Source organism: Durio zibethinus, chromosome 13 (assembly GCF_047325235.1).
Source record: "Durio zibethinus cultivar Kanyao isolate XHJ-2024 chromosome 13, ASM4732523v1, whole genome shotgun sequence".
Taxonomy (NCBI): domain Eukaryota; kingdom Viridiplantae; phylum Streptophyta; class Magnoliopsida; order Malvales; family Malvaceae; genus Durio; species Durio zibethinus.
In genome coordinates, this window is record NC_143174.1 from 18,144,297 (window position 1) to 18,216,385 (window position 72,089).

Sequence of the window (72,089 nt, forward strand, 5' to 3'; positions counted from 1 at the left end):
CTCTACCTTCAGGTGAAATTTCATCATCACTAAATGATATAAAATTTTTTATTGTGATATTTCTCACTATACGATCAAGTATTTCCACAAATATATTATGAGCTATATAAGCCTCGTTGAGTACTTTAAACAAGGCATTTCTATGAAGCTCAAAAATTAACAACAATGAGAGAATAAAAATTCAAGCTGGTAAATGATTTAATTGTTCCACCATACTATATTCACTGTGCTTAATAAGTTTTAAAAATTCACAAGCATCTTTTTCAATAATCAAACTTTTACACCCTTGATTTAGGATTGGAGCTAGATGAGTCTCTTGATCATTGGGTGATTTATCTTCTTTTTCTAAGCTCGTCTCCTCTTTTTTTGCTTTTTTTTTTCGTGCTCTCTTAAGTGCTTCTAGGGTATAGTACCGTCCACTTCGAGTTATGCCTACTATACTAGTTATGTTTACTGTGCTTGCATCACATGAGCCATATTGAAGAGAACTATTATCCAAACCCTGTGATATGATATTACAATCATATTTCTAAGGGACTGCCTTATTCGATTTGTATGAAAATGGGCTAGGGACCTCAATTTTCACCTTTGGTATAGTTGTACAAACTAGTCCATCAATTTTAGCACTCAATTTTTCATCATAAAAGATCATGACGGGCTCAAAATTCATATGAACTGGCTTATTAACCTTAACACTCAGTTTATCTTCATAGAAGATGGTAACAGGCTCAAAATTCATTCGGTAAGGCCTACTTTAAGACGAGTTTCCCGTCACAACATTCACTGAGCTTTTTCATGTTCATAAAATTCAATCAAGAAAGAATCCATCATTCTCTGTAACTCCTGTTGAAATGCTTTACAGTCTTGAAGTGAATGACCAACCATCCCCATATGGAATTCATAAGTGTGATCTGAATTATATGTAAAATTTCCATTATCTAAATTTTCAGGTATTGGATGAATCATATTTACTTTCATAATTACAGTAAATATTTCATTCATAGGGGTTCTGATCTCACTTACTTTTTTTTTTTAATATTCTGAGTTGTCTCACTATTTAAAGCATTTATTGATCCTTCACCATGATTAGGTAATAGATTGGCCTCCACACTTAGTCCAACCTTGGTTGCGAAATTTAAAATTCCGTTACCAATCAGGCTTTGCACCATTCGTTTGAAAGCTATACAATTTTCTAGAAAATGGCCCTGAATTCCATAATGGTAGTCACCAGAAGCTTCAGGATCATACCACTTTAGATATGAAAGTTTCAAAGGCTCTATGGGTTGTCGAGCCACAAAATGTTTTTAGAATAACCGAGGGAACAATTTCATGTATGTCATAGAAATTGGATCAAATCGTTATTGCTCTTAATTATTTTGAGGTTTCCTTCGATTAAAATCTGTCGTATTTGACTGAGGGAAAAGGCGTGGTGAAGGTGCTCGGGAACGAATATTGGCTTGAAAAGTAGGTGTCTGGGTTTGTACTGGTTAGTAATGGTATGAATTTTGGGAAATGTTAGAAATAGTTGGGTAAGAAAGTTAGTATGTAAGATATGAGTTGTATGGGATAAAAGGTCTTGGTTTTGGTTTTTCAGTGGTGACAGGTTACACTTCTGCTTTTTTTTTTCTTGGATGGTCATCCTTTCTTTGATCCAAAAACATCGCCCCCATTAATCTTTTCATTTTTAATGGCATTTTCTATTATCTCTCCTGTAATCACCATATCAGTAAAATTTTTCATGGCATGACCAATAAGCTTATTATAATATGATGCTCGAAGGGTATTGATGAATAAGATGGTTGTTTCTTTCTTAGTGAGAGGAGGTTCAACCTGAGTAGCAATATCTCACCATCTCTAGGCATATTCTTTAAATTTTTCATTAGCTTTCTTTTCCATGTTTTGCAAGGACAGTCTATCTAGAGCCATGTTTATGACATGTTTGGCCAGATCTTTCCATGACTGAATACGACTCCTGTCTAATTGAATATATGATCTAACAGCTGATCCAGTAAGATTATCTTAAAAATAATGAATAAGTAACTTGTCATTGTTTATATGCCAGTCATTTTTTGACAAAACATAGTGATATGTGCTTGAGGGCATTTGATTCCATCATATTTTTCAAATTTTTGTACTTTAAACTTTGGTGGGACTACCAAATCTGGAACCAAACTAAGTTCATTATCATTAATTGTGCCAAAAATATTTATACCTTCAATAGCTCGTAGCCTTTTTTTCAAGAGATCTAACTTTTGTTGTGCCTTTGTATTCTCAGATTGTTCTGACGTGCCTTTCATTAGGTTCTCCTATTCTCTTAGGTCATCTAAATCTGGGACCATAATGGGCTCAACATGACTTGCCCCAATTTTTAAACCAACATGTCCTTGACTACGTGATTGAACCGTAAATAAAGGTAAATTAAATAGAGCATGTAGCTGCCTTTCAGGATATGTCATTTGTGGATGCGTTTGATGAGAGGCTTGAGCATACGATGGAGCAAACCTTGATGGATACAATGGATCTTGCCTATCATTGGTAGTTTTTTGGGCTTGAGGCTCTTTCTTAATAGTTACTTCTTCAGCTACCCTTTTTTTTAGTCATTTTCCTCATCATGCCCATCATTGCAACCATTTCTCTCTGAGTCTCTTCTGGAGTCCTAGTCATTTGTTCTATCAACTCTTGTTGAGACCTAATCATTTGCTCTTACATATCAAATTGAGCTTTTTCTATCCTTTTTATTCTAGATGCTTGCTCGCTTTTCATGATTCTGATTTATGAGCGAATGTTGTAACGATGATGAGTGGTCTAATCTATGTTTTCTTAATGGCCTAACTATCCCTACACCTAATTGAGTTAAAGAAACTCTTTGAGATTTGTTATTTTGAGGCCTCATTCTTTTAGTCATAATGCATTTTTTTTTTTTAAAATGAAACACACATATGATGCATGAATGCATGAATGCAAATGATGTGCTTATTATATATCCAATACTTGTAAAAATTTTTAAGTCTGAACTTGAACCACCATATCATAACTTCACATTATCCTTACTAAATACTTTTTCATTACAATATTAAAATTTTCAAAAGAAACGCCCTACATGCTTGTACTGCTCATAACCATTCTCTAGCAAATTGGTCAAGCATTGGCTATGCTGTCTTAGGTAAACCTTTTTTTTCACTTGTTTAGCTTCTTGGGCCATATCTCTTACTTTGAAGCTAACTTCTCTTACCTGTTCTACTAGACGAGTGGCTTGAAATTCTTTCAACTGATATTTTTTCTTTCAATATTGTGCTCTATGTTCAAATTGATCTCGTTCCTCTCTCAAAACTTGAATGGCTTCAAGTCAATAATGCATTTGCTGTTTTAAATCATCTATGAAACCTTATAGTACCTTTTTTTTTTCACAGATTGACTAAGCTCTTCTTCCTTAGATAATAAATTGGACTAAAATTGTTCTGTATTTTTTTTTTGGATTTTTCAAGCTCTGCAGTCATTGTGGCAATGGACCTATGCCAACTTTCAAAAATATTTTCTTGTTCTTTTTCAAGCCTTTGAGATTTTGCTTCACTCTTATCAGTTTTATCTTTTCACTCATTAATCTCATGCTAAAGCCTCTTTTTTTCAAGCTCCCATGTTTCTTTTTTTTCTTCAGATTTGCACTTCATAATCTTCATATCCTCAGGAATCTTTTCACAATGGGTGTCTTTTTGGTGGCATGGTCTATTTTCTTTAGGACCAATTTTGTTTATGACTCGTTGACTTCTCCATATCAAATATTTAGGTGTGGCTTTGTCTGTATATCTGTCATGATCTACTCTTCGAGTTTGCTTTCACTCTATAATAATATCTTTTATCTTTCTCAAAAATCTTAATTCCTCAAAAGAGAATTTCAATTCTTGAAGCCCATGGGTTATTGGGACAAATTACTTTGACCCTAATTGTCGGTGAGCCAGTGTTGGAGCATAGCTTATACCTCCCTACAGTTCTAAGAGTGGAACCCATGGCTTGTCACCATATCTGTATAACATGGCTTCTTATGGCATCCACGGAGCTCTCCATATAACTTGAGCACTAGTGAGATCTTACAAAGTCAATACCTACTCTTCAATACCCACTCTTTCTTGGTCTTTGTTTTTGGCCATTCAACATGGCAACATTCTTCAATTAGCCTACTTTTATTACTATAAGTAGGATGAAATTTACCCACAGGATGTTGAAAATGACTTTTTGCCCAAATGTAGAGTAACTGTGTGCACCTTATGAAATGTTATCCTCTTTTTCAACAATGATTCAATGATCTAAAAGTCTTTGCTAGTATGGAAAGAACAAGATTGATTTTATTATCCACCTGCTTGAGAAAGTCAATCACTAATACCTCAATGTGCCTCAGGACCTTCAAAAACATGATCAAGCCATAAATTGCCAAAGCTATCATTCTCATACCTCGTTCATCCTCAAAGTGTTTGATGATGCAATCACGTAAGATTTCTCACAGGATGCAATCACTTTTACCTTTTGTTTGGATATACAAGTTCACATTCTGAATGGGGACCTCAACATATAGACGAGTTTCTTTTGAGACCCAAGTTTTTTACCTTGCCAATAGATTTTGTCTGGATTGCAAAGATGCAACCATAAAAACGTAGTATATTTTTTGATCATTGGAACCATATCTATTTCGTTGATTGTGAAACATTTGTATGTAGGATCCTAAAATTGAACTAAAAGCTCTTATCAACTGATTTTCAGTAGACACCTTAAGCAGTGAAGCAATATGATCGTATTTTTCCTCGAAAGCCATCTTCCTAGAAGTTGTTACACAATGCCAAATCTCGACTAACTCAAAGATGTCATTTTTTTGAAATCCCAACTTGATTTCTTCAGGCAAAATTTCTTATTCAGATCCTTTCAAACAATTTCCCATTCTACTTTGAGCTTCTAATGATAAAGCTATCACCACATTGGTCTTTCATACATAGTGAGCTTCGAAGCTGAGGACATCATGATGGTGTTTTCGAAGCAAGATTGAAAATCTTCTTACTTATATTGGTATATTGATAAGCACATCCGATATGCAAGTATTTATGATGATGCATGATCATGAAACAAAAGAAAACAAAACAAAATAGGGTTAGCGATCATATTAAGATAAATATTCCCTCATGTGTCCTAATTCGGGGTATAATCTACAAAAAATGGTATGGCCCAATCTAAGGTTAGTTTCCCAAGTTTCACTATATGCATGGTTTAGTAATTAATATAGGCTAAAAAGGTTCCTAAATTGATCATCACTGTCATCCACTTTAGACTAGTAAGGCCTCTAATCTTAACCCATAACAAGTTACCGACGAAAAGGATTCAACTTGAGTGGAAGTATTTCGCTAGCCCAAGCGGAGGCATTATAACCTCATGAAAGCATAGGTACTCTACTCATTTCTAAAAAGGGATATATTTGGGAGCTCGGGTATAGAGCTCGTGCATGAATGCAAATGTGCACATGTGTGAGGGAATATAACAAATAAAATTAACAAATAATTAGCAATAATAATAACATAATAACATATTACAACCAAATGAAAAAAAAATTAATATTCAACGTTGAGATAAGAAATTAAAATTAAACATCGAAAAGACCATAAAATCAAATTTTGAATAATGCATGTTTAATTTTTGGCTTGACTCTCAAGTCCTCAGCAGAGTCACCAAGCTGTCATAACGATCTTTCGTACAGGGGACTCAATTGCTAGACTTGGTAAAAAAATTTTAGAGTCGCCACTAATCTTTTATATGGTGTGATTGGCCACCCAAACTATCATTTTTAGTAAAACTCTTAAAATTAATTAAGAATTCTAAAAGAAGTTTAAGTTTGTGAAATCAGGGTTAGGTCTGAGAGTACGGTTACAAGTGAGAAAGGTATTAACACCCTCACGAAGCCTGTTCGAAGAACGGTACCAATTAAACATGTGTAATCCTTTAATTTTGATAACACGATTTTTTTTATTTAAATTTAATTTCCTGAAATTTATTTAAAAATATATTTTTTTGTAAAATTAGTATTATTATTTTTTTTATATTCTATAAAATCTCCAACGCTTTTACGAAATTTCTAGAGAATCACTATTTAGAAAATATTTCGAGAAAATTAGCCATTCACAAAATTCTCAAAATCTCATCATAAGATATTTTATTTATTTGTTTAAACAAAAATTAGGAACATTTGACTTTTTGGTGAGTTCTTAAAATTTATTAAACAAATTTTACGATTATCCCGACTTTTCGATGAACTCCTAAAAATTTTGAGCAAGTTTTAGGATCATCTCAACCTTTTGACAAGATCCTAAATAAAATTATTTTTTTATAAATAAAAGAATTTATTAATTAATTTTTATTATGATTATTTAAAAAAACTTTTTATTATTTATTAATTATTTTTATTATAAAAAATTTAGATTATCCCGACTCACCGGAGAATCTAAATATTTATATTTTGCTTGTATTAAAAAAATTGAACTCTTTCAATTTTTTATTTTTTTTATAAAAATTCAAAATATCAAATATTATTAATTTCATTTTTTATTACTGTTTTACATTTTTTAAATCAATCTTTATTTTAGTGAAAATCATTTGGATTATCCCAACTCCATGGTGAAATCTAAAAAAATTATTTTTACTTGCAATAATTAAAGAAAACTAAACTCTTTTAGCTTTCTTTAAAAATTACATTTAGAAGATTCATCTAAACAATTTATTTTTATTTTATTATTATTTACTTAGCAAAAATTATTTTTTTAAAAAAATATCATAACACTTTGATGAAATTTTAATAATATTTTTGTTTGTAATAAAATTTTATTTCCTTTAAGTAACTGTTATTATAAAATTTTTTATTTATATTTCTTTAGGTCTTTATTTTATATCAGTTTTATTTTTATTTTATTTATTTATTTGTTTCTAAAAAAAATTATTATTAGTAATAATATAAAATAACAATAATAATAATAAAAATATCATAAAAAAATTAACATAAAAAAATATAAAAATCAACATAAAAAAAATCAAAATCAAAATCAAAACGAAAAATAAAAAGAAAAAAAAATCCTGCGAAATGGGTCAGGTCGACATGCGGATCCTGCGCAAGCCAAGTTTGGTTCGAACGCCCAAAACGGCGTTGTTTTGGATGGCCTATAAAACGCTTGTTTTAGTTTTTTTTTTTTCTTTCTCTTCTTTCTCTACCACAGAGCTCCTCTCTCTAAAATCTCAGAACCCCTTGCCGGTCACAGTGGATACCCAGTTTTCGATCGGTCACCGTCGTGTATCGGTGGTCAAAAATTTCAACGACACCCGAAAATTGAAAGATCCCAGATTTCGGTGTTGAAAAATTCAAACTTTTTCAGTTTTCGACGACCCAAAAAAATTTTCAAAAATTCCTAAAAATTCCCTCATTGATCTTTTTACTTTCTAAACACTTTTTCAAACCTGAATTTTTCAAAAAAAATCTACAACTTCCTAGATCGAGAATTTCATTCTTGGGAAATTTTTTTTTTATCTTTGCTGTTTTTTTTAAATTTTGTGCTCCCTTTTTTTTTGTTCTTTCCCTCCCTCTATTTTTGTAGAACTTAGCTCATTTATAAAGCTCTTTGGATTCAAAACCTCAGATCTTCTGAGATCTTGTTTTGTGGAAAATTTGTGTTTATCTAGTGACTTTTAGTCATCGAATTTTATGCTGCTAAGTTAGGCAGTGTCAAGAAAAAATTTAGATCACTCTGGCAGCTTGATTTCGACTGCTAAAGTTGAAATCAAAGATTTTTTTTAACTTTTTCTTTTGACTTTTTTTCCTTTTGTTTTAAAGAATAATAATAATAATAATAAAAGAAAATTGGTGCCTACACCAACTATATCCTAAAACCCAGAACTAAATTTTGGATCACTCTTCAACACTCCTCTTGATTTAAAATCATCATATACTCCAATAGGTAACTTGAAGTAAAAAAATTTCTATCTTGAAAGCGCTTTTAAGATAAGATCTACTAGCTGCTCGTCATTCCACAATGTTCCATTTTGATTATGCCATTTGCAACTAAGTCATGAATACAATGAAAGCGAATGTCAATGTGCTTTGTTCTCCCATGAAATGCTAGATCTTTTGTTATAGCAATTGTTGACTTGTTGTCACAAAAAAGTTTAGCTACTTTATTTGGAACCTAATAAAGATCTGTTAGAAGTCTTCTGATCTAAAATGCTTGACAAGTTGCTGAAGTTGCTACTACATAGCTTCTGATGATGTTGAAGCTGTTATAGCTTGTTTTTTTGAACTCCATATGATGGCACCTAATCTAAAAGTGAAAACATTTGTTGAAGTACTCTTTCTATCATCCAATGAACTTGTCTAATCACTATCTGTAAATCTATATAATCTGAAGTTTGTAATTTGTTAATACCAAATCCTAAAATCAATAGTTTCAGTAATATAGCGTAAGACTCTTTTTGCCACTCCAAGATGATGTTTTGTGTGATTTTGCATAAACCTAGAGATTATACCAACAAAAAATGCAATATTTGGTCTAGTATGGGTCAAATAAATCAAACCTCCTACTAAGCTTCTAAAAGTCTTTGCATCAACCTTTTCTGAACCAACTTCAAGTTGTAACTTTTTATTCATGTTCATGGGTATGGCAATTGGATTGCAATTGAGCAAATTAAATCTTCTGAGTAGATCCATTGCATATATCCTTTGTGAAATGAAAATTCCATCCAAACTTTACTTTACCCTAAGCCTCAAAAGATAATACAACAAACCCATGTCTGACATCTCAAATTCTTTTATCATGTTAGATTTAAATTTAACAACACAAAAATCACTTGAGCCCATATAATATCATTAACATAAAGGTAAACAATTATAAAATCATCTATTCATCACTTCTTCACATAAAGAGTAGGCTCATTCTCACTTATTGTGAAATCATTGTGACAAAAATAGCTATCAAGCTTATTACACCAAAATCGTGGTGCTTGCTTTAGCCCATAAAGTGCCTTTTTTAGCTTGTACACCTTGGTCTCCTTACCTTTGATCATGAACCCTTCAGGTTGACTAACATACACCTCTTCTTTCAAATCTCTATTTAAAAAGACAAACTTGATATCAAATTGATAAAAAGGTAATGAAATTGCACAAACAAGGTTAAAATAATTCTCATAGTTTCAAATTGAGCAACCAGAGAAAAAGTTTCTTTGAAATCAATACCTTGTTGCTGCAAGTATCCTTTCATCATTAACTGGGCTTTAAACTTTTATATGGTTCCATCAGCATGGTACTTCATTTTGAACACCCATTTTAGGCAAATTAGATTCTTGATCATCTTTCATGTTTCATTCTTCTAGATTACCATCATCTCTTCTTGCATTACATTCTATCATTCTTATTAGTTTGTTGCTTCTTCAAAAGTTGTAAGATCTAAAACAAGGAGAGTAAATTGGCTAGTTTCATAAAATCTTTCAAAGATCTAAACTTTCTTAGAGGTGTTTTATCTGATAATTTTTCTAAAGAAGGTGAACTACTATGTCATGATGTTGGAGGTAAAGAGTGCGATGAGGAAGCCAATGAATAAGAACTAATTTGTGGTGGTTGATTCAACACCTTTATTTACTGCATTCTCACTTAGATTTTCACTTTCACTTGAAATCATAATTTGAGTTGTCTTATTTATGCCATTTTACTCTAAACTTGTATCTTTGTCAAAAACCATATTTTTGTAAATAATCACCTTGTCATTTCTGCTAATAATCACCTTGTCATTAATAGAGATGATATGCTTTGAATTGAGTGCAATATCCCATCAAAATGCATTTTTCATATTTCTCCTCAAGTTTGTGATTAACCTAAAAGTTAACCAAAGATATGCAACGTAACCAAAAATCCTAAAGTCGCTTAACGTCGACCTTGTACCTTTTCAAGCTTCATAAGGTGTCTACTTAAGAATTGCTTTGTAGGAGAAAGATTTAGCAAGTAAACAACAGTTGCCACAGCTTCAGCCCAAAAATGATTCGGTAGTCCTCTCACTTGCAATATGCTTTTAGTCGTTTTTAGATTCTTTATTTCAACTACACCATTTTGCTCTAAAGTGTAAAGTGCAATCAATTTCTTGTGAATGTCATCTTTATCACAAAAAAGGTTAAACTCATTGGATAAAAATTCTCTTCCTTAATTAGTGCGAAGAGTCTTTATGAAAGCTCTAATTTATTTCTCCACTAGAGCCTTAAATTTTTTGAAACTCTCAAAAGTCTTTGACTTGTTGGTTGGAAAATAAACTCAACTCATTTGACTATAATCATTAGTAAAGAGCAAAAAATACTTACTCCCACTAACTAATATAGTTCTCATAGGCCCACATAGATTGGCATATATCAATTCAAGGCATTCAAAGGCTCTCCATGACTGTCCACTTAAAAATGACTTTCTTGCTTGTTTATCATAAATACACCCTTCATATAATCAAGAGATCCAATTTAAGGTAATCTAAGAACCATACATTTCTTACTTAGTAATTGCAAGCCTTTGATATTGAGATGTACATATTGCAGATGCCATAATTTTGATTCAACCTTCCTGTTAACAATAAGACCTTGCTTTTCCACATTATAAATTTTAAGTGAAAATATCTTGTTTTTTGTCATATGCACATTCACTATAGGTTACTGAAATTTATCTTTAGTCACACATATTTTATTTTTAAACACAATTGCACATCCATTAGCCATTAGTTATCCAACATTCGATAAACTATGTGCCAAATTAGGAATAAAGAAGACATCATAAAGTAATTTTATTTTACCATTGCTTATCTCTACTGTAACGGTACATTTTTCTTCAACTTGTATCTGTTTATTATCCCCAATACTTGTAACTTTTGTGACTCATGACAATGATCTATTAGGGGTCATATGGTTTAAGCACCCACTATCCACAAACCAAACATCATTTGAAACTTCATTAGTAGGAAAATAGGTAATGAATAACTTACTTTCTTTACTTTCTTCCTCTACATAACTCACTTGGTTACAACAATTTGCCTTTACATGCCTAAATTTCTTATAATTATAGCACTAAACAGCATTCATATTCTTTTTTTGCTCACCAACAAATTGTCTCTCTCTTGTTCATCAAAATGGCCTTTTGCTCTATCTCTGCCATGTCTTCTTCCATGGTCTTCTTCCACGAAAGCCTCTTCTACCATGTTTTCTGCCAACGAGCACTTTTTTTCTAGTTTTTTCCTTTTTTATTTGAAATGCCATCTCATTAGTCTCTTCTTCTGATTTGTTCAACCTTACCTCATAAGCTTGCAAAAAACCTATTAGTTTATTAAAAAAAAGATAGATCCTTGAAGTCTTCATTGTATCAACTATATGATCAAATTTTGGAGTTAAGCTTCATAAGAGTTTAAAAATAGTAGTCTCGTCAATAATCTTATCACCATAAGATTTTAAATGAGTAAAAGTAAAAATTACTTTAGAAAGAAAATCTTGCACTACTTCCTTACTTGTCATCATCAAAGTTTCAAACTCATGCTGAAGAGTTTGGAGTTTCATAATAATAACTTTTGAAGAGCCTTGAAACTCTTTTTGCAAGGTTTCTCAAGCTTTCTTTCAAGTGTTGGCTGTTACAATCCTAAAGAAAACTATCTCATGAAATTTCTACTGAATGATAAATATGGCGTTGGAATCTTTTTTCTTATTATCATTCAGCTGTCCTTCTTCGTTATCATTCTCATCGTATCCAATCTTTACAAAATCCCAAAACTCTTTAGATTTGAAGAGAGTCTTTGTCTTGATGCCTTATAAGTCGTAACATTTTTTGTCAAACACAAGAATGAGAGGTTAAGCTACATTTAAACTTCCATTAACTGGCATCGTTGATAATTTAACGAATATAAAAATTGATAAGGATCTTAAAGCTCTGATACCAAAAATTTATGGGGAAAGGAGGTAGGTTTTCTTAAATTAACTCACTAAGGTAAAAAAAAAAAAAAAGAACCAATTTTAGGTAATTACACATAAATTGCACTATTTCTATTAAATTTAATAACTTTTTAATAGGCTTGCATGATAATTAACACAAGTAAAAAACTCAACCAACTAGAGAATGTGAAGCATAAAAATAGAACAAATAACAAATAATGGAAAAAGTGAAGAAATAGTAGTTGAATATTAAGAATCACCCAATCACGTACAATAACTAACTCCTAACTATATCCTAAGAACCAAAATGTTGAGCCTAAACGTGAACTAAATTTTGGATCATTCTTCAACAGCTCTCAAGGTAGAAAAATGTCAAATAGTCTCTAGGATTTACATTCAATCCCTTTTTTTTTAAGAGCTTGAGTAACATCATATTACATTATCTCCATTGTTTTCATTTTCTAATTTAAATTACTTAAACAAATTCACTCTCAGGAATACTCTGGCCTCATTAGGATTACAATGTAGACATTAAACCGTTACCTAACTTCAATTTTACTTACAATCTTCAACCAGAGCTCCTTTGTTAGAGGTGCAAAGCACCAATGTCTTCGACCTTGATATCCCGCGATTTCGAGCCAAATGAGCTTCCAAGTAAATAATACACTAATTTTCAATATAGATAAAATTCTTTGCCTATTGGATAGCATTGATATAAGCATTTTGGATGCTTATTAATGGTTGTGTCTTTTCCACTGATAATACCAAATTTAGTTGTATCTTAGGTCCTTCAGGAAAGTCAACAGTAGCCTCATCATCAATGGATCTGAATGACTGAACATTCCATATTTTAGGGTCTTTTGATGATGTAACTGGTGATGGTTGAATCATGATTTAATTAAGCTTGCTTAGTTGAATCAAGATATCAATGTTAACTTGCTTTTGTCATGTTTGCTCAACATTATACTAGACGTCCCATGCAATTAGACTTTCTAACTTGAAATGGATATCATGCCTGGGTTTCCTTAGACTATCTTTCTTAATTGAAGGGCCTGTAAATTTTGGCTAATGGAATTCTTTATAATAGATTATGCCTAAAGTCTTGAACAGAGGATGATCTGATAAATGTAGCTAATAAAACTAAAATGGCCCACTTGCCTAACATTTCGCTATCAATAACTACTATTTTTTTATGGTGACTAAACATGGAAGCAATTTCAAAGCCTTGAATAATGCTTTTTCCATTATCAGGATTACATGGAGAATTGGGGACAGAATATAATGCACTTCATATCCTAGAAGTAATCAGCGGTTTATTGATGTTAAATGTTCTATCATTCCTAGAAAAGCATCAGAATTATGACACCTTCGTTAGTCTTTTTTTTTTTTAAGTAATTCTCCAAGTTTCAGGTTACCTTCTAGTTTTTTCCTTCAGGGATCCTTTCCATCAAAGATAAAGTGTTTAAGGAGGTAACTAAACAAGATAAAGTTTCAGGTTATATCTATTACATAAAACCACCCAATTATATATATAAAGTGTTTTACATTATTAATTGCATTCATCTATAAGGTTCATAATGCCCGTATCTAGGCAATTAGAGCAATGGAAAATCATCTTGCACATGAGTATCTTGGTATAAAGTAACCTTGCTTGCAACCTTTTTGTTGACTAAAGAAAGTATAATGAACTCCCTCAAATACAGCATTTCTAATCCCCTGACTCCAATTTGTATCTTACATAACATTAAAGAACTACAATGAACATGGATTTTAAAATCTTCATGAATGGGATCATGGCTTTCATCCAAGATATTGACCCATCTATCCACTATAACCCCTTTTCCATGATTGTTGCTCCGATAGGGTTATCAAATTTAACTATAAATATGATATTTAAGATGAAATGTATAGTCCATAATAGATGCTGAAGGTTTTATTCCATTTAGGACCATGTAACCCTTACTTTCTTTAAGATCAACTATTGCATACAGTTTTGAATCAATAATTTGCATCATAATTTACAAATTTTAAGAGAAAACCATAAAATTCAGTAGGTACCTTATTATTTGAAATAGTATTAAGAATAGAAATAACTTGGGAGAATCTTCAGTAAATGTGTTTCCTTGAAAATAATTCATGCATAATTGTGTAAAGAAAAAAAGGAAATTTTCAATTTAAGTACCATGAACCAAAAATAAGCAAGTTAAAGGATGTGTTGTAACAACCAATTACAACTATGATGGATCTTGCTCAAATAAAATCAAGGAATAACATTTTGACTCTAGGCTTTATTTGATAAGATGAATAGAAAAATGAACAAAAAATGAATATTAAAAGAAGAATAAAACAGAAAGATGCAAACATGTTTTTTAATGGATTCTATAGATGTGCTTTGGTAGAAAAAAAACAAACATAAGTCTTTTCATACATTATTCAATAAAGTTAAAAAATAAAAATGATAATATTATATACCATTTTTTTTGCATAAGCTAAATTTTATTTATCCAAGATAGCAAAATTCTATAACAATGCAATCACATCCAATACAACTAATCAACCCTTATTATCTACATTTACATTTAGTACATAAGTACTAATGTTCGAAGCAGCACCTAATTCCTTTATTCACTTGGTTAGAAGCAACCGAATGCAGGTTATCTAACCTATTCTTAACAACTTTCTTGACCTAACCAAACACTTGTTCAGCTATCTGTTCTTTATTCTTATACAACTTGTAATTAATTTCTCTCCATATTTGATAAATGCAAGCACTCCAAGCAAAGTGCAATATGATTAAGATTGATGTTTTCCCTCTCATCTTACTCACTCGAGTTTTATAGTCCATTCCTTTATTTTTCTTCTTATCCTACACTTATTTATTATTCTTTACCAGACTATTTTTGTAAACTCACATTCAAAATACAAGTGATCCTTGGATTCTTTTCCCTGCTGGCATAAACAACATTGTTCCTCCACTTCTACTCCACATTCTCTCAATCTATCCCTTGTTAAAAGCCTATTTAGAATAGCCATCCATGTATCAAAGAGTATTTTTGTATATGATACTAAAACCATATAAGCTTATGCTATTCAACCTTCCACTGTTTAGGTTCTATCATATTCCATACCATTGCTATCAATTAACAATTCCTAAGAAACAATCACACCTTAACTTTATTATCCCATTTAAGAAATTGTTAAGTTGTATGCCTTAGCTAAAGCAATTTTCTCTAGCGTCAACTACTATCCTACTGTGGTGGTACCTACCATATACTTTTTTTTTCAACACATATGCTCTAATCTAAGCTATTTATATTAATCTAACTTTTGATAATATAGATCATATATTTTTCAATAAGCAAACCTTATTCCAAACCAAAGAGTTCTTGTGTCCTAGCTCACTGTAAATGAGTTCTTTATAAAGGTGAGAAAGTATTACAAACAAGTAAAACAGAATGTGTCAGGAGATGGCGGAAAGGAATATTGGAGCAGACCCTAAGGTTTTGAAAGCAGTGATAGGTGGTAGTAGGTGGTGAAACAATACTATGTAAGAAAGAGAATGAGGCTAAGAAAAGGATTTAAAAAGAAAGAATTATAGAAAAAATTGAGTAAATTTGTCAAAAATCTCAAAAGTCCCTCATGAATTGTAAAAACTCCTATTTATAGGTTTCAAGAATAAAACTTACATATCTTAAGTATTGATTGGGAATAATGGTGAATAATAAGAGAATTAACCATTATAAAAAATACTAATGTATTGTTTAATAAGAGTGTAATTAGCTTATTAGTGATAAACATAATGAATATAAAAGTTCACTATTTGTTCTAAAAGAAAGGAAAAAAAACACTCATATTTCAAGAAAAAGTTAAGAGAAAACCTTTAAACTCTCTCCATATCTGATCCACCAAGCCAAGCTCTTCAAAATATTCCAATAGTGGAATTAACCTAAGAATCTAGTCATATTCTAGGGTTATTTTCACCTCTTCAGTTGGTGAAGCATCTTTTGTAGAATAACTCTTACTAAAGCAACTTTTAATGAAAGAGTTTTCAATAAAGGTATTGGTGTTGTTTCTTGAGAAAGTTGTTCGAGAACAACTGTTCCATAAAAGTGTTGTTTTGTAAAGGAGTTGTTTCTTAAATAGTTGTTCCATAAACAATAATTCTATGAAAGAGTTGTTCCATGAATAATTGTTTTATAAAATAACTTTCATTTAAACAACCTTATCACCTATTTTGATTTATTTTCAACTTTAACAACTTTAGAGAAATTTAATAGAATCAAATATTAGTAACCAAAATCAAGTATCTATATTTTGCCCCCTGTATGAAAATTCTTAGAATAACAAGTTCTCATACACTAGTACAATAAAAGAGTAAAATTAAAATATAAGATATATTTATTCTTATAATTAAAGACGAATGATATAAATTTGCCCCCTACATGAGAATTTTTAATATAAAAAGTTTTCATGCACTAGCTAATGAAAAGTAAAGGATCAATAATGTATGCCTCATTCAAAAATATATATATTTTGACTGCACATTACGTATAAGTGAGTTCATTACCCATTGTATGGAATTTCTTTGATAAAGATAAAAAGATGTTTCATGTATAAAACAAATAAATTTTAATGTTATAAATCAAAGAATTACTTGTTAAACAATTGTTTCCAAAAGAAATATATGAGTTATTAAAACGTCGTTGATGAAAGCATTTTCTTAAAAAATAGTATAATTATTAAAAGGAATATGTAATGACAATGTTTCTCTAAAGAAATAGAAAAGTTATTAAAAGGAATAAGTACTAAGAATGTTTCTCAAAAAAAAAAAAAAGAGAAAATTATTAAAAGGAATAAGTAAAGGAGTGTTTTCGTGGAAAAATTATCAAAAGGAATAGATGATGAAAGAGTTTCCTTAAAAATAAGAAAATTATTAAAAGGACTCGATAAGAAAGTGTTTTCCTAAAAAATAGGAAAATTAGTAAAAGGAATAGGTGATGAGAGTGTTTCCATAAAAAATAAGAATATTATTAAAAGGAACAGGTAAAAGAATATTTTCCTAAAAAATAAGAAAATCAATGATAAAAGTGTTTCCCTTAAGAAAAATAAGAGAACAAGTAATACAAGTGCTTCCCTAAAAAAATAGAAAAATAAGTAATAAGAGTGTTTCTTTAAAAAAATAAGAGAATAAGTTATATAAATATTTCTTGAAAAAAATAAAAGAACAAGTAATGAATGTTTCCTTTAAGAAAATATGAGAATAAGTAATGAAGATATTTTCTTAAAAATAGTAGAATAAGTAATAAAGATATTTCCCTAAAAAATAGGAGAACAATTAATAGGAATGTTTCCTTTAAAAATAGAAGAATAAGTCATGAGAATACTTCTCTAAAAGAATAGGAGAACAAATATTGTAAAATAAATTAAGTATTGTTTAGGAGAACAAGCAAAGAGCATAGTTTTTCTAAAAAAAAAAAAGAAATCAAGATAGCTAAAAGGCACCTTACAAATTGAATCACATTTTTTAAAAAAAAAATAATTCTACTCATGAACTATTTCTTAAGATAATATGCTAACAGTTTGGGATTTTTTTTTATAATGAGAAGAGCTTCGTAGAGTAATGTATGAAAATCACTTTTTAAAGAATGAGGAATGAAAATTTCTTATGGAAAACACTTTTTAGAAGTGTGCTCAATGAATACTTTTTAAAGAAAAATATTTTTTTGAATGTTAAAAAACACTTATTGAAACAATATAGAAGGGGTTCTTTTAAGAAAAACATACAAGTACATCATAATTTTTTTAAAAATACATTTTAGAGAATGCATAAAAAGTAGCTTTTGAAGTAGCATGTTGAATTTTTTTTTTTTTTTAAAGAATGCTAGGTAACAAACATGTAGATTTTATTTCAATTATATAAGTAAACAAGATATGTTTCTTGACAATTACCCATTGAAATGTAGGAAACATTATTCTTTGTAAGAGTGTGTGAGATGTACTTTTCAAAAGTTATGAGCAAAACTACTTTTTGGAACAACATATGACAAATTTGTTTTTAGGAATCATCATTTAGATGTAAAAAAGCATTTCAATATGGAAGTATGAATGAGAGTTTTTTTTTTTTTTAAATGATAGGTAATGAGAAATGTTTCATGATAAGCATCTTTTAAAAATACACATGAATATTTTGATCATTCTTATGAATAATAAGAAATAACTTTTAAAAAAATACATAGGAAATACTTATTAAGCTATCACTAAAATACATCGAAAAAAAAAAGTGAGAAATGCTTTTTAGAGTGGCACTTGAAAAATATTTCATTGGGATGATTTATGAAAAATTTCTTATCATAAAAGCTTTTAGAATAATACATGGGATGCTTTTCTTAAGAAATATTTCATTTATGAAATAAAATGAATAGGAAAGTGTTTTTTGAAAATGATTTTTTTGTGATGTTGTGTGCGAATATGAAAGAAGCAATTCTTAAAAATTACATATATAAGACATTTTAAGATATTGAATAAGAAATATTTTTTAGAATCATTTGTCAAAGTAACACAAGAGGTAAGTTTTCTTTAAAAAAATTCTTCAAATGATACACAAGTATCAAGTGTGAGGGAAATATCTTTTAGAGTAATAATACTACATTTCTTGAGATGTTGCATAAGATGTTTTACACCAAAAAAAAAGTATGAAAGATATTTCAATTGTCATTTTTGGGTTTTTTTTTTTTGGAAGAACTTGTTTATAAGAGTCAAATTGTGACAATAAGAAAGTAATGTAAAATATTTCAATCATCAACTTTTTTTTTTTTAGTTTATGTCTATAAGGGTAATGTAATAGCATAAAATAGCTTAATAATCAACTGAATTTCAAGAAGAACTTGTACAAGAGTAGCATAAATTTTTTTTTTTACATAAAAAAGTTATAGAAGAGACTCAAATGACCATAACATCTAACTTTTTATTTAAAGAAAAGCTTATAAATGAGAGTGATACAAGACTACAAAAATTAATTTTCTTTTTTGAAATATTTTATATTTGGTAGTGATAAAAATAGTGCAAGGCCATAAAGCATTTATTGGAAAAACTTTGTACATAAACTAAATGAAATAATAAAATTTAATATGCTTAGCTCTCTTTAAGAAGATTTTTTTTTAAGGAAAACTTTCAAGTTTAGAATTAACTATTCTTTCAAATTTGTATCATCATATGTATGCACTATACATTTTTGCTCCACTATATTCCAAAGAGTTTTAAACGTTTCATATACATATTATTTTCATAACAAGGGACTTTATTAGCATATAAAAAATATGTGATATAATAATGTGTATAATGTGGCACTTGTAAGCTTTTTCAACTTTGATGTTAAAAAAGTATTAATAATATTAGCATTGCATTATAATTATAATATATCCACTTATGAAATAGGTAAGGTGTATGATATTAACATTAATATAATTGTGTATGTGGCTAAGGAGAACTCTTTGTTTCATATTAGGGAGATATCTTTTCAACCCGATACAAAATGAAATGTTCAATCTAAATAAAAGTGATAAAGCTACAACCAAAAGTTATCAAAATGATTTACTTCATAGTATTTAAGAGATTGAGGCCAAAAAATAAGCAATAAAATTATGGCCAATAATCATATTTTCAATTCATAAGAGAGGGATAATTCTCAACTTGGTATCAAAGGAACTCATTAGCAAGTATAAATAATAAAATTGTGGCCAAAGAATGAGCGACATAGCTACAGCTAAAGAACAATTTTCAATTTGGAGATAATTATCAACTTAGTACTAAGGAGGTTCGTTTGATAGCAAGTATCAACAATAAAGTAATCGCCAAAGAATTAGTGATAAAATTACGACTAATGAATGATTCTCAATTTTATACTAGGAAGGTGAATTCTCAACCCAAAAAGAAAGAGATCAAACTTCATTATTTATTAAGCAGATAATTTTTTTCTCAACTTAGTACCAAGAAGATTAATTTAATTCAAAGTAGGAAATGTTAAATTACGGCCAATAAAAATGGATTCAACATAGCAGCCATAACAGCTTCATATCTCAATTTGAATTTTGAAGATTAATTATATGTACAATTAAAAAAAACTCTCAACACAATTTAGGGTAATGACTAGTTTTTTAAAGTTATAGAAAGGTAAACATTTTCATCACTTTTGTAATATTTGATAAAGGTGCATGCATTAGAATAGACATTTGTTGGCTTTTCATTTCTCTCACATTAAGCTTTTTATCAATTAATTGAAATTTTTAAACATGTATGCACTAAATAATAATAGTAAAAAAATGCTTAGTTAGTTGAAAATTAGTAAAATGTGAAGATTAAAATATGTGTAACTAATTAAACTTTTAATATAAAAGAATAAACATTCTAACCAAATTATTATTCCACCATTGAGTATTCTTATGGCATTAAGATTTTTCATATCTAGCAAAGTTGCTCATATCATGTCTCTAGCGAAGTTATACTTATTGCAATTGCTCATCCTAAATGAAATCGCCAAAATGTAAACAAGTTCTTTATTGAGGTGAGGAAGCATTGCAAACAAGTAAAACAGGATGTGTTGAGAGATAATAAAGAGGAAGATTAGAGCAGACTCTAAGGGTTTTCATGCAATAGCAAGTGATAGTGGGTGGCAAAGCAAGATTGAGTAGAGAAGAGGATGAGACCGAGAAAAAGATTTAGGAAGAAAAAATTGAGTAAATTTATCAAAAGTTTCAAAAGTCCCTTATGAATTGTGAAAACTCCTATTTATAGGTTTCAAGAATATGAGTTACATATCTTGAGTATTAAATGGGAATAATGGTGAATAATGAGAGAATTGACCGTTACAAAAAGTATTAATGTATTGTTTAATGAAAGTGTAATTAGCTTTTTGGTGATAGACACAGTGAATATAGAAGTTCAATAGTTGTTTTGAAAGAAAGGAAAAAGTAATCATATTTCAAGAAAAAGTTAAGAGGAAATCTCTCAACTATCTCCATATCTGATCCACCAAGTCAACCACTTTAAAACATCCTAATAATGGAATTAACCTAAGAACTTTACCATATTTCAAGGTTATTTTCACTTTTTCATTCAGTGAAGTAACATTTGGTGAAGCATTTTTTATGGAATAACTCTTAGTAAAACAACTTTTAGTGAAAGAGTTTTCAGTAAAGGTGTCAGTGTTGTTTTTTGATAAAGTTGTTTTGAAAACAGCTATTCCGTGAAGAAGTTATTCCGTGAATAATTTTTTTATGACAGTTGTTTTATGAATAATTGTTCCATAAAATAACCTTCACTAAAACCATTTTATCACCTGTTTTGATTTGTCCTCAATTTTAGAGAAATTTATAAAAATAAAATATTAATAACCAAAATTAAGTATCTACACCCACCTTAAGATTTTGGATAACAGATGGTCTCTCAACTAACTTAACTCCTCTAGCTTATCCTTGTTTCCCTTTTCAGAAAAACCTTAAGCATTGTTAATTAATCTTCTTGATCAAATACTTTGGTAATACAAAATGTATGCACCACTAATTCTATAAAGTAAACAGCAATGACTTGATTAGTTGCAACCTTCTAGCATGGGATAAATGCTTAATAGCCCACCCTTTAATTCTTGCAGTAATCTTTTTTAATAATGAAGCATAATATGTCTCTGTTAGCCTTTCTTGTTACCAAAGGTACTCTTAGATACCTTACTAGTAGTATGCCTATCTTAAACCCTGTAGCTTGCTAAAGTGCATGAATCTCTTCCTTACTCACTCTTGATGAATACAACCCACTTTTCTCAAAATTAAGCTACAATCCAGAATAGTAGTAGAACACTTGCAACACCTCGTTGATTCCAATAATGGCGTTTGTATTGTTTTTAGTAAATATCAATAAGTCATTGACAAAGCACAAATGTGTTAACCCAATTTTCTTATATTTTGGGTGATAAGCAAATACACCATGTTTTGCTACAATGTCAAGCAAATATTATATGTCATTATATCTTTTTATAAATTAAGATATTTGGATAAAATCTAAACAATGTAAAATAATTTTATAAATATGTAAGACATACATCACTCATTTTCTCTTCAATATATTTTCAATTTAACTAAAGTGATGCCTCGCTATATGTGGGTTTTTTTAAATACTTATAGAAAATAATTTTAAATTAAATAATATTAAGAATAACAATGTTTACTATAATAATAGTAATAATAAAGCAAAGATAATTATTTTAAAAATTAAAATAATAATATTTAATTTATTCAATTAATTATTTTATTTTTATTTTGTAAAGTAATTTAATAAATTTAATACATGCAAAAAATTAGAAAATATATATACAAAGCTATAAAAATAATTAAAAATATATAAATTATTATTACATTTGATCCAAATTTGCAAAGCCCCATAAAGATTCATATTAGGTCTTACCTTTTCACAAATTTTCCTTTTTTCTCCCATCATTTTTTTGGCAATTTAATTATAAAATCATCACTTTCTCATAACCTATATATATATATATATGTATGTATGTATGTATGTATGTATGTATGTATGTATGTATATAGTCTTTGATATCTAGATTCAATGAAATTTTTTTAAAATTTTTAAATTGTAGATTTATTTTTGTAAATTGTTTATTTTTTTTCTATGATTATGTTGTCATTTTAATTGTAGACTATTTTTTAAAATTATAGAATTTATCTTGCTATTTTAATTCAAATTTTTTATAAAATTAATTATATATTCCCAAGTAAAAATTATTTGGACTTGTTTTGAAGGTCAAGAGTCAATTGCATTTAAGCCAGAAGCCCAAAAAATAACATACCACATTCTTCACACACAAAACTCAATAAAACCTGAAAAAATAGTAGACAGAAGTCAATCCCTAAACTGTTAAAGATTCTTTTAATAGAGGGTAGTATGGATTAATTTTGCAAACTAAAAGTCAATCCCTTGGAAACAAAAGAAACCCAAAAAATAAAATGTCGCATTCCTCACATCAAAAGTAAATGATAATAATGATTCAAATTAAATCGAATTTAATTTATTTTTTAAATAATTATTATTATAAATTTTTTAAATTTGATTTAAATTTGAACTGATTTTTCTTTAAAATCAATTTAATTTGAATTAAATTTTATTAATTCATTTCGGTTCATAAGTTTTTAAATAAGTTTAAATCTAAAATAATTATTTTATTTTATAAAAATTTAAAATATACATAAAGCTAATAAAATAATATAATTCGATTCGATTTAAATTTTCGATTTATCATTTTTCAATTAAAAATTCAATTCAAATATAATATATACATTTATATTTAAATTTAAATTGATCTGAATAAAAAAAATTTTAAACTAAATATTACTATTTCAAATCAATTTTTTATTTTTTTAAAATTTTTTTCACCTCTACCTCACACCCAAAGCCCAATAAAACTAAAAAAAATGGACCGTTGTTTATCCGTAAACTATTGAGATTCTTTTAATAGATGGAGCATATCACCTAAAAATTTTTTGACTGTAAAGCTATAATTGTTTAATCAAAATAAAAATTATGTAAAGATTTTTCATTTACAATAAATCTATATTCCATATAAGACTTCATTTAATTCTAAATTATAATTAATTAATTATATTATAATCATTTTACTTGACATTAATGTGCTTCTTTTAATGTATAGTAGTATAGAAGTGTTTTATCTTTCTAATTTTTTCTTCGCTTTTTTTACCAAATACTATAGCCCTTTTCATCCTGTTAAATTTTGTCCACCAACTACAAAGCAAAACTTAACCTTTTTTTTATTTTTTCTTGTCTTTTCCTAAAATCAATATGCTCATTGGACTGTGAGTTTGAAAAGTCAATTATTTCATCCAAACATGGTGCTTGAAATAATTCTTCATCCAAAGACCGAGTTTGTGACGAAGTGATTGCAAACGCATGGTTGAAATTGTAGAGTCGGCCAAAATAATCGACAACCACATTAGTTTCGCAATAAATTTGCTGTACCTAAGAGCTGACAAGTGGCATCTAATCCAAATATCAACCCCACTAACAATTAAGATGCACAGCCCTCACTTATTGACCGATGGGGTTCTCGGATACGCAATTAACCTACTCTCTAATAATATATTTGAATAGAATCTGATAAAATAGAAAATAACATTGATAATAATATTAATTATTGTAATAATAAAATTAGAGTCAATAATAAAAATATATTTGAATGTAAATAAAATGATGGTGGTGAAATTTCATATAAAAATTAATTGTCCCATAAAAAATAGTTAACTGTTATAATTAAAAATGTTCCCACCTTTCAATTTTATATTAAAATAATCCACTGTGTTTGGGTATCAATGAACTATTAAACATTTTTTCCTCCAATCTCCAATTGAAATAGCAGTGCAATTGAAAATCTTCAAATACAACAATGAAATGCTAGTTAAATGCATTTACGAAACAGTTGAGAGTAAAAAAATATTGGATTCCATCGCGCTGACACTATAGAATCCAAATCAACCCTAAATAATAGCAAAGCCCTCCAATTTCTAGGGGAAAAAAATAAATCATTTTACTATTTTAACTGCTTTGCTGCCGCGGCGCAGCATAATTGAATAACTTTGACTCTTTTTTTGGTCTTCATTATTCACATTCAAAGGTTAATTTTAATAAGTTATTAGCCATAAATTTCCCCCAATGGGAACGCTCTAGACCCTACATATGTTAGATAGGTTGATGATTACAATTAATGGTTTACCACCTAAATAATTGAATAACTTTAAAATTAACATTGAAATGACATTTTAAAATCACTAACCATGTGAGTTCTTTCAATGACATTTTAAAATCTTATATATATATATATATATATAATGTCGACAACCCCACTTTTTTAAATCCAAAATCAACTCAATTAAAATAGAAAACCTGAAAAAAATTAGAATAATTATTCCAATTTTATGATTGTAATATAGCAATTTGTCAATAGGCCAAGTTTTATACGATTTGGTTAGCAACTGATACTAAGCATTTGAAATTAAATTTTCATGTAATGGCATGGGAGGATAAAACATGAAATAAGACAATAGAGTTTATTTTCAAAGATATGATGATTGTCTTGGAGCTTGATTCAAATTTCAAACTAGTTAACTTCTGTTTTGAGCCCTTGCTCTCTCGTTTTATCCCTCAAAAAAGTTAAAAATTCTACGTGTTCAATTCTGCGTCTGTCATTCTGTTGTTGAGAAGTCCAGAGTTTTTATGACCCAAGACCCTCAGAGACCAGCCCTGTCAGTCTAATTTCCAGGCCCTCGCTGCTGGTTATAATAGTAATAGCCAGCCAAGAAACCGAAGATTGCTAACCTAGTGTTCCTTCAATCTTTACCGTTAGTCGGAAATGACTTTTTGCCAGAAATCACATAGTCCGCTCGGCAATCAACTAACAAATTAGATTCTTATTAATATGCCAACCCAAAAGTTGGAAATACCCGTGCCAGTCCAAAACCTGAGCACACCTAATAATTAATTGACTGGCCCAAAGCTTGCCCCGCATAAAATAATTTACCTGTTCACAACCCTGCTCCTGTGATTCACATTCTTCCTCCAACTGAACTAACCTTTAACCGCAATTACACAGTTTCATCTCTTTCAAACAATTCTTGGACTAGAACGGAAGCAGAAATATATGGAATAGCTTCCCATAATTTTGTTTCACCTTAAAAGCTTTGCCAGTATTTTTTTTTTTTTATTTTTTAGGAAAAGACAGTAGTTTAAAAATAAATAAAAAAATTAAAGTATTGGGATTGGATTGAATTATTTTAAAAACATAGATATAAGAAAAAGAATTGCATCCCAGGAAGAAATTCAGGATTAATCTTCAATGCTATGACAATTATGCTGCAGACAGTTCCATGCAAAAGAAAAGCTTAACTGAAAGCATATTAAGAAAAATGAGTTACACAAAAAATCAATTTGTCAACTCAAAATTTAACCACTCCAGCGTACAGACTCATGTCAAAGGTATAGAAACTTTTCATTTTTCAAAAAAAAAAAAAGAGACTGAAATTGTTGTTGATGACACCGTTGTTTTTCTTTCTTCTTTTTTTTTTTTTTTTCCTTTTCAAACACAATTAATTGGATGACCAAGCTAGTGAACACTACTACTACCTTTTTATTTAGAAGTGATGAGGATTGTCAACGTACATGTTATACATTTATTCTTTGTGGTTGCGAACCCAGTTCTATCATGGCTGTGTAGGTGAAATCTTTATTGCAACAAGTGCTAATTACTTGGACTTTCCATTCAATCCACCGACAGCTCATATAATTTCCTTCTCATACGGCACAAAGCCCACCTTCCTTTTTCCCTCTTAAAACTGCACTTCACCGCTTCCATATTTATGATCTCTGCAGCTCTCTTAAGTCTTTCTCCCCAGGAAACATGGTACAAACAAAGAAATTCAGAGGTGTCCGGCAGCGTCAGTGGGGCTCTTGGGTATCTGAAATTCGCCATCCTTTACTGTAAGCCCACCCACTCACATTATCACACGGCTTCTTTTCTATATATAAAAACTCCCTCTCTCTTTTTTAAAATAACATTAATTACCTATATGTATGAATGTGTGTTTATATATATATATATATATAAGCCTGGTCGCATACTCTGATATCAACTGTATTTGATGTACAGGAAGAGAAGGGTATGGCTAGGCACATTTGAGACAGCTGAGGCTGCGGCAAGAGCATATGACCAGGCTGCCATCTTGATGAATGGACAAAATGCCAAGACCAATTTTCCTGCAGCAAAGACTCACCCTGGTGAGACAAATGCTCGTGATGATGACTCTCCATTGCCTCCCAAGGCCCTCTCTGAGCTTCTGAATGCTAAGCTCAGAAAGTGTTGCAAAGACCAATCTCCTTCTCTGACTTGCCTGAGGCTTGACTCTGATAATGCTCATATTGGAGTATGGCAAAAACGAGCAGGCACTCGTTCAAGCTCCAATTGGGTCATGAGGGTTCAGCTCGGGAATAAGAAGATTACTCCAGCATTGGAAGATGGATCAGCATTGTCATCAGGGACGTCGCCTATGGCTGATGATCAGATTGAAGCTGCAAGTGTAATGGGAGAAGAGGACAGGATTGCAATGCAGATGATAGAAGAATTACTCAATTGGAATTGTCCTGTGACTTCAACCTCAGGAGGAGTTTAGAAAAGACATGTATCCTTAGAATTGCTTGTACATCCTCTGCAAAACTACTCAAATCTGTTTCATTTTACCTTTCCTGGTGATAAATCATTCATCTGCCATCCTCACATGTAAAATTGGAACAAAATGCAGTATATTACCTGGTAATTGTGAAATTTACCATATGAAAACAAATGTATATCAGCACCTATATAACTGTTTAACCTATTAATCCAAGCTTTAGTGTCAGTTATCTGTTAGATTCTATAAGCCTGGAGAAAGGTCCTGTTTCTGGAGCGTGAATTAGCCATATGTTTGGTACATTGGAAAGACAATCCTTCTTCCTCATTATTATTATCTTTGGTTCTAAATTAGAGAAAGCTTGCTACCAAAAATAAATTTGATTTCCATGGTAAAATTAGGAGATGCTAAGCTTGCATAAATCATTTATAATACATACGTATGTACGATTTGTTAATTATAAGTATGAAATTTGTATGTCACACGGGAGTATAAAGCATATGGTCATGAACTCAAAGTTTAAATCAATTAGTTTATATAATTATTCTTAAATGATAACATTCAATAAAAATGAGATTCAAATCTCAATATTTACAATCACATCTTCTATTCAAAGTCACAGGCCCCTTTAAAAAAAAAAAAACCATCTTGTGATTTGATGATTTATCTATTAAATAGTAGTATTAATTAATCTATAATTCAAGATTTCTTTTTCTTTTTTTTTCCTATACTATAGAAGGACAATATATAAAAGATCAGTTGCTATCTGATTTGTCCATTTAGGAAGAATAATTAAAGGGGCTGCTATACCCTTTTTTTCTTAGTTTTTGGTGAATAATGGACGCTTCTACATATTTAATCTTGAGATATTGTTTATCTCTTCCTTAACTAATTAATAATATATTTCCTGGGTTTTTTTATCAAGCTATAATAATTTTTGAAACTTAATTCAAGATATACTGTGCTTTTAAACTTATTTGCCAAATCATAATATTTTTTTACCATGTCATGCTTTCTTATTTTTGCAATTAAAAGAAAAAAGACTTTGAGAGTGAGAGGGCCTTTTCTATGGGTTTCGATTGGTTTTAGGCTCATCTTCCCTCATCTGTCAGCGACTTATAGCCCGACTGACCGATCTACGGGCACGGGTAGAGCAGAGTAGAAACAGTGGGACGTCTTTCTCTGATTCTTATTTTGCATAGTCGGGCACAGCCAGGCTATTGTTAGGTGGACTGACTTGATGATCAGCTTTAGGCTCGAGAAGAAGGAAGTTGGTAAGAGGGATAGAGTTCCTTACGCGAGAAAGCTAATCACATCCACCCCTTACCCCTCGTAAGGTATCTCAAAAACAGAACCAGAGAGACTGCCTAGTAAATTCATATTACATTGTCAACCGTCATGTAGTTGCAGTTTCGTCAAATGTTAAATTTTTAATTTTAATAATTGAATTCAATTTTTTAATATAAAACAATTAATTTATATCATATTACAATAAAATAAATAGATAAATAAATTCATGATGCCATTTTTAAAATTAGATATCAACATAATGAAAAATTAGAATAAAACGAAATAGGTAAAGAAAAGACAATGGAAAGAGATAATCAAAGCGCTAGGTTAAGGGCCAATTGCCATTTGGCTTTTTTAAATTGCAAAAAATTAAATAAAATATAATAGGGGTAATTACATGGTAAAAAGTATTATACATTTAACCCATAATTTAATTTAATTTTTTATACTATCATCTTTAAAAAGTAAATTTAAAATTTAAATTTATACACTTACAATCTCTTCTCATGCATGCAATCTTTTGTTAAAAAAAAAAATACTATACTTATAAAAAAAATGAAAAAAGCACTATACATTAACAAATAAATTCAAAAGTGGAAAATATTGGAAAATAAGTTCTTAAACTACTCCACTTCAAATAAGTTATATACATGTGAAGTCAAATTCTCCATGTGCCCTACATATTTGCTGCTGATAGATGTCTGTCATATATATTAAACAACAAGGTCCCTCAAGTCCAATCCAACTTTTCTTTTCCCCTTTCTTATCTCTATATCATGACCATATGCAGATAAACTGAAATTCGTATCTTTCACTCAAGTTTCCCAAGCTTACTTTATTAGTAATTAAAGAAACCGCCATAAGTTTATGTAGATGACAAAGTGATTTGAGAGTTATTTATTGGGCATCCAATTAAGGCATTGGTCGTTGATGACATCCAAAATTTGAAGGAAAAGTTTCGCTGTTCAATTTTCGGGAATGAATAATTTTAGCACAAAATTTACGCAATTATTGAATGGGGATATGTTGAAAGATACGTACATAATATTTAATAAACTAATTAACAAGCGTTTATAGAAAAGTGATTGAGATTTGTTTAAGTGATAATTTCTCTTTCAATTGAGAATGATGTTTTAAGATTTAAACTTTTATTTCCCTTTCCTATCGCTATCCAAATGTCTCAACAAGAAAATAGATAGAACAGGCAATGCAAAGGGCAACAACAATTTAAGATGTTGATTAAGACAAACACATCGTTCACCCAGCAATGAAAGAGGAAAAAGATGTTAACAAATATTGGCTAATGAAAGTGAAATATGCTTTCCATTTAAGATAAAAGATACTTAAAGACGATTAGAGCATTTGAAATTGGAACCCTACTTAAATATTATAGCCGATCATGTAAAGACAGCAAACCATGTGGGAAGACATCTTCTCAAATGCCTGAATAAACATAAAAATTATATATATATATATATATGCTCATCGATTGTAACATTGAAACTATTATAAAACAAACCAAAAGCATTATTAACTTTCACTGCACATTCTCATTAAAAAAAAAAAAAATTCACCGTTCACCACATTGGTGAATGAGGCATTTGCCTTAAGCATTAAGGACCTTTTGGTTAATTAAGTATATAGTGATTTTTTATGTATAAAAAAAAGTATATAGTGATTTAAAAAAAAAAAGTTGCTGGTGCATGGATAAGCATGATAAGAATTCTATATATTGCGCGATGATGAAAAAAATAATATATATATATATTTCTTTGAGTGTAAGAACAATAAAACTAAATTTATAATGTATAATTAAGTCCAACAGTACCCACCCACTCCCAAAAAAGTTGAAAAAAAAGAAAAAATAGTTGAAATGTGGGAAGGGAAGCTCTCAGAGCAGTTGGATGAGAGTTACTGCAATTCGTACAATGGGAGTGAGATATCTTGTGATGTTATTAATAACAAATAGAGAAGGGTTTCGACGTATTGGTTAATTTGGTGCATTGCTTTTAAGCATGTGATGTTGATATCTTTGTTTCCATTGTTTTTTTTAATTTGTTGAATTTTAATTGATGATCGATGACGATGCCTTGCCAATTCCTGTCGATCATTGTGCGGTTGTAGTAATGGGATATGGACCCTTGGCCTTGGCTAGGCTATCCTAAATGCATAGCGATCGAAATAATTGATCAATTGTTCATTAAACATGTCTTTAGAAACTGTTATAGCTGACCTCAAATCTAGACGTGGATCTTTACCCATTGCTAATTTGCTCAGGCAACGTGGGGGCCTCAATAACTTCTTGGTGTATAATAATTGCTTTTTTCTCGTAGGGTGAAATTCGCTTCGATTTTTCCTGTTTAAAGTGAATGCCCATTGATGACATTTATGTAACATTTTTTTGTGTTCTTATTTCAATTTTTAGTCATTGTATTACGGATCGATATTTAAGTTTTAAATTCGTACGATTTTAATATTCAGACATCTATTCATTTGAGATTTCGGATTAATCTATCTGTCACAGTTCACACCCTTGTAAGATATTGTTCGCTCTGATTTTTTTGATCTCACGATTTTATTTTATAAAAGACGTCTCATAAGATGACGTCCTCGTCACGGAGATTGATCATCCTGTCTACCTCTTTCGAAGTATTTGACGTGGATCAAACGATTTAAGGTTGACTCTGATATCACTTGTCACAGGTCGAGACTTAAGCTTCGAATCTACGCGATTTCGAAACCCGAACATCCACTCATTTGATGTTCCAGATCAACCTACCTACTAAGATTCACACCCTTATGAGGTATTATTCACTCTGACCCTCGTGATCTCACTATTTTGAACTACAAAAAAATGTCTCACAAAATAAAAATAATATGAACCATTTTATACCCTAATAATTTTTTTTTATGTTTGATATAAGATTCAAAATTTTTTTTTTAGTTACGTGACATTTGTACCACCTTATTCATTTTCATTGTTGCACTAGTACTATTATAGTGCCTTAAAAAAAAGGAAAGAATAAAGTAAAACTTGTCATGTCATGCATTGGTCTTTTTTTTTTCTTCTACTTCCTTTGAGCAAAGTTTTCTACAACTTCTAAACTCCGCTTTATTAATTAAAATAAATAAAAGAGAGAAAAACAGAATAAGATAGCACTGTTGATATGTAATAAATTGGTAGATTGAAGAATTATTTTCAATTTACACAATTTGGCCCACTTCCTATCTAAGTTGTCCCTTCAGTCAACTTCCAATCCTTTCACCCTGGTTGCTGCAGAACTTTTGGATTTCAGAAATAGACTAGCCCTTTCAAAAAAAAAAAAAATAGTTTATGTTAGCACTTTTAAAGAAGACAGAATCTTCAACGTTGAGCAAAAAGGTCGACCAAATTTATGTACTTTTTTTTTACTATAAAAATTACAGTATTATCAGTTAGTAGAATTTTCTAATCTATATACCATGCCTTAGAATTTGTTTTTTGGTGCACACTCCCTTAGATTATTAATTAGCCCTATGTGTGAAACGATGATCATTAATTGTGGCAGGTTGTAATGTACATTTAGACTTTTATCCAGGCAAAACCAGTCGTTTCATAGTAACCACAGAATTAAATTTATTACTAACTTATAGGACCTTTCTTTAGGACCAGACTAGGGATTGAATCTTTGAATTAGCCTAACAATGGCACGAAGATAGCTCTACAATTCATTTGAGACCAAAGGTGTTTCATGGTATGGGCTGGACTGTGTCAGGTCCGGTTAATTTTTCTAAAAAATTTTGCTTAAGGCCCGATTGCTCAGCTCAAGAGATAAGAAAATATTTTTAAAAAATTTTAATATTTAAAATATAAATATTTAATATTTTAAAAATAAAATAAAATAAAACAATTATTATTAATTAAATAATATTTTAAACTGGATTTGAGCTTGAAAAACTTTGTGCACCACTCGAGCAAGACCCGCACGCTGAATGACTAATTGAGCCCTTGAGACATTGTATTCCTTATATTTTTCCAATTTCCCCGATCACCTAATTCACCTATGAAGGTCTAATTATAAAGGCTTAGAATTTCAATTACCAGAATGAATAAAAAAATTTAGACTTAAAGTTAAAATAGTCAAGGATACGGATAAGTGAAGCAACTGAGGTGATATTTGGAATTTGATTTGTTTCTTTTTAACCCTTTCTTATTCCAAAGCTTGATCTGAACATGTTTCTGGTGTCATGGGAATTCTGGAAAACACAGAAAGATAGAATCAAAAGGCTGATAGGATTAAAGCCTCCAGTAGAGATTTGAACTGTGCCTTGGGTTGTCGTCACCGCCATCTGTAGATGGATGGAACAATAATCTCCTTTATGCAATGGGAAATTGAATTTGTTTTGATCAAATTAATTCAACAAAGGCAACAAATCAGAAGTCAATTGACTAGATTTACTGCTCGTATATAGTTTTGTTTTCTTAAATGTAAAGTCTAGGCAGGAAGCCCCTTTAGTCTTTCTTTAATAGGCAGAGTGGCAGCAATACCAAAGAAGACAAGGTACGGGTGGGGCAAACTTCTTCTGTAGTCTCCAAGGTAATAAGCTTTGTGCAACGGCAACTGAAGCCAACAGAAAGGCCAATGGCTCATCTAGGCAGCCCCTTCATTCATGGCCCTTGAAAGACCTCAAAATATCAAATAACTTTCCTTCCTATGCACCTGTGAGCTACAAAGTTTTAATCTAGGTCATCACCAAATACCCATGTCGTTAGCATGGCCAAGAAGATAGTGAATGGCCCGCAAGGACCATTTAGCTAAACATTCTGAACTGCACAACCAACTTCCAGTTATTCATCTCATATAAGAGAACCAACCAGAATTGCAACGGACCATCTATGCCTAGACTCGAGAAACTCTTCGAAAAAGATGAATACGATAGAATTCTTTGTTTAATAAAGCATCTGGAGGGCCATCGGCGATGCAATAAATGCACTCACAAGAAAAATCAATTTAGATGAGTTGAAAGACCAAACTTCTCTACTATTCATAACACAGAAATAAATGAAAATTTGGGACCATAAAATAATCCAATCTCCTGCTTGTTGGTAGTACTCCAGCCCGCCTTAACACAACTCAGAACTATCCAAAATCAGATGCTATTTCACTTACCGAATTAATTCCATAATCACATAAACCAAAGCAAGAAAATTCAACAACATTATTACATAAGCAAACTTCAAAACAAAGCATGGAAATCATCTTTAAATAATCACGTAGGTCATAGCAATGATAAGTAACAGCTCAGACAGCAGAAATGTACTACATAAGATATCGATATTACAGCTTATCTTTCAACAATGACAAAGTGGCCTTGCCACCCAGAATTCTGATCAAGCAAAAGAATTTACTGCCGAAACAGTCAAATGCTGGTCATATTCTATCGGCTAGGTACCTTACTAGAGAGTTGACAGGCTTATCAAAGTCAACATTCCTCGTCCCCTGGAACCTAACTTTTATTCGAGAAAGGTAATCAACTGCAATCCAAGCAAAGCTCAACATCACTACACCATCAGACTTCTGCAACTCTAACGTCTTTTTTACCCATTTAGGATGGTAAGTAACCTGGTACCATGCTGACGCCTTTTTTTCATACAATTCATTCTTCTCATCCTCATTAAGCTGCTGCAAATCCGAGTCCATATTCTCGAAATTTTGCCTAAATTCTTTCCTCAGGGCACCATAAGAATGACTGAGCTTCTCCTTCAGATTCCCTAACTTCCGACTGGTCTATTTGGGCATGGACCAGATGTGCCCAGTTGCAAGCACTTCTTCCCTCTTAACTTTGTACTGACCAAGCAGTCCAATCAGCTGCGCATCATAGGAGCACTTTTTAACCCAGGCATCAGCAATGTAGTCAGCAGATCCTGTAACCTCAAGTTGTGCATCATAATTTATATCATTAGCATCAAGATTGAGCTTGGAAGATTCAGAGATATCTTCATTATACACATCTTTGATATGACGATATAGTCTTCCCAAAATTTTTCTTGATTTGTATGATAGGTACAATTTAACCCATAAAATGTGGGTAAAGTTTTGGTTTTAATTGAGCAGGCATTGACACAATCTTCCCAGTTTTTGGAAAATCAACAGCTGTAGCTGCCAACTCTGCAAGATGTAAACATTTCTCATCTTGAGCACCATATTCACTAAGGTCAGCATGAACCACGTGTGCATTGCAAATGCTCCCCAGGTTCTCTCATTCACCATGTTTTCTGCAAAATAAAAATTCTATTATGTCCTGTAGAGCATACGTGAGTTAAAAAGTCCAGAGATTTCGTTTTCACCTACCTGGAATTTGAAATAGTTCATTCATCAGAGTACAAATCCTTAACTAACTAGCCCTGCCAATTTGATATATTTTACTCAGGAATATATCTACTTTATTCCCAAAATTTCGCTCCAGTTTCTCCCATTTGAAGATTTTATCTTTTGCACACTAGGAATTCAAAAAAAGGTATTCATCATGATACAAATCCAAAACTCACTTGTCCTGCATTTGTAATATATTATGCTCCAGAATTTACTTGTGTTACCACCTCATTTTTGTTCATATCTTCCTACGGAAATTATAGTAAGACAAGATTTACCGGTGACAAAATAAACCATTTCAAAAACAGTCAGTGCCTTCCCTAACAGATCAATGCCTAACTGCATAATGCCATTTAAACAAGAAAGACTAAGCTGGTTATTAAACCATAAAGAATAATAACTTAGCAACATATAGTCATGTACTCAACCATGTATTTCTTCAATTGCAACATTCCCTTTGATACTAGCGTTCAATCAGCATACCAGAAAAAAAATAAGTTTGCAGTAACAAATAGGAGGATTTTGTTCAGGAGTACTAGTATTTTATATAATGTATTTGAAGAATGGAAATAAAATTAGAACAATTCTGGAAAAGCAGCAGTGACCTTGGTGAGCCTAAATTGTTGCAATGCCCAAAGACAACAAACAGTTACCTTATGAGTGACTGGGCATTGCAACAATTTAGGCTCACCAAGGTCATACGGCATGGGTGGCAAGCTCTTTTGCTAGGGGGGATAAGAAGTTCCTCCCATGTGACAAAATAAAGGTCCCCATCAAGATCACTTCCAGAAGCTTCATTTGTATGGGGTCTCTCACACTTTTGAGGGAAAACCAGACTGTCATATAAATGCTGTAAACCAGGGGCATCGACTGCTTCTAGAATCCTTGTACCTCCAGGGTGAAGACAAGGATTCTTAGCTATAATCACCAATCCTTTAATCACTTCGAAGTTTTTCTTTGTTTCAGCAAACCTAGAGCCATGTTTCTAGAAGCAGCTTTCTATAGATGGATTGGACGGTTGGATAAAGCACTGACCTTGTTCAAGTACTCCTAGTTCATCCAAGACACCCATCAACCACCTTCCTGAAGGAACAAATATCCTAGCTTTTTCCCTATGTCGTGACGTTTCGGCATCGGAAAGTGCGCGTACGTCGATGATGGGAAATGAAAAAAAAAAAAAGGTTTAAAAAAATATTTTCAACAAAAATCAAATGTGAATAATTGCCATTAATATTTTTTTAAATACGATTAATCATTTAAAAATTTTATTTTTTTTATAAAATATTTAAAATTAATTTAAAATTTTATAAAAAAATATTTTGAGATATGTAAAATTAAAGTTGAATTCGAAAATCAATTATATGAAAAAAATATTAATACTTTCACAACATCGGTTAAAAATGATATTAATTAATTATATATTTTTTTAAAATTTTAATAAAAATGGTCTACTTTAGTATTTAAAAATTAATATTTTTTATTTCAAAAACTTTAATTTTTTTATCTTTTGAAAAAAAATAAATTTTCTCATTTTAAAAACAAAATTTTTAATTTTTGAAACAAAGTGAAAATGTCTTATGTATCAAGACACATCTTTCACTATTTTATGTAAAAGTTCAAAAATATCTTTAATTTAAAATTTTTCAAATTATATAACACTTTACATAAATAATAATCATGAAGAATCTTTTATATTTAGACTAAATCTCGATAATTATATTTGTTTAAGATATTATCTTATTTAAAAATATATTTTTTTTGAAAACTCATTTTTGAAAACATATGCATAATATGCATGAATATAATAACTATATGATGAATGCATGACAATTAAACATGAATGATAAAATGTGAATGAATGACAATTTAAGAATGATAATTTAAGAATACATGTAACAAAATAAAATGGAATGCAAATGTATAAATAGGATCAAAGATTGGTTTTAATATTTAAGGTTGATTTATGGTTTAGGTTAGGATTTGGGTTAGTTTAAGGTTTAGGTTATGGATTATGGTTTGGTTTAAGATTTATGGTTAGTTTCGGGTCAAATTTAGGATTTTAGGATTTGTTTTAGAATTTAAGGTTTGGTTTAGGGTTTAAGATTTAAGGTTAGATTTTTTAGTTTAGAATTTAGAATTTGATTTAAGGTTTAGAGTTTAGATTAGGGTTTAAGGTTTGGACAATTATTTAAGGTTTAGATGATGGTTTAAGGTTTAGATGGTGGATTAGGGTTTAGAGGGTGGTTTGGGGTTCATAGGAATGGTTTAGTGTTTCATGATGGTTTGAAGTTTCATGAAAAATGCATATGACAAAAATAAATAAGAAAAATACCAATGGTAAAAATATAAATATTAATGCATTAAAATTGCACGAATATGAAACAAACTTATTAAAAATCTAAACACCTTAAAACTATATTACAAACTAAATATGCATGTAAAACCATAATGAAAATGGATCAAACAATAAATTTTTTTAAAAAAATTCTTCAAAACATGTTCCATCATTTTTTTTTTTTGTTTTGAAATTCATACAAATAAACATACAATCACAAAAAAAAAAAAAAAACTATTAATCAAACCTTTTTATTCATGAAGAATTCATCAAACATATAGAAAACTCGAAAAACAAACTAAAAATACAATCATAAAAGAAATTTCATCAAACATGTAGTAAACCAATAAAATGAGAAACCATAAAAATAAAGATACTAACCAATATTATACAAACTACTAAACTTACCAACATTGATACAAACAACAAATAAAATAATACTCTAAACATCCATTAATTTTTTAAGGCAAGAAAATCATATAAATCAAACCAATGGAGGTTTGGCCAAGGGAGAAATAGAAGTTGGCCAAACCTCCCATGAACATAACAATGGTGTAGTTGTTTGATTTTTCTTAATCCTTTTAGCTTTAAACACAACTATTGATTAGTTAAATGAAAACTTGAATTAAGCTTGGATTTAAAGATGAACAACTATGGATTTTCTCAAGAAACACAAAAAAATTAATGGATAAACAATATGAAAATGATATGAAAATATAATGAAATGAAATAAAATGCAAGAAAGGAAACTAGTAAAAATTATTCATTCATAAGCTTTTCCCATTTTTTTCCATTTTTCTATTTTTTCTCCTTTTTTTCCACCTCTCAGTTGTTGCTTGTTCTTCCAAAACCATCCATTTCCCAGTCCTCATAAAAAGAAAAAATATCTCCCCTTAAATGCTTGCAAGCCTTTGGATTGGAAGTCCATATAATGGTTAAAAATTTTCTCTTGTTTTCTTTGCAATGAGCCACCTTTCACTCTTAGATCCAGCCTCTCAAGTTCATTCTATGGTGGAGAATGCTTGCTACTAAATATTGGATTTTTAATGTTGTTGGAACCAAGTAAAAAAATCATTTTACCCTTTATTAGAAAGTTTTCGGTTTCTAAGCAATTTTTTTGGAAAAGAATACTCTCTTTCTCATTTTTGTTATTTTGAAGCACAAAAAAACTTTAAATAATATGAAATTAAGATTTGAGAGTTTTCATGAAAATCCGATTTCGAAAAAGTCAAATTATGAAATTATCCTTTAGGTGTATTTTAGTAATTATACATCTCTCGAGATGCTGTTAAGGTTTTTAACATACAAAAAATCATTAAATAATTTAAAAACATGATCTAAAATGTTTTATGAAAAATTGACTTCAGAAATGTCAAATTATAAAAATACCCTTTAGGGGTATTTTAATGATTTCACACATTTCGAAGTATAATAAAGTTTTTAATATTTCAAAAATTATCAAATAATATAAAATCATGATCTAGAGCTTTTTAGGAAATTCCAACATCAAAAAAGTTAATTTACAAAAATACTACTAAGAGTATTTTAATAATTTTACACTTTTCAATGTGTGATATGAGTTTTTAATATATCAAAAATAATAAAATATTATAAAATTATGACTTGAAAGCTTTCACAATAATTCAACTTCGAAAAAGCTAAATTACGAAAATATTTTTAAGAGCATTTTAATAATTTTACACTTTTCGAAGTGTAATCAAACTTTTTAATGCTTTAAGATCATGAATTTTAATTTAAAATCATATTAATTTCAATTAGTTGTGAATTTTGAAAAGTTAACCCAAGTTCTAATCATTTTGATCGTATTTTGTTTAAGTTTTATTTTATTTGATTAAGTTTGACTAAATTTGATATCGAGTCATTTAAGTCAAATTAATCTTAATTATAATCTTAAAAACTTGTTAAAATTAAATAAATGTTAGATTTAGATTAAGCCAAAATTTAAAAACTTCACAAATTGACAGATTTTACTCAGACAAAATTAAGTATCTACAACCTAAGACCTCAAAGCTGTGATGCTATCACACAAGTCAACATTCCTCTTAAACGAGGCTCTAGTTGAGGCTTCAAACTTGCACTCAGCATGATAGTTGGAGTATTCCCTTGCTCAGTACATGAAAGTGAGAAATTCAAATGCTGCATCAGTGTCCACAAGGATTTTGTTTAATTTAGAGACCATGGTATTTTGCATTTCCCCAAAATACTTCATCTAGCATATCCAATGCTGATAGCAATGCAATAATTTGCCTATTCAGGAAGCCAAGCTGAAATCCTGTCCAAGAACAGATTTCTAGTGTTGTGTGATCAGCCTGGAACTTATCAATACTGGGCCCAAAAGAAAGACGGATCCCATTACCTTCTTCTGGCCAACAAGCCACAACCCCTTTACAACCAGATTATCTAATTTGATAGGCACAAGGAGAATTTAGGTTCAGCTTCAATTTCTGAGCAACTTCCATTGCAAGATCAGGAGTGATCCTACCGATCCCATCTGAGGACACATATCCATCTCTCTTTATATCTGGAAGGTCAGGGTTGACCTCTGTTGAAGGAACTTCCACTGTTGCATACGTTGATGAGAAGCATTGACCCATCCTGGCAGCACATTTAGCAATATTTCGGTTTCTAAACTTCCATGTCCAACCTATAATTTGAAGCACGCTTATTTTTCCATCTTCAGCAGAAAACCAGGCGGAATAGTCTCTCCATTGATTGGCTTAGAAAGCAAGGAAAGAGTGTTTGCAACCACACAAGTAAAATCCATCTGACAGAATAGACTTTACCCTTTTGAACACTCGCGTTTTCTGAGAAAAAGAGGTAGACGTCACATCCCTTACAATTAAAGCTGCAAAGTGAGTGAGCACATTAGCATTAATTGTCTGCATGCCTTCGTCCATAAATGTGACCCCTAAAAACCAATCTGCGACTTCTTTATATTTCCTGAGAACCCTATTTTAAAGCTCAATTTCCGAAAGAAGTCAATAAGCTTTGGTTGGACTAATAACCAATCTTTTGATTTCAACGAAATCATCCAACTGTTTAGGGTTCTCAAAAAGTTTAGAATTCCTCAGCAGCCCATTATGGACAACTTTCAACCTCTTATAGGCATCATACACTGGACGTCTATAGGAATAGATGTGCTTTAGTGCAGCCACATTTACCTCCATTCGTTGGTCTCTCCGTAGATTAAAGAAGTCCTCTGATAATTGATCCTGATTGAATATGCCTTTGCGCATTACAACATTCACTAAAAACATTATTTCAAAGGGAATCCCTTCCTTGTGATCAATATAATAGAAGGGATTTGACATGGACCTCCCAAAATCAGGTTCATCACTGATCCTAAGTGGCCCTCTGAGGTAATCCACTGCCCCTCTTCCTTCTCTGTGATAATCCATGGCCTTCTCCAGCTTTACACAAGGACGAGGACAGATTATGACTCTGTATGTATTACAACGACCAATAGCTCCACTAGGGGTAAAATCTGTGGTCCAGATCCACTGATCATCATCTTCCAACAGATCAAATGGAACTGATTCTTCAATCTCATCATCAGCAGTTCTATACCAGACCCAAGGTGAAGAAGCCACCTGTAAGATCATTACTAAACATGTTGGATCTGTGTACTGCTTAATCTTATTAATCTCCCTCACCAAGAACTCCACCTTAAAGTCACATTTTATCACTGCATGCTCAGTTGTGCCTTTCAATAAGAAGGCTGTATGTTTAGAGAAACAAAATTTGCAGGTGCCATCAAAAGGATCCACAAGAAAATCAACCTTAGGAGGAGGTCCTTTCCAGCCAACAAAGAACTTATGTCGACTAGGTAGGGTTCCAATCTCCAGGGAGACATTAGGTAACTTAAAGGGCATCGTACTTCTCCTCCAACGATTCAAGTAATAAGGATTTTCAGGCCCTAAACTAACCTTCAATAGCTGATTGTTGAAGACAAGCTCAGTAAGAGCAGCAGCATCCACGGCCTAAGTTACTGTTAGAGAGGAGGCAAAATGAACATACGCATGGGTCTCCACCTTCTTATAGTCATTTGTTTTTTGGATAACTGTAGTGTCAAGAATCTCAAAGTTGTGATGGGACTCTGGTGGTTTCCATGAAGTCTTCAATCTACATTTCCAACCAACTCCAACTTTATTGTCCAAGTACTCCGTCAGATCTTTGGTTTTGACATGTCTGGTAAATCCACCAACACTACCTTGCATCACCACTTTGTCCTTTTCACGTCTTTCTGACTCCATAGATTCAAGAAAATTAACCATTTCGGATTCATACCAAGCAAATTCCTGAACAAAAACCTGACACAACATATTCAGGAAAAACATGATTATAAGAAAAGAACACAAAGTTATAAATCTGCATGCAAACTTCAACCATATTTATGGATTAAAAATACACTTTAATTTTCTTTTACGCCTTCCCAACAACTAAGCAAAATAACATTAAGATACTCAGCAAAAATACAGGGTAAATTTCTTTTGTTATGGTTTACTTTATGAATTATGACTACATGCTTATTTAAAAGATAATAGTGAAAAAAAATTACTAAATAGTATAAATGCTACCCTGCATTCTCTTCCCAAAAGCATTTTATCTAGGGGGAAAATTATAGACATCAGCTTGCTAGTAACAACCCATGAAATTAAAGCCATTCATGTGCATCATAGTTAGTGAAAAATAAAGGAACTAAAAAAAGGGAAAGGAGGGTTTCAAATTTCAAACCATAGTATCTTTTAAGGTTCCATTTGTTTCGTTAAAATTAATTTTTAGAAAATATTTTTTGAAAAATGTTCATATTTTTTGAAAAATGTTAATATTTTTTGAAAATGTAGAAATTTTTTGTTATTTGAATTAGTTAATAAAAATATTTTTTGTTATTTGGTTGTTTTCTAGAAATTTTGTTTCTTTTTTCAAATAATATTAATATAACTATTAAAATATTAAAATTATTTATTATTAAAGTATATTAAAATTATTTATTACTAAAATTATTAATATTCAATAATAATTATATTTTAATAATAATATGCAATATTAACATATTATATATTAATATAAAAATACTTAAAATAAAACTATTTATTATTTTTATATTAATATTTTAAAATATTTAAAATAGTATTACTATTCTTAAAATACTATTTTTAATATTAAAATAGTAATATTTATTATTAAAATATTTTTACTATAAAATATTTATATTTTATATTTAAAATATCTATTGTTAAATCATAACAAAAATATTTTTATTTATAATTTTTATTAAAATAGTAATATAAATACCTTAATAAATAAAAATAAAAAATAATATATTTTAAACTAAAAAAATTAGAAATTATTTTTTATTTTCCTATTAAGAAAATAATGTTATTATTTTATTTAACATTAATTATTAAAATAATAAAAATATTATATATGTTATTATTAAAATAATAATATAATACTATTTATTATTGAAATACTAGAAATATTTATGTTTAATAATATACAAAATAAAATATTTAAAATTGAATTAACAAAAGACTTTTGATGTTAATATTTTAATTTTTTAATTAAAATTGAATAAAATATTTTTATTAATATAATAATATTTTAAGTCAAATTAAATCAAATTCGAGCTTAAAATATTATTTTCAAAGTCTTATATGAGTAAAGTTATTAAAATATTTAGAATTAAAATATTAAAAGACTTTTAACATTAATATTTTAATTTTTAAGCAAAATTAAACAAAACTATTATTTATTAATATAATAATATTTTGAGTCGGGTCAAATTAAGTTTAAGCTTAAAAAAGTCATGTACAAGGTTTGACTTGAGTAAAATTATGTTCAAACATATTGATAAGTAGTTTCACTGATAAACAATTTTTTTAAAAAAATTGTCTTTATGTAATTTTCAAAAAATTTACCTGATTTTTTGTTGACCAATCAATCTTTGTCAAACAAATATTTGAAAATGTAAAAATTATTTTTCAAAAGTCATTTTCTATTAAACAAATGGAGTCTAAATGTCTTACAATCAAGTTGGACTCTAAAACAATTAAGCACTACAATTGGCTCAAAGGTTAGAGCTTTGTGCATCCAAAATGGCAAAGACATAATATTTGATGGCAATTGAAACCTTAAAGAGCATCTTCCTCATATTTTCAAATGAGTTTGACTAACCATTAATAATAGAAAAACAATGATTTAACTTTATTTTTATTCTTTAATCAAGAATTAAAGAGAAAAAACGAAAAACTTCATCCCTGTACTATTGAATTTGCATATGTATAGATCTCCTCTTTTGTGATTATTCTTGAATTCCACATATTCATTCAAGATAAAAAAATTTAACTTTACAAAATATGTCAAATAGATGTAAAATAAAATTCATTTCAATTATTACGTATTATGGATTATGATATTATAATTAGAATAATTTTTAGGATTATAATATGATTACAATATTGTATAAGATCCTTTTCTTAATCCATGAAAGTTTTTTACATATAAATGAGGTTTTATGTACAAGATCCTTTTCTTAATTAGTGAGAGTCCTCCATATATAAATAGAGTTCTATGTACTCATTCATATAAGTAAGAATATTAACAATGTAACCATTTGGGTCTTTCTTCAATGAATGTAGTCCATCATGGCATTAACAATGTAACCATTTGGGTCTTTCTTCAATGAATGTAGTCCATCATGGCCAAATCACCTCTTTTTTGTGTTCTTATTTTCTTGCCTTTTCTCTTACTCATTTTCATTCACACAAACACTATCATTTAAAACTTAACATAGTTTTAGAGCCTAACTTGTATGTTTAGTTTCTATCTAAAACCTTGTTTTAGGTTATGTATCCTTTTCATTTTTTTATCTTACACAAACAATAACGTCAACTCCTGAACTTACCACATGTTCTGTCACAGCATCTCTATACTGTCATGTGTTCTATCATGACATTCTGAAATTGTTACGTATGATGCCACGTTAACTTTTAAACCTGCTACATGTTACGCCACATAAGCTTCTAAACTAGCCACTACATGAAAATAAAGATTTAGTAACTGTTTTTTAGCGGTGTTTTTAAATAAATGCCACAAAGTTTTGTGTTTTTATAGGGTTAGCGATATTTTTTTATAAAATGTCACTAAATTCTTATATAATGGCATTTGAATTTAAAAATGCCACTAAAAATATATTTTTGTGGCATTTGTTGACCTAAATGTCGCTATATACTTTGACTTTTATAAATTAAAAGAAATTATTGAGGGTATTTTTGGTCAAAAATACCTACAATAGTCCCTTTCAATTAAAAATTGAAGGGGAAATTTGTAAGTGTTTTTGATCAGAAATACTTTGAATAACTCTATTCAATTTTTTGTAAGGGATTATTCAAGGAATTTTCTAGCCCAAAACGTTTTGAATAATCCCCAAAAACAATTTGAGGGGATTATTGAAGTGGTTTTGACCAAAAATACCTTGAATAATCCCATTTAATTGTTTATAAAAGATTATTCAAGGCATTTTCTGACCAAAAACACTTTGAATAATCCCCAAAGAAAATGGGAGGGGATTATTGAAAGTATTTTTGGCAAAAAAATACCTTGAATAATCCCCAAAAAAATGAAAAGGGATTATTCAAAGGCTTTTTAGTCAAAAACACTTTAAATAACCCCATTCAATTTTTTGTAAGGGATTATTCATGGTATTTTCTAGCCAAAAATACCTTGAATAATCCCCAAAAAAATGGAAAAAAATTATTCAAAGCATTTTTTTACCAAAAACGTCTTAAATAATCCTAAAAAAAATTGGAGGAGATTATTAAATGTGTTTTTTACTAGAAATGCTTTGAATAACCCTATTCAATTTTTTGTAAGGGATTATTCAAGGTATTTTCTGATCAAAAATACTTTGAATAATCTAAAAAAAAAAATGAAAGGAGATTATTCAAGGCGTTTTTTATCAAAATGCCTTGAATAATACCCTTATAAAAATTGGAGGAGATTATTTAAGGCTTTTTTGACAAAAAAAATACCTTGAATAACCCCATTCAATTAATTGAATAAGGTTATTTAAATTACCATCATATATGCTAAGAAAGTTAATGGCGTTTCTATAAGAAAACGCTATTAAATTTTTCTTAAATTTCAAACCCGCGAGATCCCCTTTCTGCTTTTCTTTCTCCTATTCATTTATTCCATTTCTACTCATTTTGGGTTGCTTTTTTCTTATTTTTTGCCTAAGTTTCAATCATTTTGTGGTCAATTTTTATCTTTTTATCTTTTGTTTTTACAAATTTTAAGTTAGTTTTCTTGTATTTTGAGTCAAATCCCTAAACTTCTTATTTGATTTGTTAGGTTGAATTCTTAAACTTCTTGTTTGATTTATTTTCCCACCGTCGTTCAAGCTCTATTGGTAAGCTTCATTTCAACATTAGCAACTTTAATATTTGGCCATTTTTTTTCTTTTTTTTTTACCAATTTATTTTGTTATTGCAATTTTGAGTTTGGTTTTTTTTTGTTGGTGAGAAAAAATCAAGATAGAACAGAAAGTGAAAGAAATAGGTTTTTCTTTGAAAAACTTGAAATTGAACGTTGAATTTAGTTACAAACATGAATGAAATTTTAGGTTTAGTTTTTTTTTCAATAGAATATTTTTGAAATTACTAAAAAATTGTTACGTGTTAACATGAATTTGGGTATTTATTCAACGCCTTAGATTGGATCCAACACCATCTAGCTACTATGGATGTAGCTATCAGTAATTTACATTCTCAACAAGTCAGTTTTCATAAGACATCTCCATATTACAAGATAGATTGCAAACTATACAATAACGTTTTCACGCAAATGAAAATAGAAAGAGAATAAGAACGTGCTAGAATTGAACATGAGCATGTTAAAATTGAAGAAGAACATGTTAAAATGGATCAAAAGCATACAAGATTTTAGCAGTTGCATAATCAATTTGACACTCTTTGAATTTTGTGCAACAATAATTTTTAGGAACTAATCTAGGAGGTCCACCAACTCATATATTATATTTAGTAACTATTTATATTTTTTAATATAAAAAATAGCTTATTATTAAGTGTTAAAACTTGCATTACTTTATTCATTAGGTTCTTCAACACGCTGGTGACCAAGGCGGGAAAAATCTTTCATCAAATGATAGTATACCAAATTTATGAAGTCATCAATTTCATACATTTTAGATTTTTGGTTAATGTACTAAAATAATTTAAATGTTATTGCATGTATTAAACTTTATATTCCATCCATATTGGAATAAATTTTGTATTTATATTATTTAGTTTATGAATTTAAGTTCGTTTTTATTTTTTAAATATTTTTTATTTAATGATAATAATCAATATTAAAAGAAAATTTTAAAAAATAAATTTATTAATTTAGCAGCATTTGTATCTAAAAACACTACTAAATGCCAAAATATAGTGGTGCTTTCTACTATAAATATTGTTAAATTTAGTGATATTTTTAAGAACAAACGCCACTAAATTTAATAGTATTTCTGAAAACAAACATCGTTAAATTTAATGGCATTTGTTCTCAAACTTAGCAGCATTTTCAAAAAATGCTACTATTTTCTCTAACACAGGTATAACCGACACTCTTAGCAGCGTTCTTAATAAATGTCACTAATCTTTTAATGACATTTATAAACGTCACTTAACGTAAAAAAAAAAAAAAAAAAAAAAAAAGCTACTAAAAATCTAATCTCTTGTAATGAGCCTCGTATTCTGCCACAGAATCTCTAAATTTTATTACGTGTTATGCCACTTTAGTTTCGAACTTGGTACGTGTTATGCCATATCAACTTCGAACTTGTCACATGTTCAAGTTAACAATCTCAACCTTTGTTTTCGCTAGTTCTAGTTAAAAACCGGAGAAATATGACATCTTTAAGCCAATTACTATTATTTTGAATGGAAATAATTATAATTTGTGACTCTCAAGGTATGAAAGTTTTTTTTGAAAGGATGCAAACTCAAACATATTTTCTTGATCATTTTCAAGATTTAATTAACAAACTCAAGTTGACGTCTAGTAAGTTTGATGGAAGGTATTAAAGGTAATATTATGTAATATTATACATATGTAGTCAAATATAATACTAAAAATTATAATATTATAATTAAAATAATATCTAAAATTATAATTTAATTACGATATCGTATTAGATTCTTTATTTAATTAGTGAATGTCTGTTATGTAAATATAAAAGTTCTATGTACTTTTTCATACAAGTCAAAATATTAACAATGTAGATCTTTATACCTTTTTTCCATGAATGTAGGCCATTATCATGAATCACGTATTTCTGTAAGTTTTTTTCTTCTTACCTTCTTCTCTCATTATTTTCATTCATAAAAACATTATTATTTAAAACTTATACAGCACTTAAATATAAAGAGAAACCTTACATCTTATTTCATTCTTTCGAATACAGAAAGCTTGAATTTTTAAAAAGACCAGGACTCCGAACAAACAATACTATGTCTGAGCTTCATTGCAAATCTGTTTCTGTCTATTAGAATGAAATTTCAATCTGTTTATCTTCTACTAAATCACGTTACATGAAAGCAGTGTTTAAGGATCAAGTAATAAGAGCCAATCAATCATTTAGGAAATAACAGAAACAAAAAGAAAATTCTTCAAAATTGACATAATATAATTAAAATTTGAAATACGCAAATCCCATTTCCCATTTTTCTTTCAAACAGAATCTAGTAACAAAATGTGATAATTGCAGAAAAAAAAAAAAAAACAAACGAAATTAATCCTGAAAAAAACAAGAAAATGGGTTGCTAGAAAAGCTGCTAACTTGAGAGGTTTGGCTGAAGTCAACAAAGAAGAAAGACAAAGAGAAACAGAAAGCAAAGTTTTTGCTAGTTTAAAGAATGAATTGAGAGTAACAGAGATGACGCAATCAAAAAGAAGTGTGCTTTTGTTGTCTTTTTTTTTTTAGGTATTTCATGATGAAATAAACCAAAAAAATTGTTTAGCATAGGAAAGAGACACAACTTTTTGAGTTCTCCAATTGCTTATTTCTTTTACCTTTGTCATTTCTTTTCTTTATTTTTTATGATGATGCTTGATTTGAAGGAGGTTTCAAAATTAATCTCAGAAATGAAAAAAAAAAAAGTACTAACATTATATTTGAAGGATTATAAATAAAATTCATGATTTTATTTTACATAGATTAATTTTTTTTATAATAAACAGTATACCTTAATTATTTATTTATTTTTAATTGATTATAAATTTTTATTAAACAATGAACCAAATAACACTTTAACAAATAATAACAATACAAAAATCATTGAATTATGGTTGAAGGAGTTTGAACTAAGATTTTTTTTTATTAAAGTTACAAATCTTCTCTTGCGGTCCTAATATTTGATTTGCCAACAAAAATTACTTTTGTAAAATTAAAAAATTTATTATTAATTGCGTGATTTATTTATAAAATATTATTGTTTTAAAATTTAAATCTTAATCATTTTAAGTATAAACAATTAAAAAATTCCAATGATAATTTGTCAAATAATTTTTTTGCATTAAATATAATAAAATTTTGAGGCATCCCAATTTTTTTTCCCTTTTTCCAATGAATCTTCTTCTCACAGGGATTATTGCCAAACATGGGTCTCAATATTTGATGTGGTGGCCAGTGCAAACTGGGAAGTAGGAAAACCAAAATTTGGAGAGTTCATGGGGTTTGAGAATGTTATCCATTATTCTTACTTTAAAGGAAACATTTTGAATATTTATCTCAATTGAGTTAAATAATACAATATTTTAAAAAGATGATATTTAATAAATTTGAGTTTTAAATTTGAGATTTTTTTTTTTCAGATCATGATCTCTTTTATATCAACAAATGAAAAAAATATTTATATTTTTTTACATTAAAAGTATGAAGATTTAAATTCAATTTTTTGAAAAGTACATTTAATAAAAATAAATTATTTGTTTAAAGAAATAATGATTAGATTAAACTCAACTTAAAAATGCTAGCTCAGTTGTAATCCTAAGTAAGCAAAGACTTGCATATAAATAGGTATAGACTAAATATTAAATATTACTAGTAGTTTCAAATTTCAAATCATTGAAGATACTATACTTTTCAAGATTTTAAAGTATATGGTTATCATTAGTAAAGTTTATGAGTAATTATATGTTTAAAATGCATGGCTAAATTTTAAAATGTTTTACTTGTTAATCATTAGAATATCCTTGTAAAAAAAAAAACTTAAAAATCAGAACATTGCTTTATAATATCATATTTTCCGATTAAATACCAATATTTTGATTTCTTTTATAATTGTTTGAAGTAAACAATATATGGAAACACAGATTTAAAAAAATCACCCCAATTTTATGTTTCATTTCATTTACAAAATTTATCACTTCATCATAATGTTTAAATCTAAAAACTTGACTATTAAACACCAAATAATGGAGATACTATCAATCACTTTTATTAAGTTTGATTGACCACCAAAATAAATCTATTTTTCTTAAAAAATTCCTATGTTTAACTAAATTTTTTAAAAAAGAATTAGCTCTTGTTTACTAAATAGAATTAAGTTTAAGAGTATAGTTATATTTGAAAAAATATTAGCACCTCACAACTTTCATCCAAAAATGATATTACTTAATTTTATATTATCGTAAAGTTATCTTGGCTAAAAGGGTTTTTTATTGTTTTAAATTTTATTATTTAAAGTATTAGAAATAAATTTAAGTTTTTGCCTCCATTTTGACAAATTTCTTAAAAGATTCTCCTCACTTTAAAAATATTCAAAAACTCATTCGTTTATTCAAACAGGTTCGGATTAGTTAAGTATTTTATGAAAAAAAAGTTTAAAGTTAAATTCTAGAATTTCATTATTCTCATTTTGTTCTTATTTTATTTTTATATTTTGTTTGAAAAAATGTGAATTATTGATATTGAAATTTTGGTCTAAATTTTTTATCATTCTAGATAATTTAAACAAAATTTTTTATTAAAGAATTTCTAATAAAATCATCCATTCTTAATTTTTTTTAGAATTTCATCATTGAAATTTATTATTAAAATTTAAAGTCTTACTTCACATCTTATTATTTAATATTTATTTTAATTCATTTCTAATTCAACTTATTTTATGTTTGAAAATAAATGTAAATTCTTGACTTTTAAAATTTTATCTAAATTTTTACTGCAAGAAAATGGAATATTATGATAGTTTTGTAGCAACGGTTCACTTACAAATGCCGCTAGCTTTCGTGTTTTTATAAAACTTAAGGCATTTGTTATCAAAACATCACTAAATATTCAAACAGTAGCATTGTTACTTATAAACATCACTCAATATTTGATATTAGTAGCGTTTATCGACTAAAACGTCTTAAATAAGCCTATCTTAAAAATTTAAGTGAATACTAAAGGCGTTTTTGACAGAAAATAACTTGAATAATTCCATTAAAAAATTTGATTAGGGAATTACTGAAGATATTTTTGGTAGACAACACTTTCAATAATCCTCTTATAAAAAAATATATGAGATTATTGAAAGTATTTTATACAAGAAACGCTTTTAATAATTTCACCAAAAAATTTCATAGGCTTATTGAAGGTGTTTTTAGTCAAAAACGCCTTCAATAAATATCATATAAAAAATTTAGGATCTTACAGCTGTTAATCATAAGGTAGTAGGTTCAATCCCTCCCTTTAGCCTTTTTTGTGTTTTTACAGAGATTATTTGTAATTGATTATTCTAGGTGTTTTTTGAGCAAAACTCCATTCACCAATTACTTTAAAAAGTTTTAAAGAGGATATTGAAAGCATTTTTGGTAGAGAAACGCTCTTAATAATTCATAGGAAAAATATGAAACCGATTCTTGAAGGCATTTTTAGCCGAACTTGCCTTCAATAATCCAATCAATAAATTTTTATTTTGGATTATTAAAGGCGATTTTTGTCAAAAATGCCTTCAATAATCCATACGCAAAAGTTGAAATGGATTCTTGAAGGCGTTTTTAACTCAAAATGCCTTTAATATTCCACACGATAAATTTGAATTGTCAGATTATTAAAGGTGATTTTTTTCAAAAACACTTTTAATAACATTTTGTAGAGACTATTCAAGGTGTTTTCAGTAGAAAAATACCCTTAATAATCTATACAAAAAATATGGAATGGATTATTGAAGGTATTTTTAGCTAAAAATGCCTTTAATAATCCATTCAATTAATTTTTAGTTCGTATTATTGAAGGCGATTTTTTTAAAAATACCTTCAATAATCCATACAAAAAAGTTAAAACAGATTCTTGAAGGCGTATTTTGTCCAAACGCCTTTAATATTCCACACAATATATTTTTAGGTGGGATTATTAAAGGTGGTTTTGGTTAAAATCGCCTTCAATAACATTTTGTTATGAATGATTCAAGGCAATTTCTTATTAAAAATGTCTTCATTAATCCCATCAAAAAAATATTTTAATATTATATATGTCAAGTCAGTTGTAGGTTTATGTCCAAAAAATATTTGAAGTCAATTGTATATTTATACCTAGAAAACATTTGGTTTATATATGTGATACTACGAATTACATTTTGGAATTTACATAATGAACATTGTTGTATTTCAATAATTGACCACACATTTGAATTTAAAATTGATAATGTTGCCATATTAATATACTTTTCTGAAATAATCGTACTCAATAATATATTAAGTACATATAGTGTATTCATATTAAGTATACCAATAATATTAAACTAATATCCCAATCTACAAACTTAAATTTTCCATTCAACATGGCATGTTAAAAACATCACAACAATTTGTTTTTCATATATTTACATTCAACCAACAATGTCTAACCTCAAGGTTTATCAACATTGATAAATGATAATACATACTCACACCATTCTTTACAAACTTCATTCAGTTCCTCTACTGTGAAGCTTTCTTTACCCTCCCACTAAAAAAAATCATAAGTAAATGTTAATAAATGATAATATAATTTAGCTTTTTATTTTTTTGAAGATATAACGAGTTTATGAAATTTATACTAACCTTGAAAGGTGTGGTCATAAAATCATATAAAACTATCTCTCACATAAAACGAAGGACATAATATCCACATTCAATATTACCAGATTGACAAGATACCTGAAAATTAAATTGAGTGGGTTTAGGAAACATATTTATCTACACAAACTAGACATAAAAGAATAAATTTTACATTTACTGGTAATGACACCCATTTTGGTTTCTTTTTTTTCTTATCGAATGCAGATATTATCCTAAATTGAAAAGAAAAAATTACTTAATACATAAATAAAATTGCTTACGAAGAAACAGAAGATATATAATATAATAAAGTGTAATACGTCTTTGTAAAAGTTTGAATATCGGGGTTAGGCATTGTTGTTAAATTAACTGAATTAAGTAAGTATGACGTTAAAGATTTGTTATCAATCATAATAAGCACCCAATGATAACTGTAAAATAATAACAATGATATACTTAGATTACACATTAGATCAGATTTAGGTAAGGTTGAATAATTAAGGTTGGAATATAACTTACTACGCATTATACGAGAACAAATAATAATCAGTCAGTCTTTTCATGCATTCAATCACATGATTAGCATGATAGGTGACTGTGTCACTCTGCTTACTAATGAAGTTGGGATCAATGAATCTAAATATGTTGATCAACTGTCTCCCTTTGAGCTCTCTGTATAGAAAGCTGCATGATAACAATTAATAATACTAGTTAGTATTACACCATAATATAGATTAATATATATTGAATGTGCATATTTGTATTTATAAGCTAACCGCATATAAGCAATAATATCAATAGCTGATAATTCATTTAGTTCACAAAATTCTTTAACCCACTCCACACCAATGAAAAAAAATGATGGTTTATCAAATAACCCTTCCTTAGACTCAATGGTTATGAAGTTTTCTCCGAATAAATGCTTCAGCAAATAATTAGATAACACATCCATGGTAGCTTGAGTAAGGGTCATACTCTGAGTCCCAACATCTTGCTACAATATTTAAAGAAATATAAGTATTAAAACCAAATCAATAAATATAATAAACAAATTAATAGTAAACTTATAAGCAAAATCATACTTCATGGGTGGTAACAAAGGATAGGTTCACTACCTAACTTGCAACGAAAGCTTGTCCTATGTGGATGATGCTATCAGACTGGCCTATTGGCATGCTATGCTGTATTACTACCAACATGGCCTTCAAAGTAGTGAGTCTTTACTGTTGCTTATTGAGGCATTGCTATTGGTCATCAATTAGTTGTTGTTGTTGTTCAATGATTGCTTTATATTGTACATTTCTCATTCACAAGGTTTTGGGTTGATTACTAAACAACTTTAATGGCAAGATAAATTTAACAACCTTACGAACCCAACTAGGCCTTTCTTTAATGCCTAATGCTAAAGACAATGGATCTTCACCATACTGGGTTGCCAGTTCACCAGATTTGACATTAGCAGTATAATCATCTTGAAAGATAATAATAATATGGGTTGTAACAACAAATCTATACAAGCTAGTATACGGTCATGCATACAACCACAATGTCAATCATATATGATATTAAAAAAGTAGTTATACATATAATCTTTTTTGACATTTTTTCAGTTGCTTCATCTGCAAATGATCCATTCTTTCATAGATGTCCTTATTTCTAGACATCTCATCTGGAAACTTTGATGCCAGAGTTCACTGATTTTTATTAAATTATCATAATATAAAAATTAGAATGTAATAAATGATTATTCATAAATATTCATTAATGAGTATAAAACAAGTGTGCGAATACATATAAGCTCATACTTCATATTTGCATATCATTTTCTCATTGTCCAATGGTGATATTATTGTTTGGCCTTAATGTTCCGTTGGTTTTCTTTGATTTTCTACAAAAGAAAGAAATTAGGTGAATCACATATGAAGATCAAAGGATATATTGCATAAAAACTTATAAACAATTTTTTTAGTAATGGGTTTACATATTGAGAAATCTTTTAAAAGTCAATATCGAACAAACACTACCCAATCTTCAACACTTACTACATCTACATATGAGTAGATGAAACAGCCAATACATCACCTTGATCAGCCAGCGATAAAATATATTAGGTTATAAATCTACTTTTAAAGTCTCTGAATACTTTTCTAGTAGATTACAACACAATATTTTTACAATCAATTGGGACGTCAAACTGTTCCTAAGTAATTTAATACAATTAGTATGAACACATTGAATTTTAATGTAATGATCATTTAATAAATTTTACGAAATAGTTGAACAAATATACCACAATCGATCGCCATATATCATCCTTTAGATCATCAAGAACTCATTACCAATTAGTGTACGTAATTGAAATCTTATTACGGATAGTAGCTAACTTGGCAGCTCTTTCAGACACAGGTTGCCTACTTTGATTGAAGTTAATGTGAATTTTTGTGTCACTCATTTTAATTTGTTTATTTAGGCCCTTTCCCTTTCTTTTTTAGCCTATTGGTGTGTCTTGTGTATATTCAATAGAAGGAGAATAATGTTATTCAGAGTCCATAATACCTGTGATTTTGATTATAATTATATGAATTACACAAAATAATCGTCTAAATTTAACACTGTACATAATTAAATACAACCAATACCATACTACATACAGAAACACCATTCAGTAAACCAATTAGTAATGTGCTCAGACAAACCCTTCAACAAACCATTCAGCATACGATTTAGCATACCAATATCATACAATACCATTTAGCAAACCAATCAGCAATGTGATCAAACACTCTTCAGCAAATCATTTAGAAACATAATTCAACAAACCATTCAGCATATGATTCAACATACCAATATCATACAATAGCATTCAGCAAAACAATATCACACAATAAGGTTTAGCAAACCACAATATTTAAGGAAAAGTACACAGAAATAGCATACATACAATAAAAGGTGCTTGGACGACTATGCTTACGGTGAAATTAATAAAAATATATATATGCATATGTAAATAGTAAGGAACTGAAAAAATAGCTCTATCGAATAATATAAATAATACAGTAAACAAAAAAAAGACATACCAGTAAACAAAGAGGTGAGTGTCATTGATTTATTAAAAGTCGATGGTGATGATAGGATAAAGAAACCAAAAGTATGATAAAAATGTGTTTATGGGTTTGGTTTGGTTGATTAATGCAGCTTTTAATCATTCTCTTTACTAATAGTTCGTGATTTCAATGTTCAAGATAGGGGAATAAATATAAAAATTATTATTAAAGGCATTTTCCTAAAAAAAATACCTTCAATAATTTTTTTAAAATTTTAGTTGAAAATTATTAAAGGCATTTTCTACTAAAAGATGCCTTTAGTAATCCAAAAAATAATTTTAATAGGAAATTACTAAAGGCGTTTTTCCTCAAAAAATGCTTTTAATAATTCTGAACAAAAATTATTAAAGGTATTTTTAATAGAAAATCACCTTCACTAACCGTTCCTGTGATAGGAATGGAGGGAATTATTGAAGGTATATTATGCAAAAAATACCTTTAATAAATTCTTTGAAAAAATTATAACAAATTACTGAAGGTGTTTTTTTAGAAAAAATGCCTTAAAAAATCCCCTTAACATTATTAAAGGCGTTTTATACTAAAAACGCTTTTAATAATATTAAATATTTGTAAAAGAAAATTATTGAAGGTGTTTGTTCTCAAAAAAAACTTTCAATAATTATGTAAAAAAATTAAAATAAAATAGTGAAGGTATTTTTCTAGAATAAATGCTTTCACTAACCATCTTAAAATTTTATTAATGGAATATTGAAAGCGATTTTTACTTGAAGACACCTTTAATAATCTCAAATATTTTTTTAAAAAAATTATTGAAAGCATTTATTCTGAAAAAATACCTTCAATAATTATGTACAAAATTTTAAAAAAATTATTAAAGGTATTTTTTGGAATAAACACCTTCACTAGCCATCTTAAAATTTGAATGTTAGTATATTGAAAGCGTTTTTCACTAGAAGATGCCTTTAATAATTCGAAAAAATTTTAAAAAGAAATTATTGAAGGCGTTTGTTCTAAAAAAATGCATTCAATAATTATCTACATAAATTAAATGGAATTGGTGAAAGCATTTTTCTAGAATAAACAACTTCACTAATCGTCTTAAAATTTAGGTAGTAAAATATTGAAGGCGTTTTTCATTGGAAGATGCCTTTAATAATCTTAAATATTTTTTTAAAAAAATTACTAAAGGCGTTTGTTCTAAAAAAATACATTCAATTATTATGTACAAAATTTTAAAAAAATTATTGAAGGTATTTTTCTAAAATAAACACCTTCACTAACCATTTTAAAATTTAAGTGTTGGTATATTAAAGGCATTTTTTGCTAGAAGACATCTTTAATAATCTAAAAAATTTTTAAAAAGAAATTATTGAAGGTATTTATTCTAAAAAAATGCCTTCAATAATTATGTACATAAATTAAATGAAATCAGTGAAGGCATTTTCTAGAATAAATGCCTTCACTAACCGTTTTAAAATTTGAGTAGTAAAATATTAAAAGCGTTTTGCACTAAAAGATGCCTTCAATAAATTTCTTCAAAAAATAAAACAAATTAGTCAAGGCATTTTTTTTTGGAATAAATGCCTTCAATAACCTATTAAAATTTTATTTGTGTAATATTAAAGGTGTTTTATACAGAAAAGGACTTTAATAATCCCGAATAATTTTTAAAAAGAAATTATTGAAGGCGTTTTTAGTAAAAAATTACCTTAATTGATATTCACAGATAAAAATGAGAGAATTATTGAAGCTGTATTATGTAAAAAATACCTTTAATAAATACGCCATAAAAATTAGATGAAATTAGTGAAGGCGTTTTGGGGGCGTAAACACCTTTAATAATCCTAAACAATTCTATTACGACTTTATTAAAGGTGCCTATAATATATTCAAAAAATATTTAAGAGAAAATTATTGAAAGCATTTTTCTTAGTAAATGCCTTTAATTATCCAGTCCAATAAATTTGTCCTTAAACTTAGTGCATCCAATCACCAATTTTAGGTTTCATCTTCATTATTTTACTATTTCTCTTTTTAGACCAACTATAATTTACTTTCCTTTTCCTTAAGCTTTTAGTATTCGAGCATTGTCTTTTAGAACCCTATTTCGACTATTTATTAGTTATTTACTTTAGTTTTCACTTCATTCGACTATTCTTTCAGCTTTTGTAATTCGTGATTTTCTTTTTGGTTTAAATAATTTTCTCCAAAACCCACCTTCCTCAAATACCCATTTGTAACCCATCATCCATTTTCCTTTCCTTTTCTTTTTTTTCTTTTTTTTTGGGTTTCTTTTGTACCTGTTTTACTATATTTCAACCCCAACTATAAATTTCCTTAGGTACTGTCTACGTTAGTAGCAGAATTTTAACATTCATAATATCATGTAGTTGATAAAATACTTCACAATAAGGAGTTTTGATTTTTTATAAGTACTGGTCTTGTTATTATCTTTTGTTTAAAATATAGTATACTTAAGTATTTTACATGTTCGTTTTCATATATATTATTTATATACATTTGGTTGGATAATGTAGCAAGTACTAAATGGATATGAGTTGGATGTAAAAGTCAAGATTAAGTAAAGAGTACAGAGATGGAATGAAAATTTTTCTTAATTTTGCATTTAAGAATACAAGTGAAGATAATATGATATTATGCCCATGTGTGAAGTGTGCTAATATCGATTGACAAATGCGTCAAGTTATTTTTAAACATTTAATTTGTATTGAATTTCTCTCGAGATATGTTAATTGGTATTTTTATGAAGAGTCTATATCGTCAAGGTCTTCTACTAGAGTTTTTTCAACTTCAAGGGCTCCCTAATACCAACATGATCCTTTTATAGCAAATGATATTAAAGGCATGTTGTGAGATACTTTTAACATTCATAACCAATATTTTTGTAATCTTTTTCCCTAAAATGATGGATTTAATCAATCCAACATTAAAATGAATGAATTTGGTGAACCTAAGATAGGTGCACGTGCCCAACAACCTAGAAGAGAAGCATCAAAGTTTTATAGGTTACTTAAGGATATGAATGAAGAACTTTATGAGGGATCAAAGCATTCAAGGTTATCTTTATGTGTTCACCTTTTTCACTTGAAATGCTTATGTGGATGGATGAAAAACTCTCTGACTTTATTATTAGAGTTTATGAAAGAAATATTTCATTTTGTAAAAATTCCTGAATCTTGTAAGGAATAAAAAAAATATGATCAAGGATTTAGGTCTTGGATATGAGAAAATTTATAGTTTTTTAATGATTGCATGTTATATTGGGGTGATAGAAAAAATCAATAATCTTGTTATTTGTGTGTTATTTCTCGTTGGATGGACAAAACACTGATGAAAGGTTGAATGAGGATAGTGATGAGGTCTGTGTAAAAAAAAAAACTTGTTAAGGTTTTACGCTATTTTTCATTAATACAAAGACTTCAACGACTTTTCATGTCTTCTAAAACTGTAGATTCAATGAAGTGACATCATGAGAAGTGGACAGATGATAGATCATTGAGGCATCTTGTAGAGTTTTTGGCATAAAAATCATTTCATTTTAAGTTTTCAAACTTACATTTGATCCTCAAAATGTTATGCTTGAACTAGCATCTGATGGATTCAACCCATTCAAAATGATGAGTACTTCTTATAGTACTTAGTCAGTTATATTGATTTTTTATAATTTATCACCATGAATTGTTATGAAGCAATAGTCATTTATATTATCTATGATAATTCTCGAGAAGAAAGGTTCGGGTAATGATATAGACATCTACTTATAACCTCTTATTAAAGAGTTAAAGTAATTATGAAAAAAAGTTGAGACATATAATGCATAAAAAAGAGAACTTCAATATGTGTACTGCTTTATTATGGGTTATCAATAATTTTTTTGCTTATGTGAATTTATCTGGTTGAAGTACAAAAGATCGTTATGCTTATCCATGTTGTGCTGTACAGACATATTCGAAGTGGTTACCTAATGATGGGAAGTTCTATTATTGGGACATCATTAATGGTTAGATGATAATCATCGATTTAGATTTCAAAAACATCTCTTTGATGAAACTAAAGAGTTGAGGAGATTGCCTTTACCCATTAGTGGGTCTAATATCTTGTTAAAGTTAAAAGATATCAATTTCACTTATGAAAAAATGACTCCATCAAAAAAAAAGTGAAGGACATCTTTGAAGATATTTGGCCTCATATTACGTAAGTTGGTGATACTGATACTGTAGTTGGTGATCTTGATGTTCAAAGCAATGAAGAAGATGATGAAAAAGATGACCCAATGAGTTTGAGTTATCTTTTTTGAGTTATCTTATTAAGAATATAATTTATTATGTCATAATCTTGATTTGATGCACATAAAGAATAATGTTTGAAAAAATTTTATCAAGATAATTCTCAATGCAAATAGAAGATCAAAAGATGACTTAAAAAGTTGGCTTGACCTAGTTGATATGGGGATTCCCTTTGACCTTCATCCGAAGTTGCTTCCTAATGGCAAATATCGATTGCTTACTGCTTGTTTTAGGATTTTTAAAGCTGAAAAAGATGTGTTTTGTAAGGTTTTAAAAAATGTCAAAGTTTTGAATGGCTATGCATCAAATATATCAAGATGTGTGAATATGAAAGAGCAAAAACTTTTTTCATTGAGGTCGCATGATTATCACATTTTGATGCAAAACTTACTTCCAATTGTTTTACGTTTATCAATGTCAAAGTAAGTCACTTCTATGGTAATTGAATTGAGTAACATATTTAAATCTCTATGTGAAAAATGTATGAATGTGAAAGAGCTTGACAAATTTCAAGATCAAGCTGCAATTACTTTATCCATTTAAAGAAGATTTCCTCCAAACTTTTTCACTATTATGATACATTTGGTTATCCACCTTTCATATGAAGCAAAAGTCGATGTGTCGATTTATTATCAATAGATGTATCTTATCAAAAGGTATTATTGTTTAGTAAATTGATTAGGTTTTTGTTAATGATCATGCCACTCTAGTTAAAAAGATATATGACTAATGTTTTATATGATAGGTTTTTGGGGAGGTTAAAGTCTTATTGTTGCAATAAACGATGTCCAAAATGTTCTATTACTGAAAGATATTTAGCAAAAAAATGTATGACGTTTTGTTCTCGTTATTTGGAAAATGTTGAAATGAGATTTAATAAACCATTGAGAAATGTTAGTATACAGTATACTGACTCTGCCTACAGTTATCTTTTTTAAAGTTTGGGATAACCAATAAGTAAAGCTAAAATAGTAGAGTTAAATGATAAATCTTGGGCACAAGCACATCGATATGTTTTTTTTCCATCATGACTATTAAATCGTTTCGCACGTAAGTTTTTTAGCAAGAAAATTATTCATTATATTAAGCATAATTTATTGTATTTTTTTATTGTTAATACTTTATCATGATGCTATGTAGTAAGTATAGAAATAATTTGAGAGCTTTTGCACATTATCGATGATCAAACCCTCAGGAGCTTGATAAGTTATTCATAAAAAACTTTCATGAATGGTTAGGAGCAACTGTAAGTAATGCCATACTTTCCATTATGAGAAATTTACATAGAATGCTTACGATATAACTAACATTATTAACATATATATTTATTCCACTTTTTATAGGTTTGGAGTGGAAGGCTTATTAGCGAAGAGGTGAAGTGTCTTTCACAAAGTCCAAATAGGATTGTTAAATGATACAAAGGTTTCATCATCAATGGATTTAGATTTCACAATAAATCTTCTGAGAGATTTAGAAGTACACAAAATTTAGGAGTTGTTGTTACTTTGTTAACTACTAGCTATGCTAGTGCTAGGGACACAAACCTTTTAGAGGGAAATGTTGACTATTATAGCATGATTAATGACATCATTGAGTTAGATTATTATGGCAAGTGAAAAGTTATCGTATTTCGATATGATTAGGCTGATGTGAATAGTCCAAGAGATATTTAGAAAAATCAGTATGGATTTACACTTGTGAATTTTTCTCGATTAATTCACACTGGATAATAACTCATCGATGAATCTTATATTTTTCCATCTCAAGTCAAACAAGTTTTTTATTTTGAAGATCTCAAAGAATTGGGTTGATTTGTTATTCTTTGAAACACATTTAGAGACTTATTTGGTATAGGGTTAGATACAATAAATGATATTAAACATGGAACTAAATGTTATCCTTTTGCTGAATAAAATTTGGATGAAAATATCTCCAGTACCTATACTTAATGGGTCTACGAAGATGTTAATGAAGACATTTATGAACCATGATAGATCATCTATATTTTGTAATTCGAGTGTTTAAGACAAAATGTAGTAAATGATTATATGTAATTAATGTCGCATTCGCTATTGTATATTTATTATATTGTAAATCATACATTATCTTTTGATTTAATTAAATCGATATGTTCTTTATATATCATAAGTTATGATTTCTTAACTTCTCAATGTCTTTATATATGTTCTAAACTAATATCTTTTATATATTTTCTTTTATGATGTAGGTAAGCTACAATACGAATGAGTATATTAAAAGGAATACATATAAAAAATATTAGTTCAGAATCGTCTGTGGCACCTGTTGATATTGGCTATAGACTGAATCTTTTGAAGGGGAATAAACGTACTATCGGATCTAACTTAGTCACTTCTAACAATTCAATTGATATTGGATTTGGCAATACGGGAGGTTCAGGTTTAGACAATATCCCAGCAATTGATTATGCTTTAAATTTGAATGCAGGTATCATATACCCCATATTAGAATTTGATTATAATGATAAAAGTATTACCATTTTACAAATTTATTTTTTATTTTTTGTAATTGATAACAATGGTCAACGAAGGACCAGAGGCTGAAAACTTTGAAAGAATTGTTTTCACTACCTCTACATGAGCGTATTATAGTGTCTGCAAACTTTGATAAGCAACCAATTGGTGAAAAGGCTTAATTGTTAGTTGAATTTCTAGGCATGCTTGCTCGTAATTGAATGAAATTGCCTATTCATTATGAAACATGGCATAAAGTTCCAGCAGAAGTTAAGGTCGATGCTTTAAACTTTATTAAGGTATTAGTATAATTAATTACATATAAAAAAATTAATTATTTTAAATTTGGTTTATTGATTAAAACTTTTTTTTTTATTATTATAGTTAAGATTTGTACTTGAAATACCAACTTCATTTGTGCTTAAGTCATTGGGAAAGAAATGGAAAGATTATAAGCATAATTTGAAGAAAAGTATTTCAACCGAAATACTACTATAGAGGTGACGATGAAAAATCTACCCCGCAATGTGATAAGGTGGCAATATGAACAATTGTTAGATTTTGGTTCTTAAGGAAATAAGAGGTACTAATTTATAACTTTGTATAGTATAATTAAATAATGAAAGTGTTTTATGCTTTAAGTTGGTAATATTTGTATTTCTACCATATACGCAATTATTTTTTATGACAGGAAAGATAACAGATTGAAATTGATAACAGAAAGTAACAGAAATATAGCCACACAAGTGGATCAAAAAGTTTTGCAAGAAAGAAAAAAGAAATAGTAAGTTTATGATTTTAAACTTATTCCAATGAATGAACTTTTTGTGTTGTTAAAAGGAAAATATGCAAATAAGAAGTTATTGTTCTGTTTTAATAGGTTTGATAATTTCAATACATGATATTAAACTTATCGACAGTTTCAAACTTAGTTGACATGGATGATATGTATGAAAAAGTTATTATTTACATCTATTTAGGTAAAAATACAAATTTGTTGTTATTATTCTATTTAAACAGTTTGGATAGCTTTAACACTTGATATCAAACCTGTCTGATTGATTGAACTTGGTTTCAACAGTTGATATAGGTGAAAAAGTTATCGTTTATGTCTATTTTGGATTATTTTTACCTTTAAAAGGCAAAATAACAAATTAAACTTTTCGATGTCTTTCAACAGTTTAAATGGCTTCAATCCACGATATTAAACTGATCCAAATAATTGAATTTGGTTGCCATGATCGATATGTGTGAAAAGCCAAAATGCTTTTATTGTTTGCGTCTGTTTAAGACTATTGTGTTGTGAATGGGGCAAAATATAAATACATGATATTAAAATTATTCAAATTTTTTGAACTTAATTGATAGGCATGATATGCATGAATAAGTTACGGTTGATATGTATCGAATCAAATAACATATGTTTTGTATAAGAGATTGAGATGGGTGGTAAAATTGAACGTGTGAAACTTTTTCATTGAACACACATAAAAAAAATGGATCTTACATGAATACCAAAACACAAGAAATTGTGATAATTTATAACATCTATTTTAACAGAAAGTAAATATTTACTATTTTTAACATATTATCAATTAATCATTAAACTTGATAGTTGTATATAACTAATTTACAAGAAAAAGCAAAAGAGAAAATGGCTGTTAAGATTGAACTAGCATCTGATGGTTCTCTCAACATGTAAGAATTGAAAAGTCGGATATTCATAGAAGTTGCTAGAAAAGAAAGGCATGGACAGGTTCAAAGCCTTGGATTGGGTCCAACACTATTTACTTACTATGGACATAGCTTTCAGTAATTTACATTCTCAACAAATTAGTCTTCATAAGACATTTTGATATTGAGATAGGAGTTGCAAATTATGTAATAATATTTTCAGCAATTGGAAGCAAAAAGAGAATAGAAGCGTGCCAAAATTGAGGAAAAACGTGCTAAAATAGAGCAAAAACGTACAAAATTTCAGCAGTTGCATGATTAATTCGATCATCTTATGAATTTTATGCAACAACAATTTTTAGAAACTGATCTTGATGGTCCACCAACTCAGGTATTATATTTAGTAAATATTTATATTTTTTAATATAAAAAAAGCTTACAATGAAGTGTTAAAAATTGTATGCTATTATTCAATAGGTTCTTAAGCATGCTAGTGACCAAGGTGAAAAAATTCTTTCATCAATTAGCAGCCTTTAAAATCTATTCAGTCATCAATTTCATACATTTTAATTTTTATTTTGTTAATATATTAAAAAAAATTGAATGTTATTATACTAATTATTAAACTTTATGTTAATTAAATGCATATTTGAACTTGAATTAAGTTTATATTAATTTCAGTTTCTGAATTTAAGCTCATTTATGAAAATAATAAATATTAACATAATTTTTTTATTTAAAAAAATATATTTCTTAATTTCGCAGCGATTACGTTCAAGAATGTCGCTAAATGAATAATTTAGTGACATTTGTACCATAAAATGCCATGAAAAGTAGTGGCACTCTTAGTAGAAAATTCGCTAAATTAATGACTTTTTTTTATATAAACGCCACCAAAGTAATGGTGTTTATCTGATAAAAATGTCTTTAAATTAGTGACACCTCAAAGATAAAAATATCACTAAAATAACGACATTTTTTAAATACAAACACTGCTAATATAGTCATGTTTTTTAGATAAAAATAGCATTATATTAGCGTATTTTCTAGATTCAAACGCTACTAATATAGCGATATTTCATATACAAACGCCACTAATATAGAGGTATTTTATAGAAAATGTCGTTATTTTTTGCGATACGTGTATAGCCTGCACTTTGACTGATATTTTTTGCAAATGCCGTAAATCTTTTAGTGACGTTTATAAACACATCTAAATGTTAAAAAAAACGTCACTAAAAACATAAACCCCTGTAGTATTCCTATCATTTCAAAACGTTTAGAAAAATTTTTTCACCTAAAAAATCACACATTGTTGATTTTCTTAGAATTTAATCATTGAAAGAATTTTCATTTACTCCCTAAAATTTATTAATTATTACAAAATAATAAAAATGAAAGAAAATTTTATCTAATATTATTATATTAAAAATCATCTTTATAATTTTCATAAATAAAACATGTATTAAAATAAATAAAAACATAATAGATAAAAATAAAACAGAAAGAATGAAATGAATAAAAATACATAAAATAAATAATACAAAATAATAAATAATAAATAAAAAAGCATAATTAAACATATAAAATTAAAAAATTGAAAGACGACAAGTAGGTTAGATCTTACCCTGGAACGACGTGCTAGTCGCTGCAAGTCAAGTTTAGGTCACCTAGTGTAAAACGACACCATTTTAATTTGGGTATAAAACCCTTTCTTGAAACGAAAACTCTCAATTTCATTTTTTCACATTCTCACTCTAATTTAAGATTCTTTGCTTTCTCTCTACCAGTTAAAGAAACCCATAGAAAACTTCAAAGTTACCTGTGACAGAAACCCAAAAAAGAACTTTTTCAAGTAGCTTCTAATCTCTTTTTTCATTTTTTTTTCAAGTTTGTTTTTTTCCCAAATATTACTAGATTTCCTAGATCTAGCATTAAAACCCCCTAAATACCCATTGTCTTCACTTTTTCCACCACCGTCTGAAACACCGAAAAAGTACTAAAAGACTTCTTCACTCTATCCCTAGTCCAACCAACATTAAACACCAAATGAGCCTCCAAAAACTAATCAACTTGAACCCATCTCACACTGAGTTCAAAAAAAATTTTTTTTTTATTTGCGATGTTTATTATGTAATTGCTAATTTCTCTATGGTTTCAATGATGATTATGTCTTTATTGATCTCTTGTTGATGAATTGGTTGCGAAATTATATGGGTTTTTTTATCAACAATTTTGGGAATTTTAAATCAGTTAAAAAGATTGAATCAAATCCTTTTGAATTTTCTTTCTTTATATATTTTGATTTCTTTAAAAACAATTTGATTTTTTCAGCTTTCCATTTCTTTTTTTATTTTCTTCTCTTTGTCCTTAAAAGAATATATCAATTTAATTTTTCTGAATCTCAAACAATAATTTTCAATATTTTATATTCCAACAAATTTTCAACCTTCATATCCTTTTTCAAAATTTTAATCCACTTTTCATTTTTCAAAGTTTTCTAATTTTTTTGGTTTTTTTTCATTTTTTATTTTTCTGAATTTTAACCAAAAATAAACGATAAAGGGTTAATAAAAAAGAAATGAAAAAATGAAAAAAAAATACCACTATTGGGTTGAAGGCATAGTCGGGCCAAATTATGGCCTAAGAGAGTTGACCTAAACAATTTATGGTGCAAAAAAGTTGATCCGAACTAATCTAAATTTTAATATATCCAATTTAAATTTTAAATGGATTAGTTTAAAGTATGACTAAAATTTAAAAAATTCAACTAACCTCTTAATGTTTTGAAAAGCCTAAAAATAAAACAATATAAGGTATTTATAATTGTTTATCTTTACAAATTATTGTGAAACTATAATAATGCAAAAATATAAGTTTAGCTTAAAAAAAAAAACTTAGAAGAAGATTTTATGTTTAAAATTCAAATATTCATATTTTTAAAAAAATTAAAAAATTTATATTTAAATTAAAATTTCAAAGTTCACAACAAAAATGTGGAAATTTAAAAATGCTAAAAGTTCTCAAGTTCACATATTCACATTTGAATTAAAATTCAAAAATTATGTATGAAAGATTATAACTTAAATATTCATATCTAAACTTCAAAATTTCTCCTTTGAATAGATGTTAAAATTCAAAAATTTACATCTAAAATTTAAACATTTTCATTTAAAAATTTTAAAGATATACATTTAAAATTTAAATATTAACAGTTGAAAATTTAGAGATTCACATAAAAATTTAAAATTTTACATTTGAAAATTTTAGAAATTCTTATCTAATATTCAAATATTCATGTTTGAGAAATTTTAGAGATTTACATATAAAATTCAAATATTCGCATTTGAAAATTTAAATTTTCATATTTAAAAATTTTAAAGATTTGCAACTGAAATTTGGAGAGTCTCATTTAAAAATTTAATGATTTAGAGATTCACATTTAAAAAGTCGAAAATTCATATTTGAAAATTTTTCAGTTTTAGAGATTGACATCTAAAATTGCAAAGAATTCAAATATTTACATTTGAATTGAAATTTAGAGATTTGCAAATGAAATGTAGAGATTCACATCTATAAATGCTAAAAATTTGAAGATTTGCATTTGAAAATTTCATAAATTCACATGTCTAATTCAATGATTCTTATTTGAATTAAAACTTAGAGATTCACAACTCGAAAGTGTTAAAATGTAGAAATTCACAAGCTGAAAAATGTTAAAATGTAGAGATTTACATTTGACATGAAAAGATTCTCATTTGAAAAATTTTAAAATTCAAAGATCACATCTATAGACAGTGTTAAAAAGTAAAGGTTCGCATTTGAAATTCGTGGATTATTCATTTGAAAAATGCTAACATTCAAAGATTCATATCTAAAAATCAAAGATTTTAATTTTAAAATATGCTAAAATTCAAAGTTGCCAAAATCTAGAGAATTCACATATGAAATTTAAAATTGCTAAAATTCAAAGATTTGCATATGAAAAGTTTTAGAAATTCTCATCTGATTCAAATGTTTGCATTTGAAAATTTTAGATATTCAAATCTAAAGTTCAAAGGTTCAAATTTGAAAATTTTAGCAATTCACATGTAATATTCAAAGATTCATAATTAAAATTAAAATTCCAAAATTTTCATCCAAAATTTAAATATTCATATTATAATTTAGAAATTTACATTAGAAAAAAATATTAATTTTTGAACATATTATCTTGTAAAGTTTTCTTCAATGAAAACTTAATACCTTGAAAATTGTCATTATGAAAAATGTTTCCTAACCAAAATTTATCATTTTATCTTGAAATTTCCTCCTTGTTCAAGATTTAAAATACAAAATTTTTTTCAATAGTGGACTAAAATCTTATCTTTGAAGATTCTTCTCAATCAAGAATCAAAATCTTATCTTCTAAAAATATTACTCAATCTAAGTCTAAAATTTTATGTTTGAAATTTTTTTTTCAAGTAAGGATCAAAATCTTATCTTCTAAAAATGTTTTCCTTAATCAAGTATCAAAATCGTATCTTAAACAAATGTTTTTCTCAATTGAGAGTTAACAAGTTCAAAAGTCTCCTTTCATGAAAAGTCTTTACCTTTTTACTAATTTCAATTCCAAAGTTAAAATTTCCATTTTTCTTGTTTGTTAAATGTATACAATGAATGTCATGAATGCAATGTATGTAATGCCAATGTCAACAAAATTAATGTGCCTTTAAGAGATTTAGAATTGACTCACTGGTTCTGTCAACTGAATTTATGAACCACATTGATTCTTTTCCATCTTCATCATTCAATCATAACATTAGTACTTTTTTTTTTTTGAAAATATCTATTTTCTCTTTTAAATGCCTTGAATATCTTTCTAAGCCTCTTTCATTGCTCTCATTTTTTGTTGCCTATTGACATCTTCAAGTTTCTTCTCAAAGCCATGTAAAGGTCTTTTGTGAACATATCATTTAATGTTAACAAAATTAATGTGCCTCTAATTGTGATAAAAGGTTTTTAAAACTCTTTTTCCTACCTTTTTTCACTTTCTTTTTAAGCTTCCCAACACTAAGAGATTTAGAATTAGGTCACAGGTTCTATCAACTGAATTTACGAACCACATTGATTCTTTTCCATCTTTATCATTTGATCATAACATTAGTACTTTTTTTCAAAATATCTCTTTTCTCTTTTAAATGCCTTGAATATCTTTCTAAGCTTTTTTCATTGCTTTCATTTTTTTTTTTGCCCCTTGACGTCTTCAAGTTTCTTCTTAAAGCCACGCAAAGGTCTTCTATGAACATATCATTTATTTATCATTATTCCAATTTTATGATACATGCAATGCACCAACATATTCTTTTATGCAAAACTGATGGATAACAAGATAAATTGGATAAAAGGATATTTATTACTAAAGGCAACAAATAAATCTAGCAAAGATCAAATAGGCAAATGAAAATTTCTAAATAAATTAGGATAAATGTTTGATTGGAATAATGAATATTCACACAATTCAAAACATTAATCCAAAATTCTTTCTCAAAAACTCATTCCATAGAAATTCTTAATCTTTCTAAGACTTTTCCCTATCATGTGTGCTCTTTAAATGATATTATTCTATAGTAGAGCTATCGTTTCATGCCTTCAACTCATTTATCCCTTTTTTATTTAAATAGTCATTTTGGATTTTCAATTTAAGTTTTCCTTTTACTCATTTTTCATTTTTTTTCCTTTTTTTTTCATCTTTTTCTTTTCTTTCTTTTTTTTTTCATTCATCACAAACATTTCCCACAATCTAAAACACAAAAGGATCATAATCTCATTATCCTTTAAAGATACCATAAACCTACCTTATTTCAATATAAGACTCTTCAATTGAAATTCTCACATTTGATCAAAATGGGCTTTAAAGATACATAACGTAGGCTAAAGTTAGTGGTTGTGAAAAAAAAATAGATAAAATAGATTCAAAAAAATGTGTTAAAAGTGTTTCAAACCAAGGATCATTACTCAAAAAATAAAACATCTTAGCATTTTGCCTCATTTTTCATTAATTTTTTCTTTCAAATTTTTTTCTTTTTATCTTTTTTTTTTTGCATTTCATTTTCTCATTTTTTTTTCTTTCTTTGCTTCATATTTTTCTCATTTTTTTCAAAAAAAGTTTAAATACAAAAGGGATTTTCCTTTGCCTTAAGATCTTTTATGACCTTTACTTCCTATAATTTTTTACAAATAGGTCATTTTCTAAAATTTACCTTCTAGTGTAAATGGTGATCCTTGGTTCGATTTAAAAAGAATTTTAAAGGCTTAAAGGGATAGCAAATGAAAAATTTTATTCATATGAAAGAAAAAATGATCATTTTTCATTTCAATGCGAATACTTTATTTAAATAACATCTACTAATCAAAAATAGATCTATGGATAAATTTTGCCAATAAATCACACGCTTTATAAAGCAACTCTATTTTTGCATTTCAATGGGTGAAAATTGCATGCTAGCATTAACTCCCTTTTACATTTTGTCTTCTTTTCATTTCATAAATCTCAATAGATTAGGTTTATTAATATGAATGAGTTTTCAAAATTAAATTATGAATTATTGTCATAATTGAGTAAACATCCATTACTTAGGATATAGTACTAATTGGGAATACATGAATTATGTAAAGATGTACAAAAGTAATAATTTGAATAAAAAAAATGTAATGAAAATGCATCTACCATTGTACTAAAATGATAAAACATAAATGAAAGCTTGACACATAAAAGACATCCTTAATGCTGGCAAACATAAGCTTTTAAGGAATCACGTCACTTTGTAAGAAGCCCAAAAGAGATAAACAACTCTATCTTTCCATATTATCATGCCCTTTATAATCACATATAAGATTCCCATTAACACTTGGCCTTGCTCTTGTATCGAAGTTCAACAAATTAACCTTGATTAAACTTTGCATCTTGCATTTAAAAGTGTGGAAACTTTCTATTGAATGGCCCACATTCCCATAGTGATAAGCATATGTGACATTAACATCATACAATTTAGGATAGAAAGGTTTTAAAGGGTTCTAGATGAATTAGTGCAATAAGGTGATTCTTGATAAGATGAATGAATAACTCAATGTAAATTATAAAGATCTGGTCAATACGAGCTCTTTCTTAATTTCTTTTGGTATACTCGAACTATCTTTTTGAGTAGTTAGTTGAACTGTAGTTATGGGTGTAGAGCCATGCACAGGAATTGACATTTAAGGCTCAAAATTTGGTTGAAAAATAGGTTACGATAAAAGTTTATAAGGATAAGGATTTGGCAACAAATTATTTATACCATGGTAGTGAGTCTAGTACATTCGATAGTGATGATTGGGAAATAGCCCCCAAATTGTTGACCTTTATAAGATATAGCTTGGGCATCGATTTCTTTTTTCTTTGGTACTTCACCTTTCTTAATAGTATCATCTCCTTCAAGTTTCCTATTTTGATGGGATTTTCTATTATTTTTCCATATAAGACAATGTTGATAAAATTCTTGATAGCATTCCTAATCATTCTTTTATATTACGGAGCTTTAAAAGTACAGTTAAATATAAAAATAGCTCCTATATTATACATTTTTTGTCAACTTGATACTTAAAAAAATAAAAATTTTAATTTAGTACTTCAATTTTCATTCCATCATCTACTTTGGTACTTAAGATTAATACTATCAGTCAACTTATTGACGTGGCATGGATATCCAATAAGATACTAACATGTGTCAAAAAGTTTAATAAGTATCACATTATCAATTACCATGTTAGCATTGAAAGAAAAATTAACAAAAATTCAAAAAAATTTTAAAATATTTCAAATATTTTTAAAAAGTATAAAAAAAATTAAAAACTAAAATATTCAAAAAAATTTTAAAAATTAAGAAAACTTAAAAATTTTTAAAATACTTAAATTTTAATAAAAAATACAAATAAATTCAAACGAATCTAAAAGATTCAAAAAATAAATGAAAATTTAATAAAAATAAAGTTTTCTTAAAATTAATAAAATTCATAAAACTAAAAAAAATTCAAAATAAAACAATCTAATTTTTAAAAACAAAATCTAAAAACTTTAAAAATTTTACAAATTATGAAAATTTTTCATTTTTTAGTCTTTCAATTTTTTTATATATTTTAGGAATTATTTTAGATTTTTTATTTTTTTTGGATTTCAATAAAAATTTTAAGCTTTTTTATTTTCAATTTTTATGTTTTTGTGAATTTTTTAAAATTCAAGAAAATTTTATTTTTATTAAA

General features: G+C 28.4%; 1 protein-coding gene and 2 pseudogenes across 1 annotated transcript; 1 reads left to right on the top strand and 2 right to left on the bottom strand.

The window, feature by feature from the left end:
* Positions 1 to 12,449: 12,449 nt before the first annotated feature.
* LOC149515376 (phospholipase D alpha 1 pseudogene) lies at positions 12,450 to 13,123 on the bottom strand (annotated as a pseudogene).
* Positions 13,124 to 26,289: 13,166 nt separating this feature from the next.
* LOC111304074 (ethylene-responsive transcription factor SHINE 2-like) lies at positions 26,290 to 27,516 on the top strand. Its single transcript, XM_022900592.2, has 2 exons — positions 26,290 to 26,502; positions 26,672 to 27,516. Exons 1-2 carry the CDS (start codon positions 26,423 to 26,425, stop codon positions 27,189 to 27,191), a joined length of 600 nt encoding a protein of 199 aa, XP_022756327.1. The 5' UTR covers positions 26,290 to 26,422; the 3' UTR covers positions 27,192 to 27,516.
* A 6,178-nt stretch (positions 27,517 to 33,694) lies between these two features.
* LOC111304075 (RNA-dependent RNA polymerase 6-like) lies at positions 33,695 to 41,554 on the bottom strand (annotated as a pseudogene).
* Between the last annotated feature and the right edge of the window lie 30,535 nt (positions 41,555 to 72,089).

Coding starts and splice junctions, on each gene's coding strand:
- LOC111304074 (XM_022900592.2), top strand. CDS start 26,423: ATGGTACAAACAAAGAAATTCAGAGGTGTCCGGCAGCGTCAGTGGGGC. Junction 26,503..26,671: donor GAAATTCGCCATCCTTTACT/GTAAGCCCACCC, acceptor TTTGATGTACAG/GAAGAGAAGGGTATGGCTAG.